Raw genomic sequence first — 72,089 nt, forward strand, 5'->3', positions numbered from 1 at the left:
TTTGGTTGAGAAAGTCGAACCACTCTAAATCGTTGTGCAAATATTTTCAATTTTCTTGAAAAGCTTCCACCAAAATTTTAATTGCCAATTCACCCCCCTCTTGGCCATTTCCATCAATCGATTAACTCAATAATTGGTATCAGAGCCTCACTCATTTGAAGGTTTAATCGCCTCTTGAGTCGATATGGGAAGAGTTAAATCGATAAAGATGGCGTCTACTTCCTGTTCATTCTCCATGGAAGAATCCAGACCTATTGACGTGCCTCCACACTTCAATGGAACAAATTATCGTCATTGGAAGAGGTGTATGATTATATTCATCAAAGCATTTGATATGGAAGCTTGGATGATAATCAAGAAAGGATATTCCTCTCCTACTAAGAAGGAAAAGAAGTTGAGTGTTCAAGAACGGAAGAAAGCTCAACCAAACTCAAAGGCTATGCACATGTTGTGTTGTGCAATTGATCCTAATGTATATAAAGGAGTTTCTTCTTGTTCAAGTGCCAAGGAAATGTGGGATAAGCTTGAGGAGATCTATAGAGACAAGGAAGAAGAAGAACCAATAAAAGTGATGTCTCTATTAGCTTTCACAGAGCCAAATGTATCTTCTAACTCAAATATATCAAATTCAAAATCTTTTAATGAGTTACAAGATGCTTATGATAAATTATTTTTGGAGTTTGAGACCATGAACTCCAAATACAATAAATTGATTTCTAAATTTATTGCTAAAAATGATCTTCTTTTGAAAGCTAAAACAGACTTGGAAAATCAAAATGAAATGTTGAGAAAGGAGTTAGAGCTTTCAAAAATAAAATCTGAAAACTTTGAAAAAGAAATTTTCAAATTAAACAAACTTCTTCTAGAAATGAAAATGGATTTTGAAAATCAATTTGAAATCTTGAAGAATGATTTAGAACTCTCAAAAATGAAATTTGAAAGTATTGAAAAAGAAAATTTCAATTTGAAAGATAAGCTTGAATGTTTAACAAGAGAAAAAGAGATCATTCTAAATAATTCATCTAGTTCAATAATGACAATATGTTCACATTGTCATTATCATGGTCATAAGGAACATACTTGTCCTTTAAAGAAAGGAAAACGATTTAAAATTAGGCAAGTATGGGTTCCAAAAGGAACAAGAGGCATTGAAACTAATGTTCAAGGATCCAAAGCAATTTGGATACCAAAATCTACTTAAATGTCTCTTGTAGGTGTGTGAGAGCAATGGTTATAAAGATGATGATATTCAAGATGCTCTAGCCACACATAAAAAGGGAAATGGTAACCTCTAAACTTAATGTTTTTATTATTTGGTTGCTCATTTAGTTTATGCATGCATGAGGTTTTAAAATGTTGAATTATATTTTATCTCATGTATGTTGAAAAATATTGTATGATGAACATGGTAATTTTTGGTAATGTTTTATAAACTCTAGTTCATCATATTAATTTTTGGTCAAAATTGTTTTTAAAAAGTAATTGATATCTCTTTAACAATTGATATCGATTTTTCAAGAACTTTGGTTTTGCAAAATTTTGACCTGAAATTTTTCTTAATGTTTATGCATAGATTTTTGTTTAAATATTATAAAGTTTTAATGCATAACATTTTCAAAAACTTTATGCATGTGCTCTTAATCTCTATAATCAACATTGCATAATGTTTTATATGTGAATGGGTTAAAACATAATCTTTTAAAAACATAATCTTTTGATAAAAACATTGCATCTATTTTCGATTATGCTTGTTGGTCATAAAATAGGGATATATATACATGATGCATTTAGATTTTATTAATATGACTATTTTGTGCCTAGTTACTAGGGATGAGCATGATGATTTGTTATGGCATAGGAGACTAGGACATGCTAGTATGAGTGTTTTGCAATGGTTAGTTCAAGGAGAATTGGTTCGAGGGTTGCCTAAACTATAATTTGATAATGATAAAACATGTGATGCTTGTGCTAAAGGAAAACAAAAGCAAGTTTCTTTTAAATCCATTAATGACGTATCAACTAGTAGAATATTACAATTGATCGATATAGATCTCTTTGGGCCAACTAGGACTACTAGCTTGGGTGGAAAACAATATGCATTTGTCTTGGTAGATGACTATTCTAGATATACTTGGGTTCTATTTTAAGTACTAAAGATGAAGCATTAGAAAAATTCATCACGTTTTCAAAAGTAATCCAAAATGAAAAAGGTTACTCTATAACTAGAGTTAGGAGTGATCATGGAACTGAATTTGAAAATCTTGGATTTACTGAGTTTTTTAATTCTAATGGTATTAGCCATAATTTTTCAGCACCCCTCAACAAAATGGAGTTGTTGAGAGGAAAAATCGAACTTTAGAAGAAATGGCTAGAACCATGCTTTGTGAAAATAATTTGCCAAAATATTTTTGGACGGAAGCCACAAATACCGCTTGTTATGTTATTAATCGAGTAATGATTAGGCCTATTTTAAAGAAAACTCCATATGAAATTTTCAAAAATAAAAAGCCTAACATTAGTTATTTTCATCCTTTTGGATGTAAATGTTTTGTTTTGAACAACGGTAAAGAAAACCTTGGTAAATTTGATGCTAAAAATGATGAAGGAATTTTTTTCTGGGTTATTCCTTAAATTCTAAAGCTTATCGGGTATTTAATAAAAGAACTTTAGTTGTAGAAGAGTCTATACATGTTGTTTTCGATGATAATCTCCTTCCGAGGAAGGATTCTTGTTTGAATGACGATGTAGGTATTATAAATACAAATGACGTTAGACATGACGTTGGATAATCATCATCAAAGGAAGAAACGAAAGATGAGGAAACTTATGATCCTCTTGAGAATCCAACCATTGAAGAAACAAAAGTATCTTATCCAAGAGAGTACAACTATGTCAAGGATGGTGAGATTATAGGTGATCCATCCAAAGGGGTAACAACTCGATCTTCTCTTAGAAATATTTGTAATTATGTTGCATTTATTTCATGCATAGAGCCTAAGAATATTAAAGAAGCATTAAATGATGAACATTGGATTATGGCTATGCAAGAAGAGTTAAATCAATTTGAGAGAAGTAAAGTATGGACATTAGTTGAAAGGCTTAGTAATAAATCTACTGTAGGTACTAGATGGGTATTTAGGAATAAGCTTGATGAGAGTCGTAATATAGTGAGAAACAAGGCTAAACTTGTTGCTCAAGGGTATACTCAAGAAGAGGGCATAGACTATGATGAAACATACGCTCCCGTAGCTAGGATGGAAGCAATTAGAATGTTATTAGCGTTTGCATGTTTTCATGAATTTAAATTATATCAAATGGATGTTAAAAGTGCATTTTTAAATGGTTTTATAAAAGAAGTGTATGTGGAACAACTTCCAGTTATTGAAGATTCAAAATTTTTGGATCATGTTCTTAAATTGACAAAAACACTTTATGGTTTAAAACAAGCTCTAAGAGCTTGGTATGAAAGATTGTCAAATTTTTTAATTGAAAAAGGTTTTTCAAAAGGGAAGGTTGACACTACATTGTTTTTAAAGCATAAAGGTAAAGATTTATTAGTAGTTCAAATTTATGTTGATGATATAATATTTGGTTCTACTAATGATGTTCTTTGCTAAGAATTTTCTAAGCTAATGCAAAGTGAATTCAAAATGAGCATGATGGGGGAGCTCTCATTTTTCTTGGGACTCCAAATCAAGCAAAGAAAGATGGCATCTTCATCAATCAAGCTAAGTACGTCAAAGATATGCTCAAGAAGTTTAGACTGGAAAATGGCAAACCTCATGACACTCCAATGAGCTCTTCAACAAAGCTTGACTCAGATGAAGGAGGTAAATGTGTAGATGTTAAATTATATAGGTCAATGATTGGATCTTTACTTTATCTAACTGCAAGTAGATCGGACATTATGTTTAGTATCTGCTTATGTGCTAGATTTCAATCATGCCCTAAGGAATCACATTTACTAGCTATCAAGAGAATCTTTAGATACCTTAAGGACACTCCTAGTTTAGGACTTTGGTATCCTAGAGACTCTAGCTTTAGCTTGCATGCCTTTTCTGATGCAGATTATGGAGAATGCAAATTAGATAGGAAAAGCACCTCCAGTACTTGCCAATTCCTTGGAAATATGTTGATTTCTTGGTTTTCAAAGAAACAAAATTGTGTTGCATTATCTACCACTGAAGCCGAATACATTTCAGCCGGTAGTTGTTGTGCACAAGTTTTATGGATGAAACAACAACTTTTTGATTATGGAATTGAAGTAGGTACCATTCCTATCAAGTGTGACAATACTAGTGCTATTTGTCTCACTAAAAATCTCATCCAACACTCTAGAACTAAGCACATTGAAATAAAACATCACTTCATTAGAGACCATGTCACTAAGGAAGATGTAGTTCTAGAATTTGTTGATACTTTGCACCAATTAGCGGATATCTTTACAAAACCTTTAACAAGGAAATTTTGGACACTTAGGAGAGAATTAGGTTTAACTGACCTATCTTCACTTAGTGTTTAAAATATTTTTTAGCACTTTTAAGAATAAATAAAAAATGCTTATAATGGTAATTTTTGATTGCATTCATTGCTATTAGTTAGGGGGAGTTTATGATTATTAGTGAAAATTAATTGTTTGTTCAAATGATGTTTTAATGACAAATTTGATTGTTTGAACATAGTTAATTTTCGAAATATGAGTTGCCAATACCACTAGGATTAATTATTTTAGCACTATTGGATGTTTAAAATACAGATTTTTTAAACATTTGGCAGAGGGAATCGATACCCCTATAAGGAACCGATTCCTCCTTTGAATGGGAATCGATTCCCTCCTTGAGGGAATCGATACCCCCACGGGTTCTGGATATATCACGACCAGAAAACCCATTCTCTCAAAACCTCTCTTCTTTCTTAAACTTCGTTCATCATCTCTTTCTCTCTAAATCTCCATTTTTGCCAAAATCATCAAATACAAGTCGGAATTAGATATTTCTTCAACTTCTAATCCTTGCAAAAAACATCACATTCTCATAAAATCCAAATTTTCAATGTAATATTTCAAAATCCTCTATTTCATTGATTTTTGAACTTAGGACTAATTTTGATTAGTTCTAAGATGAACATTACATCGGGCATTGGTTATATGATGATTTTACAACCAATTTCGTCAAAAACACTCAATTTTTCTTTTAATTTCGAAATAAAAAAAAAATCGAGAATTGTTGTTTTAATTGATGTTTTTGATTCAATTATGTTGTTTTCATAAAAAAACTATGCGTATTATGATTTTCAAACATTATTTTCCAAATATTTTTTCAAAACATTGCCCTTTAGGATTCGGTTTAGAGAACCTTGAAATATTGAGGACTCATTTGAGTTTTGGGTTTGATTATATTGCATACATATGTTTAAATTTGCAGGTTACATATTCTATTTCGATTCTTAAACCATGTCAAATCCTAAATGACCTAAGACATTGTCTAGTCGCTCAAGTCAAAACCGACCTCTTATTCCTCCACCCAATCCAAATAACCCAAATATGACCATTCTAAACTCTTGTTTTGCGTACCTGGTCGTAGAAAAAATCTATATCAAAAGTACATACTTGTTTTGAGTCATACAAAATCCGGGAAGAACGTGTCTCTTCGATTCAAGCTATAGAAGATATGGACTTTCAATATCTTCCTACTCTTAAATCCTAGAAGTTTGATAAACTCTTTAAACTTAAACCTTTGGTTTATCATCAATTAGTCCGCATTTTTCTATTCTAATGTGGTATGTGTCCAAAACGAGCACAGATATGAAATTATAGGAATTCGATCCTATCTTTTAGGACAATTCATTTTTATAGACTCCGGCACAATCGCTACCCATTTTGGACTAGATAACTCAGGTTTAATGAAAAAGAGACTGTGGATCACCCTATAAGTCTAAGGATAGTGAGAGTACCCTAAGAACTTATCGTGATAGATTCCTTCATTATATGGTTCTTGGTTGTTTAGACCATCCGGAGGTAGGTACTCCTCCCTTAGGAACATAGATATATGGTGGATATATTGTATCCAACATAAACAGAAGATTAATCTGCCACAGATCATCTTTAGTGAGTTTCCATAAACACTATTCCTTCCAAGAATATAGAAACCTTGGTTTATGGTTGTCTCCTTAGTAATTTGTTTATCAAACTCGGTCTTAGGGTCTCTTCTGATATTCTTATTCCTCTTCAAAACCAAATCAATCTTACTTCCTTGAAGAAAGCAAGATGGAAAAAGGATAAGGAAACAGGCCAATGGATTTATCATCCTGAACTCAAAACTTTGAATTGTAAAACATTTTGATGTTCATGGATTGTTTTATTTTGGATGTTTGAATTTGATGGATAATTGGATATTTAAACTTACATGCTTATATATTTGGTTTGGTTTTAACTTTCATTTTGAGCTTAATGTTTATTTTTGCATCATTTACATATTAGTTGTATTATGACAATTTTTGTCATTTCACATTATTTATGAATATTGAATTATGGAACTAATGGCTAACGTTTCTCTTGATTGTGATCTTAGCAGCTTAAGCTATATATATTTATCATCAATTGGCTAAATGATTTCAAAACCTTGTTTTAAAAGTCTTTTTGATTTAACAAAAAGTGGGAGAAATATTAAAGAGTTTTAAAGGGGAGAAGTGTTAGAAAAAGGGGGAGTAATTTCAAAACTTGATTTCAAAATCTTAAAATTACTAAAATGTTTTGTTATATCAAAAAGGGGGAGATTGTTGAAAACATTTTGATATTTGATATAACAAATTAAGTTAAATGAATTTTAAGATTTTCCAAAAAGATTTTCTAAGTATATTCGATATAATTATTCGAATATCAAAACATTACTCTAAATCTTTCAAAAGTCATTTTTAATCCTTACTCAAGTGTAAAATTAAGTTTTGATCTTAAAACAATTTCAAAATAATTTTACAAAGTATTTCGAACCGTTTCAAAGCCAAAAAATTTCAGATTGCTCAAAGGGAACTGATTCCCCCCCAAGGGGGTACCGATTCCCCCTGAATGGTTTGGCTCCGAGAATTCCAGTATGCTCGGAGGGAACCGATTCCCCCCAGGGGGTACCGATTCCCCCCACTGTTCAACGATCGAAATATTTGAATTTTACACTTAGGGAACCGATTCCCCTTAAGGGGTACCGATTCCCCCCACGCTCCAAGTTGTTGTATTAATGATTTTCACACTTAAACGGCTCCATTGACTCCACTAATCATCCCCAACATTCAGAATCAATTGAGGGAGTATTTAAACAAGTTCTGAAGCCTTTGATCAACAGAAAATTATAGAGAAACAAGAGAGAAAGCATCAAACACCAAGTTTTTGCAAATCAAGCCAATTTTCCTTTCAATATTCATTTTGCTTTCAAGAACACCATTTGTGCTCATTTGTAATTATTTTTTAGTGTTCTTTTCTTGTTCTAGAATTGTGCAAACATCTTACCTTGTGAGGTTTTCCTTGTAAGTTTGCAAATTGTGTATTTCTCTTTGAAAAAGAGTGTGCTCAAGAATTTGGGGTATAATTCTTGAGGGAGTTGTAAGGTTACTCTTTGTCCTCAAAAGAAAGAACAAATTAGAGAATTTGTTGGAAAATCCTTAGTGTGGATAGCTAAGGTAGTGGACGTAGACTTTGGTTGAGAAAGTCGAACCACTCTAAATCGTTGTGCAAATATTTTCAATTTTCTGGAAAAGCTTCCACCAAAATTTTAATTGCCAATTTACCTCCCTCTTGACCATTTCATCAATCGATTAACTCAACATACCCTTTTTTAATTATAAATATTATTATATTTATAAAAATATAATTTCTCTTAAATTATTAAAAAAAACCCAAATCTCTACAAATCTTAAATCCCCAACACTAATTCCTCATCGCCCCCTTTCCAATCTCGACTATCGCCGCTATACTCCATGTTATCCTTATATTCATATGCCTAAGTAGTTGGCGTCGCTGGTCGTTGAAATCATGTGGGATCGAGATTTTCATCCTAGGGTAGGGTGTAAAATTTTGTATCGTGGTTTTCGATTGGCCATCGATTGGTTGTGATTTCATAAAAGTCTTGATCACTGGGGGAAGTGGGATTTGGTGGAGCTTCGTCGATGGCAAATGACTACGGCCAACGTGGGTTTAGGAATTGAAATAAATTGTTTCAAAATTTTGGGGCTATTTCGAAAATTTGTGTGTTTTTTTTAAATACAATTTTGGTCTTTTAATTTTAAATAAAAATTTTAAAATTAACAGAATGTGGCACGTGTTATTTAACAGAAAAAATTAATGAGATTTACGGCCCAACATCTAAAACGATAAAATTTATAGCTTTAGATACCAAAATTATTCAAAAAAAATTATACTCTTCTCCGTAAAAAACGCTATAGTCAGAACAATTATTTTATAATTAATCCAAAGAAAAACAAACAAAAGATTCTCTTCTTCCTTATTTCTCATGTATTATGAAATTTCCTTAATTTATTTCTGTTATATGCACAACAGCACTAAATTTAGTTCCAGGTTTTTAATAGATTTTAGAAGAAGGGTCTGTGTTGAAGATTGAATTGAGGTGAAGTAACAGCTAAGTGATTCCTAAATATTGATTGAATTCTTGCATTTTCTTTGAATTTGCGTTACTTATTTTAGTCCCATCGTTTCAATGTTCTTGTTGTTCAAGTAAGGAAAGTTTTGGATTCAATTGCAATGGCTGCTCCACCACAAGCTTCTCTCACCTAATCCTGTATTTATATCGACAATCCTGCCTGTCGCCATGCCTTTCCGAGCCTCTCATTCAGCTGCAGCCAGCGGCTTTCTCATCGGGCTCGTGTTTGCCTTGCCCACATCCTCGCCGCCCCATTTTTCAAATGGATCAGTTGAGCTTCAGAAGCAACTTCCCAGTGCAATGGAGGAATCAATGCCTGCTGGAGTCACCATGCGTTTTATTCTCAGTTCACAAGGTATCTTTTTTAGTCTGTTTTTATTCCCCCCCCCCCACTTTTTTTTTTTTTAATTTTCTCCATTTCTTTTGATGATTTTACGAGTATTTGGAAGTTGGGTTTTTCTCAAATGATGTTCTTCATGTTACAATGATGATGAAACTTCATTTTAAGAAATTCAGCTTCTGCAAATTTTGTTTAAGTTTTGCAGTCAAAAACAGGGGATGCGTCTTATGTCATTTTGTTAGTTCATAATTGTCTCTTCCTTCTTTTAATATACGAATCAAGACTACCCAAGCTGGGATTTTCAATTTTTCTGCATTTCAGTAATAAATAAGCCACCTTCTCTTTTCTCTTCATCTTCCTTGAGATATTTGTTTTCTGTTTTTTGGCTCATGGAAATACTTAATCAAGTTGCTAAATTTATTCGTCCTCATCAGTTTTTTTCTAAAATATTATTACTGTGAATTGATGTCTTACAAGAGTAGACCTGTCCATGATGGCGGTTTTTTTTTTTAATTAAAACAATGATCTTGATTGTGTATCTGCCCTGTTTTCCAGGACGTTGTAAAAAAATTACTGTGTTTTTTCTAATCTGCTTCCACTTTCTTTTCTGTACGTATTCACACCTTAGCATGTTCAAATCTAAATCTGTGGAACTGAAAAACTGACGTTTTTGAGTTACATCAAACGGTCTCAAAATCCTTTTAGTTGCTTTTAGAATTAGAAATCTCTTTGAATCCTCAAATGATGCACCATAAATAATTATTTTCCCTATGGATTTCAGATCCTTTGACAATCTTTTCGTAGCAATTAAGTTTGTGCTTATTCTAGTTTCACATACAGTTGGTTTGACCATTTTGGATTCAGTGCTGCTGTCGCATATAAATTCTGGAGCTGTTGGAGCAGTAATCAAACTTATATAGCTCGAGGAACCTTAACAATGGCCGATGAGAATGACTTTAATGGTGATACCAACTTTCATGGGGCCAGCTCATTGAAAACCCAGGAAGAATCAGAGAAAATACCTGGCGTGAGTGGAGAAAATCAATCTTCAGGAAACAGCAAAGGAGATGAGAAAACCAACTCTGTTCCATTTTACAAGCTGTCTTCAACTTTTCATTTGCTGATTCGAGGGATATCATGTTAATGATCATCGGCACGATCAATGCCATCGGTAACGGTTTATGTATGCCCCTTGTGACAATCCTGTTCGGAGATCTTGCCGACGCATTTGGACAAAACCAGAGTAACAACAAAGTGGTTGATGTGGTTTCCAAGGTAGAGTTTTAACTTACTAATAACCTATATTTGATTTGAAATTTCTGAAATGAAGGCTTGGTTTATTAGATTCTTACAAAATCTTAGGTTGCTTTGAGATTAGTCTACCTCGCGGTGGGAGCTGGGTTGGCAGCATTTCTACGTAAGTAATTCCCTCGTTTTAAGTACTTTATGCCTTATTTTAAGCAGTGTGTGAGAAATCTAGGATTTGTTTTTTTTTTTCCAGAGGTGAGTTGCTGGATGGTAACTGGTAAGAGACAAGCTGCAAGAATAAGGGGTTTGTAATTGAAAACCATATTAAGACAAGATATTGCTTTCTTTGATATCGAAACCAACACGGGAGAGGTCGTTGGACGAATGTCTGGTGATACAGTTCTCATACAAGATGCAATGGGCGAGAAGGTATATATCGATTGATTAGAAAGTCCCACGGAAATCATCATATCGATGCAATCATCAAAATATCTGCTTACTTTTTTCACAGGTTGGGAAGGTGTTACAGTTGGTGTCCACATTTTTTGGTGGTTTTATTGTAGCATTTATCCGAGGATGGCTTCTTACTCTTGTCATGTTGTCCACAATCCCTCTCCTTGTAATATCTGGTGGAACAACGGCTGTGTTAATATCTAAGACTGCGTCTCGCGGACAATCGACTTATGCTAAATCTGCCACTGTTGTGGAACGGACAATTGGTTCAGTTAGAACTGTATGTTCAACATAAAACATAGTTATTGTTTTCTGTAAGTGAAATTATATGACCGATTCTTTGATCTGGTTCCAGGTTGCATCATTCACCGGAGAGAAGAAAGCCATAAGCAATTACAACAAATTTCTTGTTGCTGCATATAAATCTGGCGTTAATGAGGGCACTGTTGCTGGACTAGGTCTCGGCGTTCTATCATGTTCTGCAGTTATGCTCTGGCTGTATGGTTTGGCGGGAGGATGATTTTGGAAAGAGGGTATACTGGTGGTGAAGTACTTAATGTGATTCTCGCTGTTATGACTGGTTCCAGGTAAGTGAGAATTTGAGTTTTCGACTTGATTGCAGTGCATGTTTCATAGTTCATAGTCTGAACTCCTCGTGGTTATGGATGTTAAGGTCCCTGAGGCAGGCATCACCATGCTTGAGTGCATTTGCTGCTGGTCAAGCTGCAGCATTTAAGATGTTTGAGACCATCAAAAGGAAGCCAGAGATTGACCCATATGACACAAGGCGAAAAGTATTGAAGGAATTCGTGGGGGTATGGAGCTGAGAGGTGTTTGTTTCAGTTACCCTGCCAGACCAGAAGAACAAATTTTCAGTGGATTCTCTCTTTCTATTTCAAGTGGCACAACAACTGCTTTGGTTGGACAGAGTGGAAGTGGGAAATCAACTGTAATTAGTCTTATAGAGAGGTTTTATGATCCACAAGCTGGTGAAGTCCTTATTGATGGCATCAATCTCAAAGATTTCCAACTGAGATGTATCAGGGGAAAGATTAGTCTTGTTAGCCAAGAACCTGTGCTGTTTACGTCAAGCATTAGAGATAATACTGCATACGGAAAGGAATATGCGACCTTAGAAGAGATACGAGCCGCGGATGAACTTGCAATTGCTGCTAAATTTCGACAAACTACCTCAGGTTCTAATCCCTTGTACGAAAAATATGATTATTTCTTGTGTTGCATCACAAATTATATAAAACATGTGTAACTTTGATCTTCATATGTAGGGGCTAGAAACCATGGTTGGAGAGCATGGAATTCAGCTTTCTGGTGGACAAAAGAAAAGAGTGGCAATTGCAAGAGCAATTCTAAAGGACCCCCCCGAATTTTACTTTTAGATGAAGCTACAAGTGTATTAGATGCAGAATCTGAAAGAGTAGTTCAAGAGGCGTTGGACCAGATAATGGGCAATAGGACTACAGTCATTGTCGCTCATCGTTTGAGTACCGTGAGAAATGCAGACATGATTGCTGTCATTCTTCGAGGAAAGATGGTTGAAAAAGGTGGGTTTAAAGCAAGTTTGTAAAACACTGAACTTAATTTTAATAGCGCTTTATGATCTCATGAATTTGCATAAGCACTGTCATATACCTTCCCATTGTTGATAACATTTTGTGCATCAAGCAAGGTCTCATATGCCTTCCCATTGTAATGAATTTGCAAAAGCGACAGGAAGTTAAAAAGACTTCAAAATTAGCGAAGAAGAACAAACATGATCCCGATTCGAGAATGAAGGGGAAAGGTCCTCGCTTGCCTTCTACATCGCGAGCGGATCTTTATCGCCTGAACCGAAAAATATCTTCCGACAGTGATGACGGAAGATTCCGATTTCGCAAACGATGTTTACGAGTATGAGGATGAAGTGCCACAAGAAGAGTCCCGGAAGAACCGCCGGTTCGATCCTGTCGACAATTACGAATACGAAATCCCTGAGGATTTTGAGGTTCCCTAATTGATTTTTATTTCAATTTTGTTTCGCGATAATTTTATTTTGGTTGAACTTCGGATAACCGCGTCATATAAAAGCTAGCTATTAGGAGTGGAACTGCCTAAGTCCGTATAAATCCTCCTAGGAAATTCCGTACTTTCTAAAATGAAATCCCATTGCTATACTTCACAATTAGGTACCTACAATCAACCATGTTCTGCAGTGTCGGCTCTTACTCCAGAGCTCACAGTACGTGTGGAACCTTTGCATTATAGGAAATCTTCTTTGCTTGCAGACTAACCTGTTGTTCCTTATTTTTATTTATATTATGTTTATCAGCATTTTCTTCTTCTAATGTAGGATGTGAATGCGTCATCAGATGATGATGGCGGAAGGCATTTGAGGATGTTGCAAGTGATCACTGGGATGTCAACTGACGCCTTCGAAGGTAAGAATTTGTTGAATTTGCATTGTCGGATAAGTATGGAGTTTACTGATCAACCAAGTTCAATGACCTACGTTAGTTTGTAATTGTTGTAGTACTCTGACAGTTTTTAAATCTCATTCATGTTTTTTATTTAATCATACTATCTTTAATTGTCAAATAAAAGTTGCCGCCAGTATTTTTTGAGAGATTGTAATGAGTGTCCACAGAACATATTTGATATCTGTCTGGCACAGGACATCCTGCATTTCACTAGAAATCTGTCTAGTAATCATATTTGCCAATCTGAACTTTTCTTGTATTATATTGAAACATGGTATTTTGATTGAATTGCCACATGTAAGCTGCCATCCTAGGTTGAAAAATGTGGTGACATTGTCCAGAAGAAAAAATTTGGGGAACTATTCATGCAGGCATCGGGTTAGTTACCTTATTACTATTTACTTTTCAGTTGATATGATTTTTTTTTGGGTGGTTGCAGACAAGACGAAGAGGAATAACATGGTTCTGTCAAGTGTGGAATAGAATTTGAATAACTGTTTTGAAGTCGACCAAAATCGTAATGTTCTATGTGAATGAAAGTGGATTTTCCATATTAGGAGCAACCATAGCTTTGTTAGTGATTTTTCAATATTTATATGTTAAGCTTGTCATTCTTTTGAACTCTTTTCGGTATAGAAAAAACAGATGGTCCTTCAAACTTTTTATGCTTATGCAATGGCTTTTGGATGGCTGTAATTCTCTGCGCATTCGGATCCTCTCATGGTCTTTGTTCTGTTTCATTGAATATTCTGTGATCGTCTGTCACCGAATAAAATATAATTGTTAAGATCCTGAAGATTTTTCTTGCGTGTTTGGCTTTCATCAGTGCTTGGCAGATATCCGAAGAAGATTACATGAAGCAACGCGATCATGTTGCCAAAATGCGCAGCCTTCTTTTCCGTCATGAAATGAAGCAGAAACGCATCAAAAAGATCCAAAACCTATCATCGTTTAAAAAATAAGGATAAGCCGAAAGTAGAATCTGCAGAAATGCTGATGGATCCAGAGGCAGCCAAAGAACAGGCTAGGAAGCAAGAGTTCAAACGGGCTGAGGTGATCTCATTTTCCTTTGATTTAATAAATTTCCCGTGTTCGAACAAGGTTCTGGCATCTGTACTTTACCAAAACATAAATAACAAATGTTGAATCTTGATTTTCTCCCTATTGCTTTATGATGCAGGAGCGATTGACTTTGAAGCACAAAAATAAGTCAAAGTGGGCAAGGCGGATTTTGGAGCGTGGTTTGAATGCTCAGGATGAAGGTACTCGAGTAGCTATGGCTGAACAGCTTCACCATCATGCTCTTTTGACGAGAAAAATTAACACTGTTAACGACAGCAGTAGTAGTAGTAGTGATAGCAGTAGTGAAGAGGATGAGGAGGGTTCAAACGAGGATAGGGCATCTGAATTGCTAGAAAAAGAAAAAGAGAAAACACTGAAAGAATTAGAAGACGATGAAGATTTGCCCAATTCTGGAGTTCTTTCTTTATCTTTCATGGTATTTGTTGTTGTATTTTTCATTTGGGCTGTCAAAGATAACTATGAGCTGTATTTGTTTATTTTATCCTGATGTCTTCTGCCTCATTTGTTATTTGTTAGGTTCGTGGAATGAAGAAAGAAAGGAAGAAGCAATTGAAGAAGCCAAGCTTGAGCAATTGGAGGGTACAAATGGTGCAGTAAATTCAAAACCCGCCACTGCAAGTGGTAGAAGGGTCTTCGGTAGGGCTAATAATGAAGTCCCAGTCTCCCAGACTCTAACAAGAAGACCAAATCGGATAAGATGAAAGTGGATAATTATTATGGCAACAGCGATAGTGAAGATGATTTGGAAGCCAGAGAGAATTTTAACATTGAGGCTGGCAGAAGAAACGATGTTGAGAAGGATGCTGGACCTCTTTATGATAGTACAGAAGGAGCCGATGTTTCTGTATTCAAGGTAATAGCGCTTCTGATTTTCTTGCAGCCTGCTCTTTTTCTATTATTTTGTCTGCAAGGGTAATAGAAAACTGTACTGTTTTCGGATCACAGAATTTTGATAATGTTGTTGGAGACCTCGATTCAAAAACAACGTATGAAGTTGCTATTTTTGCGTCTGACTCGTGGAGAAAGGTTATTATTATCCCTTGCTATCACTTCGATTATTCTTTAATCCAGAGTAAGCTGGATTTCCTGGCTAACTGGTCTTTATGCAATCACAGATGAAAAGTGGGAACCTACTGCGCATAGTCAAGACATTGAGGTTTGATCTCTCTGATACTCTTAAGTTTGCTCTACTTTGTGTGTTCTGGCAGCTACTTATTGTTCTGTTCCTTTTCTTGTAAACTCTGAAGGTGGGAGAAGAGGAAAGTGATTCAGATAGCGGACAACAAATGGTGGGTATTGTCCTCCGGCCCCAAGGAATAATATGAACTCCCTTCTCAAGCGGAGCTCATTCAACTTGCTTTTGCCGGGGTTGACGTAGCAGAAGAATTTGAAAAGGATAAACAAGAGATCTTGAATGAGGAAAACCCCGAACCGGATAAACCTGTTTTGCTCCCCGGTTGGGGTCAATGGACTGATGTACAGAAGAAAAAAAGGTTTGCCGTCATGGATGCTTAAAGAACATGACGATGCTAAGCGGAAGAGGGAGGAAACTCTTGAGAGAAGGAAGGATGCACGTCTTAATCATGTCATTATCTCCGAAAAGGTGGATAAAAAGGTAAGTGGTCTAGTTTTGTTCTTCCAACTTTCATCTAAAGTGCATATTCGGTTGTGTCAAATGAGCCAATTGCTATGTCTATTTGTGTTCATGAACATTCGTCACAAGACCTGCAAATTTCATTCATTCTGATAAGAGATGTTGAATTGCACTCTTCGTTTCGTTTGGGACATACTTCAATTGCGCGCTTTACGGTGGTAAAATGGTTAAGTTCTCTAAATCTATATTTTGTGGTGGTAAAATGGTTAAGTTCACATCCAAGGAACTTTTTATGCGCGTGCCGATTGGATCGGAATCAAACCCAGAGACTGAAGTCAGAAGTCTGAACCGGCCAGAAGTAAGTTCATTTTTTCTTTCAAAACCATAATCCTCAGTATATTTCTTTTGGGAGTCGGAGTAATTGTGCTGTTGTTTTACGTGGTGGACATCGTAGGGATTCACAAAAATGGCATCAACTTGGGAAGCTATTTCCGATGTTCCTCTTCTTTCACATCTAAATCATCCCACCTCTCCTATATATTCATTGCATGCATTAGTACACAAATATGAAAGAAATTAGAAATTGGCCGGAAGAAATAATTTATAGACACTTAGAGATCAAACAAAAATTATATTGTAGTTACACAAATATTATAAAATGATGGAGGAACATGTGATTTAAATTTGATCAAAGATAAATTTAAAATTAAAGAAATAAGGACTATTTTGTTTTAATAACTCAAAATTTTCAGAAAATGGTTTTACATTCAAGAATCAAAGTAGGTTGCACACAAACTGCTACCAAAAATTACTTTCCATATGGTGGAAACTGAGAACAGCAACCTTTTCTGTATTCAAAAGGAAAATAAAATATTCTCAAAAGACTTTTTATGTACAAGTGAATGGGAAAATTAGCAAGAAATAACAGAACAGAACAGAACAGATTTCATTGCAGAAAACAAACCCCCAAAAAAACATTTTTACATTTAGAGCTCCTCAAACCCTTCCTCGTCTCCATCTTCCTCCACCCTTTGAAGCTCTCTCCTCCAAGTTTCCATCTTTGCAAAAAATGCAAATTCGTCGTTAGTTACACACCGTCGACGCAATCAATGAATGAGACGATTATTATGTACAACACAAAAGCAACCAACAGAAGGAAATGTGAGATTCAATTATGAGCTGAATTAATTGTAGTGACACCTTCATCTGTATCTAAATTTATGCACTCTCATGCTTCACAATTTGAACCGGAAAAAAAAAGAAGCAATTGTACCTGATCATCCGAACACCGCAATTGCTCTGCAACAAATAGTATGTTCTCAGAATCTCCCGGTTTCACTACCTTACCTAAACGTTTAGCTACTTCATCGTAGCTAATCATTTCCACCTTGAAACCATTGCTCATGAACAGATTGTCCATCCATTTCTGTGTACTGGACTGCAACAACATGAAAAACAGACAACATGGGCATGTGTTTCGAAAAGAAAAGCAATACAAGTAAAGAACAGATACAATCTATGGAAAACATGACAGACCTTGTTACCAAATTCGGTCTCTGCCAACCATGCAGGCAACTCTCCCAAGAAGTGGCAACCCTTCATGGCCATTCCACTGGCTGTTAATAAAATCTCTTCAAAACTTGCCAAAGTCATCACAGGCAGTCCCTACGAAATCAAAACATGAAAAAAAATATAATTTTTTCTAGGTAAATTAATCCTTAGAAGTTTCAGCTGCCAAGCAATGTAGAGGCCGTTTCCACCTGTATCGCCCATATGCTCGGACGATTACCATTAAAGCCTTTCATAACCAAAGTTTCTTGAATGTTAGGTGATTCCAATGGAACATGAAGAAGTAAACATCTTCTCGGGATCTTCGCACCGATACCTAATTTCGTTCAAGAACATCCTCTCAGAACATGAACTACTTATCCAGCCCAAGCACTAACCATATATGCAATAAAAATATCAGATTGCCATAATTCCAGACATACACAGACAACATATAAAAGGAATTGCTCGTTTCCCTAAAATATACATCACAACATTAATAAACTATGCAGAATTAAGTTCAAGAGTCAGGCACCCACCATTCAGCTTTTCTGTGGCCTTTTGGAATACCCTTTTAGGGGATATATCGAATATAATGGTTGAGCTTGGCCAATTAAGCCTGTATGGCCGAGTATCCATTCCATCTGATAAAAGAACAACCTGCAAATTTTCACAGGGAAAACTTAAATTTCTACTGCAAAGAGTTCGATTCAACCTCGAGTTAAGTGAAAATCACCTGTTTAAGCCCATCCATGTGGTTCACAGTACGAAGCAGCTTGTCATCAATGAATTTGGTCGCAATGCAATACTGTTTCGATTTGTTTTCCAAATCCATCCGAGTGTGGGGCAAAACAAAACACCCGGCATATGGGTCAACAAAAAGAGGGTCTGCATGTAAAATACATATTATTCTTAACCTCAGTTGAACAGAAGGTAATATACGTAGAGTGAATTGGGGGAATCCTTTTTGCTTGCCTGGCCGTCGGGTCTCTTGAAAACGAAGAGAAGCTGAGTTGATGGCCGAGTTAAGCAATGGGTCGTTTTCATCGCTAAGTTGAGCTCGGATTGAGCATGCATTCCGCTGCTTCTTCTTCCTATGGGCGTTGGAGAGGAACAGTGCTGCGATCGAAGTCGATGGGGGTGGCGCCGTCGCGCACGCAAATCGGAGCAATTCCATGTTGTCTTTGGATGGATGTGATTCGTTTCGCTTTATGAATTTGGAGTTTGGACGGCAGAGTTTAGATGAATTTTTTATCATATTCGGTGGTGAGCGTATCGTAAGGAGCGTAAAACAGGGGCAGTTGTAGAACATCTCTTTACTCAATATCATATTATACTAGGGTAAATTACCCAAATGGTCATCTGACTATTATTGATATTTTATAGGGTAAACTACGTATTTAGTACATTTACTATCAGTTGTTATTTGTTTTTTAAACTCATACTTAAAGTTTAGTTTTTGTTTCAATTTAGTACTATATTAAAAGTTTAACGTTAATTTTTGAAACAAATTAAAAGTTTAGTACTAAAAAGAACCAAAAATGATTTCTTAGGTACTAAACGCTCTAAGTTTTTTAACGATGGTTACTAAAATAAAATAAAAACTAAATGTTAAGTATGATTTTGAAAAAAAATGAAGTTTAGGTACTAAAATAGACTAAAACTAATAATTTAGGTACTAAATAGGTAATTTACCCTATTTTAATTGGGTCACAAGACTATTAAATGCATAATTTAATCACTCAAATTATCAAAAGTTAGAAAATGATCCATTTCCCCCTGAAATTTCATTAACAGATGGATAGCTATAGTTAGGGATACAAGTCATTCAAGTTTAATTAAATTTAATTTTCTTTTTTATAAAATTCAAGATAACAACACCACCACTACGATAACAGTATTATATTAGCCTAACGATTTTAATCTATGGGAAAAGCATATTTAAATTAATAAATATAATAATTACGTAATAAAAGAAACATATTCAAAAGACATATATCGAATTATCAGTCGATCTACACCGATTTCATATACAAAATTCATAAAATGATATGCACATAAATTAAAATTATTAATTTGTAGGTTTGAGACGATCAAGCAAAGAAATAACAAGTACAAGAGTTATTTTCCATTTTGTATTTTTATTTCATTCTAATTAAAAAATAAGTATTTAAATCATATATTTTTATTATTTGAATGTTGAATTCTTTAATCAAAATAAAATATTTCATTCTTTAACCATTCCAAATTATCTGTTAAAAAATGATTATTCTTCATTGATGAATTATAGCTCCATTTGCTCAACAAAGTATAATGGGGACTTGAAATTTTGATTTCACTTACAATCCAAGTATATTTTTAACAGATTGTTAGGACGTATTGTATTCGATTTTGCAAAACGAAGAACTACAGATAGAAATTGAAATATTGGGAGTAAATGAGTTCTCAAATCGATAAGTTCAGAGATTAGACTGTTAGGTAAACCAACATACCCATTCGATTCGATCCGATTTCAACCATACTAGTTACATGAAAGATACAGGCAGCCATCAAAATGTATTTACTTTGTTTCTTAGTAAAGCACGTCCTTTTTTCCTGTGATATATATATATATATATATATATATATATATATATATGAGAGAGAGAGAGAGAAATAATATGCTAAAATGAGGAGTTCTGATTCCAGACAGCCTCAAATAAAAGCCAAGCCGATGTTTTTTTGTGGGGTTTTTCCTTCTGTTTTCTTTGATGGTGATGAACAAGCTAGTGAAATGAAAGAAGGAAAAAAGGATTAAAATCTGCCTCAAAGATCCGACTTTCAAAAGGAACAAGCAGGATATCGCTGTTGAAAGGCTCTCTCAGGAAAGAGAGCCCGGAAACAGTAGCACATACAAAAGGCTGCTTCTTTTTCAAGAACCAACCACGGAAACGTGAACAACAACTAAAATGTTAACCGTATAAAAGAATACATATCTTTAACTCTCCTCAAATGATATTACAAAGGAAGATAATAAATCTTCAAAAATATATATATAAAGAAAATCATTTGAAAAGAGGATTGAAGAGAAAGAGAAATGGAAAAAAGAAAGTTGTGACGGTGAGCGATCTGAGAGAGAGCTTGAAGGAGTTGGGAGCATTCCTGACCGTTGTAGATAAGGTTAATCTGATATCTCCTAGCCAAAATGGCTTTAACATAAGATTCTCGGTCTTAATTATTGGTTGTTCATTTGGAAGCTCAACTGATGGGTTTAGAGGTAGACCAGGTGCCTCGTTTCGCCTGCTCCACATGCCTTGCGCTTCCGGTTTGCTGAGGGTAAGGAATCTTTTCCTCTCAAGCTTAGTGGCGTTGGGTTCCCTTCCAAGATCTGAGATGTTGCTGGGGCTGATGGTTGTGCTGGCGTCGACACTCGAGGGTGGAGTTAATTTTACAAGTCGGTGAGCCTCATTCCTTAGAGTCAGCATTAGCATGTGGAAAAGACTGGATGTTGATTTAGGTCGTTGAAGAGTTGATTGCATTTGTTTGATCTTGCGACTTGTTAGTTGTGGGCAGACTCCTGTGAGTGAAACAGTACAAGGCTTGACTGTGCTAGAAGCGGCTGCACCGCAGTCTGTACACGCATTTTACTCCCACGTAAGCTTTTTTCAGTTCGATAGCTAGCTGTGGTTATTCTCAAGATGTCACTGATAGAACCATTGGTCGAATGAAATTATTTGAGTACATGGGAGGAGTGGTAAAGGAAGCTAAATGTCCAAAACTTAGATGGTTTTGGGTGTCTGGGTATGACGCATTGGCAATATTGAGAGGTAGTTAAATTCTCCGGGTAAGGTATTGAAGGCCACTTCGAAGCTGCAGTGGCAAGATCATGGGTTTTTGTTTCAGTTACTGCTTGTTCGGAGTTGGTGTTGATATATGAGTGTGGCCTTTGGGTCGAAGTTTGCTCGTTTATTGTTTTGGGTGCACTCTTTTTCGTCCATCAAGAAGTTTTTTTAACGACTTCCCTGACAATGTGTAATTCTTCTTCCAGTAATAAAATTTTACTTTTCAAAAAAAAAAAGTATTTACTACCAGGCAGCTAGAAAGTAGAAATAGATTAGGTTGGAGATAAATTAATTTGAGAAAAATGCATGTTTTTACCATCAGCAACCAAAATTTTCTTTGGAAGTTGGGTTTAAACAGTAAGATATCTAGAGAACATTAGACCGATCTCTTCATTCTTCCTCCTCCCCTTCGTTATCGGCAACATTGAAGTAGCGGAGTTCGTAAACGGAACGATCTTTGTTGGAGGCGATCACCCAAAGCCAATCACGAACATTGTGCTTCTTCAAGTACTTCTTAGTCAAGTACTTGACGTACCTAGAAACCAAACAGAAATCCGAAGGATCAGTCCACTGAAACTCAAACTCAAATGTCGAAAATCATAAGCTGGTTCTTTTCTTTCTAAGAAAAGTCCGAAGAAAGGTTTCAGACATCCAAGGAAGGATCAAAGCAGCAGTAGCTCTCAAAGCCCGGCGAAGGAAAAAGCTCTCAGGCGGCCACTGCAAATGTTTTGAGAAACAAGCCTTAAAGATTGTCATCATAGACCTTAACATTAAACCTATTCTATCCATAACAATAAGCAGCTAAAGTTATCTGAAGTCTTCACATGATAAACAAAGGCTTACCTTAAAAACTTAAATTCAAGTTAAGCAGCAAACAAAAACCCAATTTGTAATAAGGTTCAATTCAATTTCAATGCAAAAATGCAACCAAAGTGGGAAATTGAAAGGCAATAGTATTAAGATCTCAGACATCCAAGGAAGGTTTAAAGCAGCAGAAGCTCTCAAGCCCGGCGAAGTCGAAAGCTCTCAGGCAGCCACTGCGAATGTTCTGAGAAACAAGCCTTAAGGTTATCATCATTGACCTTAATCATGAAACTAAAAGAGTTCAACCATCTTTGCCTAAGATTCAAAGCCGTTTTCAAAATCTAAAATTCAGAGATGCGACACACATGCTCTATCCAAATTACAGCTAAAAGATGAGGGGAGAAATGGAGAAAACCGCTTGGAAATGTCGGAGTCCGACACGACGGCGATTCTGTTCTTTTCGTGGGTGAGAGTGACAGAATAACCGAGTGCACCAGCTTGCCACCGACCTTGATCCGTTCCTGGAGGAACTTCTCGAGTAAGGCAATGTCCATGATCTTATCATCAACCGGCTTAGAACAGTCGATGGTGAAGGTCGCTCCCTTCTTCTTCCCCTTGGGTCGGGCTGCTGCACCACGACTCATTTTCCACCAACTTACTTCGTTCCGAACGAGTCAAATCAGTTAAAATGGAAGAGAAATAATAAAGACGAAGGTAGGTTTAGAGAGAATACCGTAGCTGCCACTGCCTATTTTGAAGATAATCAATGGCGGCTAAACTTAATATACGGTTTTGTTATATTTTCGATCGGTTTTGTTATTATTGAACACTTTATCAAAAATGTTAAAACATATTAATATTTTTAGGTAGAAATAATAATATTTTCGATAAATTTTTATTTGTTTTATTAAAAAAAATAAAACCGATAACACCTTTCTTTAACTGTATATTAAGACTGCTGCATGTGAACAAATGCCGGTAACATTGTATATATGGATTTCTTAGTTTAGGCTATTGCATGATTACCTTTTGCGTAAACTACGCATTTTGTAATTAAACTATTAGTTTTGATATATTTTATCATCTAAATTTTTAATTTTTTTAAAATCATATCTAACGGTTAGTTTTTATTTTATTTTAGTACTTCGTCGTTAGGGGTGCTTATCGAGCGAATCAATCACGAGTTAGGAAGTGCTCATTAAAAAATTTTGTTGTTCAACTCGTGCTCGTTAAGCTCATTACTCGTCTTGTTTGCTTTTCTCATTGCTCGTTAAGCTCACCAAAATTTTTATCTTATTTTTTTAATTATAGGTGTTGAAAACATTTTGATGTTTCAATATAACAAATAAAGTACTATAGAATTTTAAGATTTTATTTGATTTTAAATTATATATTCAATTAAATTATTCGAATATCATAAATATTACTCCAAGTTTTCAAATGTCAATTTTAATCCTTACTTAAGTATAAAATTGTGTTTTAGTCTTAAAATATTTTTAAAACAATTTTTACAAAGTATTTCAAACCTTAATCGGGCCAAAAATAATTTTTACAAATGGAGGTACCGATACACTCTTGGGTGTATCGATACACCTCCAACATCGAATGTAATTAGTGTACCGATACACAGCCGATGTATCGATACACTCTTGGCTCCGAGAAGCATCGAATGTAATTAGTGTACCGATACACTTAGGGTGTACCGATACACTAGGTCAACCAACGGTCGAAATATTTTAATTTTACACTGAGTGTATCGGTACACCTACGCTCCCAATATATATTTTAAATGGTATTCACACCATAACAGCTCTATTGACTTCACCAATGATCCCTAACGTTCAGAAGTGATCCAATGTGTATTTAAACAAGTTCTGAAGCCATTGATCAACAAAAATTGAGAAAGAATCAAGAGAGAAAACATCAAACATTAAGTTTGTGAAATTCAAGCCAATTTTCCTTCCATATTCATTTTGCTTTCAAGAACACATTTTGTGCTCAATTGTATTCATCTTTGAATGTTCTTTTCTTTTCTAGAATTGTGCAAACATCTACCTTGTGAGGTTTTTCTGTAAAATTTGGGAATTTGTAATTTTCTCTTTGGGAGAGAGTGTTCTCAAGAATTTGGGGTATAATTCTTGAGGGAGTTGTAAGGTTACTCTTTGTCCTCAAAAGAAAGACAAATTAGTGAATTTGTGGAAAATCCTTAGTGTGGTTAGCTAAGGTAGTGGACTTAGATTTTGGTTGAGAAAGTCGAACCACTCTAAATCGCTGTGCAAATATTTTCAATTTTCTGCAAAAGCTTCCACCGAAATTTTTATTGCCAATTCACCCCCTCTTGGCCGATTCATCGATCGATTAACTCAACAATAGGTAAAATCTACTAATACTATATAAAGTTTAGGCTCAATACAAAATATAATTGCCTAAACTTTACCTCGAAAAACGATTTGACGTCTAAAGAATTTTTAGCTAAAAATTGGTGTCTAACGTTTTCTCATTTACACTTTCAGATGCCTAACGTTATATTTTTAATTTTTTAATTTTTAATAAAAAAATATTATTTTTAATGAAAAATGATTTTTTTAAAAAAAAACTTAATTTATTTACGAAAAGAACCCTAAACTTTTAATGAAATTATAAAAAAAACTCAAAAGAACTAAAATATCTCATTACAACCCCGTTACCATGGTGGAACGCTGGTGGAATGCCGACGGAGTGACAACGAGGTTGGGTTTTGAGCGGAATTTTACGGTGGTTCAAATGGTGGTGACGGCGTGGCATATGAACGTCAGGATCGACCGGAATCTACGAAAAATAACAAAGGTGGCTTAAAATCCGACGAACATTCGAACGCTTCTCCACGAAAAATGGTGACAGCTTACAGTGAAAGGCCAACGAGAGTTTGATTGGAAGTCGACGTCGATCCTAACGATGATGGCAGTGACAGTCACGGCCGGTTAATCGGCCGACGACCATGGAAGGGGGAACGAGGGAAAGGAGAACTGAGAAGGGGGGAACCAGGGCTCGACATGTGTCGTTTAGCGGTCAAATTTAATGGTCGTTATGGTCCAAGTACCTAAAAGTATTCTGATGAAAACGTTAGGCAATTAAGTCAAAAATTCTTTAGGCACTAAAACGTTTTTCTAGTCAAAGTTCAAGCACTTATTTTTATATTAAACCTAAAGCTTAATATAAACATAAATTGATAAATTTAACAAAAAAAAATGATCAAAAGAGTGTATGAAACAAATTCAAAGCCTAAACTCCAAAATCAAAAATACATTAAAATAATAATTACTGTTTAATTTTTTGGTTTAGTAAAATATTAATTAATAATTTATTATTTATTATTTTTATTAGAAAATTAATAGATTAGTCATTTATCATCTATTAGTAAATTAGTAATTTTTTTAATGAAATAATGTATTATGATAACTAGTAAAAAATTATAAAAAAATTAACGAGCTACTTGTGAAATTATAAAGTCGAGTTGGACTTTTCTCGACTCAGCTCGTTAAGGTCTCGAGTCGAGTTCAAGTTCGAGTCAAGTTAACCCGAGTCGAGCTTTTATAAAGTTTTAACCAAGTCCAGCTCGAGTTGCTCAACTCATTAATCACCCCTACTCGTCGTTAAAAACTTAATGCATTTAATACCTAAACTTTCAATTTATTTTTTAAAACTTAACTTTAAATTTTGAATGGGGTAATAAAATCTTATACCAAAATTAACTTTAAATTTTATTTTTCAAAACTTAACTTTAAATTTTCAAAACTTAACTTAACTTCAGGTATGGTTTTGAAAAAATTAAAAATTTTATACTAAAATAGACCAAAATTGATAGTTTAGATACTAAATGCGTAATTTACCCTTCTCTTTTTGTTTCTAATTTTGGGCTGGAATCCAATGAACAGATTATTCAAAACAAAGAAATCATGTGTTAGTTTTTGATCCAACTCTAATTAACTTTAGCACATCCCAAATTTTATGTTAGTATATTATTATTAGGATCTATGATTATTTTTTATTTTAAGAGTGGATTTAATTTATATGTTTTAAGAGTGGATTTAATTTATATGTTTTAAGAGTGGATTTAATTTATTTAAAATTTCAAAATTCATTCAAATAATAATAGTTAAAAATTATTATTAATCATGTCATTATATATTGTATAACTTAATTTGATATGTGCCAATCATTTTAAAAAATAAATGGATGAAACTTTATGTTAATATATAAAGGCCAATGATTAGTTATTGAATTATACAGAAGTTATAAGTTTAATTTATATATTTTAATTTAATTTTTTTATATTTTATATTTTTAAATTTTAATATTTCAGTTAAGGTTTAAATTATAATCGTTAAATAAAATTTTATTATTAATTATCCTATGTACATTGTATAAATTGTGGATTTAAAATCTATTGTGTAATTTAATTATTTTTAATGACTATAATTTAATCATATTACTAAATTAAAATAATTTTTTAATTACATATGGAGAATTATAATGGCATAATACCAAAAATAACCTTCAACATTTATCAAAATGGTCATTTTGCACTCTATTCTATTTTTGGTGCATTTTGGTCTCCAACTTTTTATTTTAAGACAAAAGGCTCTACATTTTATAGAATAATCACTTTATCTCTTTTTATTCCTAGGGTATTTTAGCCCTTAACGTTTCAATTTAGGTTTTAAAAGGTTTCTATTTTGGAGTGTTAATCGTCTGTAATGTTTTTCATCTATTGAGGGAATTTTTTGCCCCAAAATAAAATGTTGGGGGCCAAAATCTCAAAAAAAAAGGGCCAAAATGATCATTATAGTAAACATTGGGCCATTTTTTGCATTAGGTCAATTATAATTATAATATGGACAAAATTTAACCAATAGGGTTTTGTGTTCCTAAGAAGGAGGGGCAAACCGGGAAAGGGATTTGTGTGATTTCATTTCATCGTAAAAAAGTACGATTCAGCTAGTGATTTCATTACAGAAACTCCGTCGTTCCAGGAAAGTGATTTCGCTAGACTTCCTAGGGTTTCGATGCTCCCGCCGCCGTACGTGGATAACACAAAAGCTTAAACATCGCAAATGAGAGATGGAAGACGAGCTAATCGCCGTTATTCCTTGCTCTTCCATTGTTGTTGATTCCGTCCTCAGATTCACAACGGTAAAATCATCTTAGTTCTATTTACTATCGTAACTTGTTTTCGTTTCTTTTCTTTCCAAACCCAAAGAAAAGGAAAAAAAAGAGGAATTGAAATATATTTTCAGGCAGGTGCACTCTGGGGATTTTGTTCAGCCCCGTATGATGCTCGTAAAAGAGGTATCAATCTTAAATTTTCGATCAATTATTGAAGTCTCAGCGGACAGCGTTAGTATTGTTCTAATTTTGGTTGATTTGGTGTTCAGGTTTAACTGGTCTTGCTCGAGCTTCGTTTGTGGTAAAGAAAACTTAGAAATTTTGGTTGACTATTTCATAGTATTAGGGCTTTCTTTTGTATTTGATTTCAATTTGATCAACTTATTCCAAAGAGATTTAGGTGTTCTTTTCTCAATGTTGATTTCTTTTCTCTCTTAAATTCAATTGCAGGCAAAGTCTGTCGGAAAATTCGGATTCCAATGTGGTAATTCAACATCTCTTTCTCATCAATGCTTTGCCTGGTTTTCGGCTTAGGATAGTACTTTGGTGTTCTATTATCTAAATAGAGGATGTGATTTTGCTTTTAGGATGTCTTTCAAACCCATTTTTCTACTTGTTTATGAAGCATGTGATGGGTTTTGAATCACTTCACATTTATATTCAGGACTTGTTGCCGGTGTATTTGCCACCACTCGCTGTAGCCTTCAGAGATACCGGAAGCAGAACGACCAGGTTTGTTAATAAACTTTTGAAGGGGTTAAGCAAACATAGATCATTTCTATGAAAATCAGGGAGACTTGCAGAGAACATTTGTGCCATAGTATTGGTTAGTTAAAGGCAGTTCCCTAGCACATTTATCGTTTGGTTTGCCTCCTGTGAAGGGGTAAACAGCTCTGCTCATGCTCGTGATATGGGGACAACATGAACATTTTGTTTTGCAAAACAATGAACACTTAATTGCATGTCTTCAGTATTCACGTTCCTCGAAGTGTCTACTATGCATATATAAGATGACAAGATTCAGGTTCATAAGAGTGATTTTTCCAGTGTTCATTATGCATATAAAAGGGAACTGAAATTCTGTTGTCATGGTGCGTGAAATAGCTCAAGGATGTGTCTACAGTGATCATCAAGCTTGTTTTATCTATTTCAGTTAAACACTTTAATTGCGGGTGCCGTTGCCGGGGCTGCTGTTGCTGCGAGGACCAGAAGCTGGACAAATGTGGTTGGGGTGGCATGCCTCGTTTCGGCCTTCAGTGTTGCTGCTGAAGTTTCCAGAACAAATTGAAAGTCGAGTGGCCTAATCTATGTCGATTAGAGGTAACCAGGGAATGGCCAAAGGATTTTGGAATTTGTAAGAGTAAACCTCTTATGTAATACAGATTTGAATATGGAAATAATGCACAAGGTAATCACTATTGCTGCAAACACAAGCTGTTGCATGAATGAAAATAGGGTGAAATGTTATTTTGATTAGATTGGCAAAGTTCACTAAGATGATGATCCATTGTTTTTGCTATTGCTTCCCTCCTTGTGATCTCCGAAGATACGTTCCTGGAAATTCGAAACCATCAGAGGGAGACCCTTTCAGAGAGAGACCTTCGGTTCCAAGCCAAGTAGCTCTTGGCTCTTGAGATATCAGGTGTCCTCTTGTGTGGGTCATCTTCAGTGTTGGGTCTAAACTCTATCTTTGCATTTGGATCTATAGTTTCTTGAACAACCTGTAACAGGTAACGATCTTGAATTTCAATTTTAAAGTATAAACCGAAAGATATTTCACGGTTAAACACATTTCAACTCAAAACTTTAAGATGCCGCAATTAATACATACCTCTGCAAACTCGAGCATGGTGAATTCACCCGGATTTCCAAGATTAAAAGGTCCAACATGCTCTCCTTCCATCAACCGCATGAGTCCCTCTACCTGTTCCAGGACATTGTTTTGACAAACACCATCAGTCCCATGGATTAATTGTGAAGGTCTACCCCAAATAATGAAAGAGACCCTAAAGCCCCACCCCAGAAATGGAGGTACAATCATAAATTAAATAATGCAATCACTGCATGCAAAGTACACTCCGCCGACGTATGCTTCAGACTAAACTATGAGGCAATTAAAATTTGATGGTCCCCTTTGGGACATTCATTTGGTACAAGTCACATGGTGTATGTTTCACAGATTAATTTCTACTCTCTTCGAACGAAGTTCGAGAACCAGAGAAAGAACATTGATCCTTTCAGTGAAAACTTAAAAGCTCTATGTTCCGCAAGACATTTAACATTCCCTATGGTGAAATCACCACAAGATGACATACCAGATCAGAAACATATTGGAAACTCCTTGTCTACTTCCCATCACCATACACAGTCAAAGGCTCCTTCCTTAAAGCCTGCATTCATTCGGTCAATTATCGACATTAGCACCCATGCTGATACACTACTGTATAAGTTACTGAAAATAAATGAGATAAAGGGCACCTGAGCAACAAAATAGCTAACAACACGACCGTCGTCAATGCACATACGAGGCCCGTAAGTATTGAAAATTCTGGCAATCCTAACCTGAAAGAGCAAATAGACATTACAATTTACATCGTCGTTTTAAAAGTTTGGAGTTTTGAAATGAAAATAAGTTGGTTCATGTAACCTCAACTCCAGCTCCTCTGTGATAATCCATTGTCAGTGTTTCAGCAGTTTGTGTTTCTTAAAACGATTTTTTTCTTAAAAGTGAGATTTTGAAAACCACATCACTTTTAATTATCTATTTCTTGATTAACTTTTTAATAAAAAGGAATGTGATTTGAAAAACCTCTCTCGTTTCGAAAAATTTGGGATTTCCTTTACGATAGAAAAATATGATTCGATGAGTCATCACCAATCTTTGATTAGGGTGTGATTGGGCACCCAAAAACGTTTTTTCATTTTAAATAAAAATTGATTTTAATTAAAATAACAAATTGAAGTATGCGTTACCAAAAATGAGTTCGGGAGTCGGTTACGTGTGGGGAAGGATTAACAACCCCACAGCGCCCTAAATCAGTACCTAGTCGATTAATTAATGTCTTTGCGATGAAATCTACAAATTCAACTTTAATTTGATTTTTGATCTCATAAAACAATAAAATATGAATTTTACACTGAAATATAATATTCAAAAACACCAAAATAGATTAAATTAAAATTACCAAGTCTTGTTAGAAAGATAAAGAATATTCGATTATTTAAAAATATCGAGAGCAGATCTTAGATAAGTTCTAACAATTTTTTTTCGAAAAATTTAAATAATCGAATATTTTTTTTTCTTTCATTCCCAAATTTTAAGGTGACGAACCATTTTTTAAAGTTTCACTATTAGGATACAATTTTATTTAAAACCGTCAAAAGCGAATCTCTAATAAGTTAAGACAATCCACTCAAAATAATTTTAAATTGAAAGAGTATTATCCTTAATCCAATTATGTAATGATGTCGAGTTATGCATATGAGGATATCATACAAATCACACAAAAATGATGCCATGCAATTTACTAATGAATTATTCGCATACCCATACATATGTAAACATATCACCATGCGAAATAAATATAAACAATTTATTAAAGAAAACAAACCTAACAATGGACTAAATTAAAATAAAGTAAAATTAGATACATAAATAAAAAATTAAAAGAGGGATTTAAATGAAAAAACGTATAAATATAAGGGACTTTAACATAAATAACCTAAAAAATAATTAAAACCTAAATCTGGAAAATAACGAAATCGGGACAAACAAAAAAAAGCCAAATTCGAAAACTAACCCCTTAGGTGACTAATTTGCAAAAATACGCTTAAGTTTGGGAGACTAGAACCTAATTTACCCTTCGACTTTAGTGACTAAAAGAACAATTGACCTAAAAGCTTTAATATATATACTAAACATAAGTTTAAACTAACCCTAATCCCTAATTACATCCAACAACAACTCCTCATCCTTTCCTAGAAACTCTCTCACTCTCCATCCCATGCGGCGGCACTCCCCACAACAGACAAAACAGCTAATCCGACCACTGGACCTTAATGGGCGATTTTCCCGATATATCACCGGTGACCGATAATATTACCGATCTAACACCGGTCAGATTATATTTCCCGATCTAACACCCTTAGCAGTAAAGCGCGCCCCCTGCACCGTGCTATACGATGATTTGGTGTCACGTGGGATATAGCGCGGTGCAGGGGGCGCGCTATACCCCTAACTACCGACCCATCCTCCCTATAAATACCCCCATTCTCAATCAATTTTATCACACCAAATTCTCTCAAATTCTCTAAATTTCTCTCAAATACTCTCTTTTTAAGGTATATTTTTATAATATTTTTACTATTATATTTTTACTTTATTTAATATTTTACTAATATAATTCTTTTGCAGATATATAATGGAAGACAGTCTACTTCGCTCGGATGGAAATCATATATCTCTACACTTTGCTGATACGGTAACATTTTAACGTTTTAATTTAATTTAAATTATTAGTAATATTTAGTTATTTATTTAATGCATGATTATTATATTAATAATTAAATATCTCGACACTTTGCTGATACGGTAACATTTTAACGTTTTAATTTAATTTAAATTATTATTAATAATTAGTTGATTCATTTAATGCATGATTATTAGATTAAGAATTAATTTTTGTAATTATTTATTTTTAGGAGAAGGACCGTGTATTAGATCCTTTTATTAGGAATCTTAAGTTAGTGATACCCAGTCGTGTCTTGCAGTATTTAGTAGAGGCTGGATTCAGTTACATAGGTAGATATCAGGGTCACTGTAAGATAGAGCCAGACCTAATTTCTGCCTTAGTAGAGCGGTGGAGGCCGGAGACCCACACATTCCATCTTCCGTGCGGAGAGTGCACAATCACGCTTGAGGATGTTTCTATGCACCTGGGGCTTTCGGTGGATGGAGATGTGATATCGGGGATAGCTTCCGGTTCTTGGACTGGTTTGTGTCGGGATAGTCTAGGACGTGTCCCGGAAAATTTTATCAGAGGTAGGATACCGTTAAATTGGTTAGATGCCAATTTTCGGGAGTTGAGCGTAGACGCCTCTGAGGATGAGGTTAAGATGTATGCACGGGCATGCATACTGCAGCTGATAGGAGGGTTGCTGATGCCGGACAAATCGCGCAACCTAGTTCACTGCATGTGGTTGCGACATCTTAGCGACTTTCGTCTCGCCGGATCATTCAGTTGGGGCTCGGTAGTTTTGGCTTTACTGTACAGGGAGATGTGTGGAGCCACTGACTACAGGCGTAATGCTATCGACAGATATCTCCTGCTGCTGCAGTCTTGGGCATGGTATCGATTGCCCTTTTTATGTCCCGTTGTGAAGAACCCATTCGTATTTCCACTACTTCTGAGGTAATTATAAAACTGATTTTGTATTTTAATAATTTTATATAGCGTATAACAAATTTTTTCCTTGAATAGGTGGTCTACTGATAGGAAAAATCATCAGGAGCTACATGATGATTTAGAAAATATTAGGGTGCTAATCAATCAGAAGGCTGGCACACAGGTATGAATTTTAATGTTTAAAAATCGATTTTAGATTATAGTTATATAATTAGATTATTATTTTGATAAAAATTATATATTATTTGTTTTAGTTTGAATGGGTGCCATATTCTACTGATGATGTGAGGGCGGTGATCCCACCTGAGTTGAGGGGTCCATTAGATGTTTGGATGGCGATGGTCCCTCTGGTCTGTTATGTGACCGTCGAGTGGCACTCCACTGATCGCGTGCTCCGGCAGTTTGGTTGTTTTCAACCAATTCCGGAAGCACCTCGCAATATGGATGAGTTGCATAGCTTAGATAGACGCTGCAAAACAGATACAGATTGGCTGGTGAGGCATCATGAGTGGGTCGTGTTGTGGGAGGATCGACATCGGCACCTTCCACGTAGAGAGCCCATTTTTACTGACTTCTTGATGTATGCTGAGGATTATTATGAGTGGTTCAATAGTAACAGGAAACCGTTTCTACTTCCCGAGGATGTACGAGGGCAAACCTTTCCACGACGTCGACATAGACGTTCACCGACACAGCACCATCGTCCCCCCGACTCGTGGACGGAGAGCAGGTGCTTCTGGTTCATCATCAGCTACACCAGCATGACCTTCCCAACAGCCACCGCAGCCATATATGATGCCGCCATCGCCTTTCCATTACCAGATGCCGCCGCCGCCGCCTTCACCCGGTTTTATGACCCCGCCACCGCCACCGTCACAGATGACCCCTGGAGGCTATTATGGGTCTATGTTTGCAGACCCGACTTGGGGTTCATATGCTGGATATTTAGCAGGTTCAGCCTCATCACCCATGGCCGCAGCACAGACACCGCCTCCTGTACAGTTTTCACACTCAGCAATGTCTGGGTTTTATGACTTTTCCCAGTTTTCGCAGGCCGGTGGGATAGTCAGTCATACACCTCCAGGGTCCTTATTCTACGGAGGTGCTTCATCGTCATCTGCTCCTCATGTACCTACGCAAGACGATGACGACGACGGTGATGATGATGACAGCAAGGAGTCAGAACCAGTGATACGAAGAAATCCTCCTCGAGATTGACAGCCACCGCCCTGCGGAACACATTCGCGTTGCAAGCATCGATAGATTTTTTTATTATATTTGTATTTACTTTATTTTGTTAAATTGTAATTTTTTTATTATTTCTCATTTAATACTTACTTTATTTTGTTTTTTAATGTATTTCAGTTCGTTTTTTTATTACCATTTAATATCAGTTATTGTAATTTGGTTATCATTTACCATTTAATACTTAATGTTATTAGTTTGTTAAAATTTAATGATTGTGTTTGTTTTTTTAATCTTCATCGGTGATTATCAAATGACATTAACTTGAAGTAAATGCAAATTAAAGTAGAAGAATTATTATTTGATAATAAAATACATCATTTCCTCATCAATTGTTACTTGATGACAACAGAAGTGGACATGTTTTTCTAGTGTGTCCTGGGTTTCTACAATGCCCACATCTTCTGTCTTGTCTAGATCTTTCTCTAATATCCATATCGCAATGAATTCGATTGGATTTTGGACGACCACGCTCCATCAATAAACTCGGATTTGGTACAATCGGAAGCCAATCTTGAACCTCATCAGGGTCTTTATCATTACCTATGGGAGGAAACTCAAATTCGTATACCTTAAAAACTTCAGATAGTGGGTATACGAGATCCACAAAATGGTTATAGTCTTGACGTGTATGCGAGCAAGCTGCTATCACATGAGAGAATGGATACTTCAGAGCTTGAAAAAACCCGCAGTCGCACGTTCTGTCCCTTAGATTTACTCTTAACGACACAACTTCAATCCCTTGAAGAGGTCGCGGTAACTCTGTGACACGAAACATTTCATGCCTTCTAGAGAAGCTTGTTACAGACATTCCATTTGATGCATCAATTTTTTTCTGTAGATCTGCAACTAATCTAGGGTGATAGACATGACCGCCTTGCATCCAGGTTTGAGCTTGTCCCCCGAGTTTCGTAAAAAGTGCCCTCAAACGAAAATATATAGTGTTTACCAAAGCCGCTACAGGTAAGTGACGTGCACCCTTTAAGGTTGAATTGATTGCCTCTGCCAAGTTGGTCGTCATGTGTCCATATCGATATCCACCATCATATGCGTTCGTCCACATTTCTTTATCGATGAGGCTGATGTAATCATATCCTTCCTCGTTCTTCGCCCGCAACTCTTGAAATATTGATTCAAACGTTCGAGGAAGTAGTTCATAACCTGATCAAAAAATATATAACTTACTAACTTGTTTTCTTTGCAAAATTAAAAACATCGAAAGATAACAAACTTGCTAAGTTTCACTTACCCATGCACACAATTAATTGACGCTTATCATTCTTCTTGTACATTCCATGGTAGTTCGCGGCAATGTGTCGAAGACAATACCTATGTTGGACAAAGGGTGGTTGCCACATTGGACCCAAAGACTCCATTGCTGCTTTGATCCCAGCTCCGCAATATGAAATGACACAGATGTTTTCCCTCGTGATAATATGTGCACGTAAATTTCGGAGGAAAAAATCCCAAGAAGCTGTATCTTCTCCTTCGATAAGAGCAAAAGCAACTGGAAGAATGTTGCGATTGCCATCTTGGACAACTGCCAATAATAAAACTTGCTTGTATTTTCCATACAAGAAAGTCCCATCGATCTGGACCACAGGCTTGCAGAATTTGACAGCATTAACGCACTGTGGGTGACTCTAAAAAACCCGGTAGAATTGGCATCGATCGCGAAGAACTCGATCATTATGGTATGCATAGGAGCTTTCGAAGTCCACAATTGTCCCAGGATTCAATGTTCGCACCAACCTAAACCAACCTGTAAGTTCATTGTAAGATGCATCCCATTCGCCATGAAGTTTGACAATGACATTTTGTTTTGCCAACCAAGCTTTTTATAGGAGACAGTGTACCTATACTGCGATTGTATAGCTGAAATCAACACTTCAACAGCTATATGAGAGCTTGCTTTGACCATGGGCATGATGGCTTGACATATCACTTCAGGGTCCAAGTTGGGATGATCTTGGTTGACCCCTCCAGAGCAACATGTGTGAGGACCGTTGTATACTGTTAGTTCCCATCTGTTGTTTTTCCTCTTCCTCTTCGATACGCGAATCATCCAATTGCATCCGTTTTCGCGCTGGGCAAAGTAGCATACATATTTTTCGGTCGTGGAGCGGTCTACTCTGGACTGAACAGAATTACGAATATTGTAATTTTTGATAGCCATCATCGCTTCTTCTTTGCTTGAAAACTCCATGCCTAAAGATAACTCACCATTATTTATTGATGAGTAATACCCATAGTCACCGAGATGAGGCATATCCTCAAATTCTGGCCCGTACATTGCACCATAATCAACTTCATACATATGTGCAGGAGGTCAGTTTGTGCCACATTTCCTGGAACTTCATCATCATTGGATTTGAATTGCGGTGTTTCTGGGTCAATGAACAGTCCAGTCTCAGCACCATCCGCACCAGGCTCACGAAGCGGTTCTTCTGGTGGAGATGATGGTTCCTCTATGCTCTCCACATTTAGGTCAAAGAACCTACTACTTGCACGCCTTCCCCTTGAACTGGAAGGCATATCGACATTGAGATCGAAAAAGCTCGCAGTCGAATGCCTCCCCCTAGAGCTTGAAGACATCGCGTCAAATGGAAACTGCACAGATGGTTGCGTCGATGGCATCTCTATATTAAGGTCAAAGAGATTTGCAGATGAATGCCTTCCCCTTGAACTGGACGCGATGTTGCCATACAGATTGTTCGTCGACCTACCTTGGTACATATCGTAAGGAGTTGCAGATGAATGTCTCCCTATTATGTCATTAAAATCATTACACATTACTATCGTCTGGCTGTCAACTTGATCAACTTGTTCAGTCAGCCCATAGTAGGAGCTTAATGATTGACCCCGAACAACACGCACTTGAACAAAATATGCATACATCTCAATAGCGGCGTCTGAATAATTACTTTGAGCTTCAACCATCATTTCAACATCATCATTGTTCGAAAGTTTGAACGCTGTATAAGTTAATGGCAACAATGATGTTGGAAATCTATACTGCAACGAAGACACTCTTGTACTACTTCCAACATGAATCTTCCTCGAAATCTTCGTTATAAGCTTCTCAAGAGTTATGTTTCTCTTGAATGATATTTTAACACGCTCATTTGATACGAAAACAACGCCGATTTCATCTTCTCGAATTTCACCATCATAATAAAACAATAGCTGAAAGTCGCGCCATTATTTGAGTTTAAAAGTGCGGCACTATTATATCTGGAAAAAAAATGAAACAAACCTGATTTAATAAATTATATATGAACGAACATATAACACAATAAAATTTTTACACATCAACGTAAATAAATTAAATAATATAATTTAATATTATTACCTACACCGTAAAACTATTTCGACGTATGCTCCCGCTTTCCAATTTTACAAACACAAAAATTAATTAAAAATAATTAGTATAATATTTTTTTAAATAATCATAATAAACAATAAATAAATAAAAATTATAACAAAATTACCTTATAACGAAAAATCACACGAATTTCTAAATAAAATATGAGAAGATTGCCAGAATTATTGACTCGTTGACGGAATTGTTGTATTAATTTATAAGTTGAGAGGAGAGATGTGAGAAATTAACCGGCGGAGAATGGTATTTATAGCGAGGAAAGTTATACAAAACGTGGTACCTTCCCCGCGATATATAAAATTATGTCAGGAGTAAATGTATGTCGCGGTACCTTCCCCGCGCTATATAAAATTATTAGGAGTAAATGTATAGTACGGTACCTGATCCACGCTATACCCCTACGTGGCGTATAGCGCGCTGCAGGGGTCGCGCTATACCCACGTGACGCCAAATCATCGTATAGCGCGATACAGGGGGCGCTTTACTGCTAAGGGTGTTAGATCAGGAAATATAGTCTGACCGATGTTAGATCGGTAATATTACCGGTCATCGGTGATATATCGGAAAATCGCTACATGTAGTTTCTCTTTTTTTTTAGATTAATTAAGTTGATAAACTTGATTTGGGTTACCTGACTAACAAGCCGCCGAAGATGGCCTTGATTGGAGGGCTTCTGTCCCAACTTTAGACGACAATGCAGCGGCAGTGGTGCCGGTGGTGGCAGCTACAGTCATTTTCATGGAGTCCTTGTCAAGGGCAGCTGTTGTAGTTCTAGTCACACGCTCACACCAAGGATATATTGTAAGGGTCGACGCCGGTAGAGGCTCACAACTGTGAGGTGAGATCACTGTCGGCGGTGCTACTTTCATTGCCCGGAGTTCCTCCACTTCCCGTTGAAGCCTTCGATTTTGTTCAGTCAGCGATCCGAACCATCTCTTCAAGTACTCACGTTCCATCTCACTTTGCCTCAACTTGCTCCTCGATCAATTCATATTGCTCATCGAAGAAAATCGGGTATGACCCCTATTACATTACTTTTTCGAGAGAGGGAAGAAAAATAAAATAAAAGGTTCCTCTCCTTTTTTAGAATGGTTGCTCTCTGTCCAGAAAACAAAAGGGGGGAACCCTCTGTTTTTTCATTTTTTTTCTTGAATATCCCCCGAAGAAGAACACCTTTTTCCTCTTTGCTCAGTTTATTTCGAATGAATGCCAAAATATGGTAAAATAAACCAAATACCTTTTGTTTAATTACTGCTTAGTACTTTTGAATGGAAGAAAAACATGCTTGATTCTTGATTTCTAAAAAAAATTGATGGACAAGGCTTTGCTCCGACGATGAAACCCTCTCTGAAGGTAAATGATCTTTCTTTCTACTCTTTGCATTCTGGTTTTACCACTGTACTTTGAATGGGTGAATCGAAATGCTTTGTATTTCTTTTTTTCTTATTCAAAAACAGAAAAGTAAAAAATGTTTTTCATTCGAAAATGAGAGAATAATCCCTTGAAGTGCTTGGTGTCTTCTTTCTGTGTATTGCTTTGAAAAAGGATCCCGTTTACATCTGTTTTCCTTTTTTTTCTTAATGAAAAATGCCTTACCCCATGGTTTTCAGAATCGGGACGGTCATGCTACCGTTCACTGATTCAATCGATCAAATCGATTCGATCGGTCGAAAAAACCGAACGACATTATAATTATTTAAAAAATTAAATAAAAATATCAAAAATATTTAATAAAAAATATATTTTTATATCACAAGTAATATTCAAAGCAAGTCATAACATATATAAGTTAAAAACCATAAAATCAAATAAAACAAAATGATTCAAATTAACTACAACATAATATTTAAGGTAAAACATATTAAATAATAAATATAATTAGATAACTATAATTAAAAAATAAATTTGGGGCTAAAAAAATCATAACAAAATGATATTGATTGGTTTATTTTTTTTTAAAATAATTCCACATAGTTAATAAACATAGAAGAACATCCCAAAAGTTTAAAGAGTAAAAATATAAGAACAAAACAATCCCACATGACTAAGAAACATAGAAGAATATCCCAACTAACTTCTATAAATAATAGAGGTAATTTGACATTCAAAATCATGAAGCCTTTTGGTGAGCATTGAGTGAACTGTTCTTTCACTTCAATTAAGCTCGAATTTCAGGCTTCAATCGAGCTTATAATTTTTTTTTGAGTTCAAGCCTTTTCGAGTTCAAGTTTCAATATTATATTTCGAATTCGAGTTGAACTTGATAAATTTTAGCTCGTAAGTTTGAGTCGAGTTGAGATTATTTTTAAAGTTTTCAAGTTCGAGTCGAGCTCAGCAATACTCGAGTTCAACTTGGCTCGTTTAACAAACGACGTCGTTTTGTTTAATTTAAAAAAAAATTGGTGATTTTTTTTCGGTTTTCAGTCGGTCCGGTTCGAACAGTTCAACAGTTCCGACCGGTTCACTAGTAGCGATTCAACCGGTGTAGATTGAACCGAACTAGGCAGCAGTTCCCGATTGAACCGTTTAAACCGGCCGATCCGATCCGATTTTCAAAACACTGCTTCCCCCATATGTGCCTTTCGAATATGAAAAAATAACCCCCCTTACAAATTGTTTCATTAAGTTTTTATAACCCCCAATAAATTAAAATGGCCTCATCTCTCCCATAACTGCCTCTTTACGTGACTGAAAAAAAGAATCCGACTTTGTTATTTTCTGTTGTAGGCACCTTCTAAACAACTGAGCAGGTGAGACAGATGACAATCATAGGCTCATGCAGTTCTTTGATGCACACGCGAATCTGAGCGGTTCGGGTTTGCTCCAATTGGGCATGGGTTAAGGTAATTTGTAAATGATGCGGCCCTGTAAAAAATAAAATATTTAATTAGTATTTTGTTAAATCCTAATAAATATACGTATATATTCAATATTAATTTATTTATACTCTATATAATTATAATACGTATAACATATACATATCTTAACAATTAATTTATTAAACAATATTAATTAATAAATCTAACTAATATGATTATAATTACTAAAATATAAAATCCCAAATAAAACCTAAATGTCACCTCGGACAAATCGAGCATCTACAACTTCTCCTCTTTGCTCATTGTGGTGTAACGAGAATACAACAAAGATCAAAAGATGGTCAAATTTGTTCGACCATGATAAATTCAAAAGATTAATCCGCTCCATTATAACTTTAGAATAAGTGAGACTTGAAAAATCTTCGAATGACGGGTCCACTCCTATTCTTTCAGGGAGTATAGGACTTGAATTAATCTTTGGAAAATGAGTCTGCTCCCTATTCTTTCAGGGAGTATATGACTTGAACAATCTTCGGAAAACGGGTCTGCTTCACTACTATTCTGTGAAGGCTTATAGATGATTTGATTCAATACACTTTCGTGAAGGCTTAAAATGGCACGAAGGACTTATCATCTTGCTCAAAAGCTTGAAAGATGACCCGAAAGATTTAATCATCATGCTCGGAAGGCTTACTGATGGCTTACTTCATTACTCTTCCGTGAAGGCTTAAGATTGACTTGCCCCAATCTCATGTGTGCAAGTCCTTTTAATCGATTGATCTGCTTCTCTATACACGAGAATCTTTGCTTTTTCTCCTACATCTGATGATCCTCACTTCAAAGTAATGCTTATTATGTGGATTAGACCTCTTTGTTCTTCAGGGTATGTCTCTCTAAATATGATTCCTTGCATTTGAGGTTTGAAATATTCCTTTCAACTTGTCAGGCTTTTGACATCATGAATATTTTCTTTTCACTTGAAGATCTGTCAAAACCATGTGTTTAAATGCAAATGCAATTAAATGTAATGCATTTTTTTATGCAAATGATGTTCTTATGAATGCATAAATGTTGAATCAATCTTCATTTAACTCCAAAGTGGGAAACTTGGTCTTCTTCCACTTTGATCACTTCTTCCTAAGGTTTACTCAGATATCAATATAGCAACTCATAATTTTAAGCTTGCAACTTCTGAAGATCTACCCAATCATCTTGTGGTCTTTGCTTTCTGTCTTCATTTCAGAGAAAGTGTTTTCTCCCTCAAATTCTTGCTATGGTCAGAAATATGACTTTGTTGCCCTATTTTTGGAGAGTATGTATATGACTATGCCAAACTCCGCAAAGATCAATGAGATATCAGCGTCTATTCTTATTTGACTCTTGAAACACGTCACTAAGAGAATCTATCCTAATTTTTCATGTAGCCACATCTAATCAAATATCAAATAAGGCTTGTTTATACCATATCATGTCGAGAGGTTTAACAACATCCCATCATTCAACCTTAGTTGGTTCCACTAGTTTCTTGCTGTTAAAATTCTATCGCCCCTTACGTGGAAAGAAATCTTTACCATTTCTCATTTTTAACCTTGGAGTTGTATAAGACAACATTCATCTTGGGTAAAGGAAACAACACATGATCTCAACATTAATTCAGCACCATATTTACTGATTTGTAAAACATTTGACAACACATTCATATTTTCCTGTGGCTTATGCCCATATTTTTCAACCAGAGAAGCTCTTTGCATAGTATTCAGAGTTTTTGTATGGTATTACAAGGATACCAAAACTCAGTGCAAATTAAAGTGGAATGTTTTGGCTTGCCAACATTAATGCATGTGAAATCACCAGAGTAATTCAACTGTATGATGGACAAAATGATCATATATGATAAACTCCACTGACACTGTTTCACCATTTTCATTCTTCATACCTTTCTATCTCATTGGACTTTTGTTCAAATCAATGATCTTTCCACAAGATGATATGGGCTTCTCAAAATGCCTCACATTAATACTTCTAGCTGAAACATGCATTCAAAATGCCCCAACATTATTTTTACTGGTACGGGCCTTCAAAATGCCCTAACATTTGAAGTTGTAAGGCCCACTCTCAACATCTTCTTGGTTTGAATCTCGTCATCTCAACATGGCCTGGGTTTCTGGCCATGCCCCAATATAGGTACTCGTGGCTCTCTTCGTGCTCAAATCACTTAATCTTGAATGTTCTCAATCTAGTGTCACTAAACAGTAGTGTTGTGGAGTTGCTTGAGAGCTTATCTTCATGTTACCATAAACACTTAAAAATTAATCAATCATTCTAACAAAATATCTTGCATTTTGATACAAGTTAGGATATGCGTCCCTCTTCAAATGAGGTAATCATCCCCTTCTACCGACAAAACCACGAAGAAGTGTTACAAGTTTTATTCTCCAATTCTTCTAATATCTCGGACCACTAGCTTTTAATATTGTGGAATGCTTCATTATTTTAACATCGTTTATTCTTCCTTCAATAGGGGTAAAATGAGCATCACCAGCTTCAAGGACCTTTTACCTTTCAAAATGTCATTTTTGAAAATGTTTTTCCCCTTTCTCTTATTTTAAAAAATCAAAGAATGTAAGAATTTTATAAAACATTGCCCCTTAATTCAGGCTCACAATCGAATCAAATCATAAATATGAGTTCACAGAATATCAAAAGAATCAATAGCTTTTTAATCTTTTCAGAATTATTGTAACATCTATAACCTGTAAAAATTAAAGGATACGAGTCAGATGTCACATCAAACTGACTAACAATTACTATTCACAGTTATTTTTTTAAACATTTTTAGTTTCAACTTTTTATCAATTATTTTTATCTAGTTGAATTTCCATACCATTTAAAAACATATTATTTTATTTATTATAAAATTTTAAGCATATTAAAATACTGATAAGCTAATCTAGTCAAATTAAACAGTCCTAATTTACTATTACCAACCATTTAGTCAAAACTGATAAAACAGACTGATAACATAAATATACATGCCACTACTAGTCAAAAGAAATTTTAACGATGTCTTACTGACACTGGTACTATAGATGTTTTGCACATGATGCTTGGAAGGTGCATCATAAAACGTCCGTATCTCAATCAGACTCGGATATCTCATGCTGAACTTTATCAGAAATCTGAAAAGAATCATCTGATGATTTTCACAAAATCATAATAAATCATATTAGACAGAATAATCAGTCCATATTCTTTTGTAATTAGACACTCTTCAGAACTTTCATATTTCATTTTTATAGCCAAAAGTGTATTTTAAGAGAATATAAGGTACGTGAGTTAGACGAGTGTGCACAATATATATCTCAGATCATCCGAGTCGAAACAGATAAGCACACACAGTGTTATCACATCGGAAATAACAATATGCACACAAAGTGCATTCAGATTAGAATATATATATATACCAGTGTACACTCCGGTACACCACAGTATATCAGAATCAGAACAGATAATCACTCCATCTCATGGTATGCCAATAATAACTTTGACCAACATATAACATACAATGGGCTTTTTAGTTCATTTTATAATCATTTGATAAAAATCATATCAGAATCAGAAATATATTTAATTCACATTCGTAAAATGTAACATGGACAGTTCATACTCAAAATCAATTATAAAAACTTATTAAAAATATTATGGATATAATTCCATAATCAAAACATAATTCATATCTTTGAAATAAACAAGGTGAGATTGACTTATCGCAAGTTGTCCTCAATAATAATAATTAAATAAATAAACTGTACTCATATTTGCCTCACTACAGAACTTGTATATAATAATCCTAGTCACGAGCTTTTTCCTTTCCTTTTGAATTGTTTGGATTGCTAGATTTATCGTAGTCTGACAATACCAAATTATAACATAAAATTTTTTCGAACTACATATTAGTATCATACTAATATAAACTCATTTTAACATTTGAAAATCTATAAAATAAAATCGATAACTAAATCCATATCAACCAAACTCATAACTCCATTATAACTTCAAACTTATCGAAACACTTATTCAATTCCATAAATAATTATTCCCAACATGATTCTTCAACTTTTACCAATTATAAAATCAAACCACATATTTTAAATTCTTTCTAGAATTCAACTCAACTTTTCCTTTAATTCATAATGGTCCTTCACCATTATGATAATTGTACATTAATTACTAAAATTCTAACACTTGAATAAAATACTCAAATCAATTCTTCAATATTCAAAACATTATAAATTTCAACCCAAACTTTCCTAAACTTTCGATTTTCAACACTTAACTTTATAAATTTGTAATTCAACCTCAACTCAATATTTAATTCAAAATTCAGCATACTAATAAATTTTCTAGCATTCAATAATTTACTCAAATAATACTTCTACATTTAAGAACTTGCAAACAAGTTCACAAGGTTTTGGAACCTTTCGAATTCCACCATCTAACCAATAAAATGAATTATTTTAGAATTCTTCTCAACATTTCCAATTTATTCAAAATTGTCTATTTCCATTTAAATTCAATTCCAAACCTCCAAAAATATACTCAAACATTTAAACATTACTCTTCATCTTCTAATCCATTTCAGCTTAAATTCTAAAATTTCCATATTCAGACAACTTGCACTACCTTTAAAGAATCAATATTCTGTATTGATATATAGATTGGAATTTAATTCTATTTCTTTCGTTGAAAACTAGACTCGAATGTGAATCTATCCATATAAATAACTTATTCTAATTCATTATGTACAATTTATGGTGAATTTTCAAAGTTGACCGACATAATATGTTTTGTACAGAATCTGCTGCCCGTTTTAATGACATTTCCTCGGTTAAAAATTCATATATTTTTTATACACCTTAAAATTGATCCCCGTTTATTTTAAACAAAACTAGATTGATATAAGAACACAATATATAAAAATCACCTCCAAATAATTTTTATAGCATTTCTGGTGAATTTTCAAACTCACTGCCAGATTCGAAAATCTAAACTGTTTTCATTAATTTGCATCCTTAGGTTATTCATCAATTCTTACAACACTTATAATATCAAGAATCAATCTTTAAACATAAAAAGCACACTTCCCATTCATCAATATCTTACCAACATGAGCATGAAACATGAAGATTTTTATGTCAAATGAAAGAGAATTTCATGTAGGTTATTTTATCCTTAATAACCTAACTTAAAATTCTTGTAAAAATGGACTAAAAATCAAACTAAAAATTCTTACATTGAATACTTGAAACTTTCGGTCCCCTTGGAGAGTTGTTGCTGAAAATGCTCAACGTTTCTTGAAAATTCTGATGTTAATTAGCCATTACACATGGCTAAATATCATTATTATTAAATTTTTTATTCAATTTAATAGGAAATTCTATTTTTGCCATTAATGAAACTCCATTACTACAACTTGCCACTCTATGATATCATCCCTTACCTTATCATATCCATAAAAAATATCTTAATTCTGATTTTTCATGTTTGTCCTTGTAATGTTTGAAAATTGCAATTTAGTCACTTAATTCTAAAATTTTGGCTTAACATGGAAAATCAACTTTAATTCCATTAATCCATGTTAAATTTCACTTTTCTAAAATATATAAATAATATTTCCAACCATTTTATAGCATCCTTCAAATTTTCGTAAAATTTCAATTCAATCTGAATATTCAATTTCAATATCGAACCTTACTGTTTTATAGCTTTTAACAAAATTCTCGTACCAAAAATCTAATTCTCACTAAAATCTCTGTTTTAATCCAAACTGTTCATTTACAGGCTAAAATATATAACTTTTAAAAATTAAAATTTCAGTCCCTACACTTTTCAAAGTTTATACTTTAGTCACTAAACTTTCAAAACTTACATTTTAGTCATTAGACAAAATTCGGGGTATTACAATTCCTCCCCATTAAAGAAAATTTGTCCTCGAATTTTCTCATTGTCAAATTGATTCCTCAACTTTATGGTTCCGCCATAGAACTTTTACCAGTGGTATCATCTTATTTCTTAGTTCTTTAACTTCATGTGCTAGAATTATTACTGTTTCCTCATCGTATGATAAATCTGGCTGAATCTCAATTTCCTTCGTTGTAATTACATTGAAGGATCTTATTGATACCTTCGAAGCATCTATACATGAAATACATTATGAATCTTATTCATCTCTGGAGGTAACACCAACTAATAAGCTATTGGTCCAACTCTCTTTAAAATCTCGTATGACCCGATAAATCTTGTACTCAATTTCCCTTACCGTCCAAATCTCAAAATTTTTTCCAAGGTGACACCTTAATAAATATCTTATCACCTACTTGATATTCAATCTCTTTTCTTTTTAAATCAGTATAAGATTTATGTTTATCGACTACTATCTTGAGATTATCTTGGATCACCTTCACTTTGTCTTCTACCTCCTTAATCAAATCTGGGCCAATTACATCGCAATCTTTTAGTTCATACTAAATCATTGGCGATCGCCATTTTCTTCTATATAATGCTTTAAAAGGAGCCATTTTGATATTTGATTGATAACTATTGTTATAAGCGAATTCTGGTAAAGGCAAATACTTTTCCCATGATCCTTTGAAATCAATAACACACGCCCTTAGCATGTCTTCAAGTATCTGAATAGTTCTCTCAAACTGACCATTTGTCTGAGGATAATAAGTTGTGCTGAAACTTAATCGAGTTCTCAATGCCTCATGCAAAGACTTCCAAAATATCGAAGTGAATCTCTAGGATCTCTGTTTGAAACTATCGAAATGGGTACTCCATGAAGTCATATTATTTCTCTGATATACAACTCAGCATACTTGTTCATAAAATAATCTTTCTCGAACTAGGATAAAATGTTTGTCTTTGTCAATCTATCCACTATCACCCAGATCGAATCTTTCTTATTGGATGTCAAAGGTAAACCTGTTACAAAATCCATAATAACTCGTTCCCATTTCCACGGAGGAATAGAGATAGGTTATAACAACCCCGAAGGCACTTGGTGTTCTGCTTTTACCTGCTGACAGGTTAGACATTTAGAAACAAACTCAGTGATAGCTCTTTTCATATCTACCCACAAATATCGACTCTTCAAATCTTGATACATTTTATTCGTCCTAGATACATAGTCAAAAAGACTATAATGAGCTTCAGAAAGAAGATCTTTCTTTAGTTCTTCGTCATCTGGTATACAATTTCGATTCTGATAATACAAACATCCATTAGACTTAATTTCAAATCTTTCATTTCTCTCTTCTTCGCTTGTTTCATTCTATCTAAACACTTTTTATCATTATTCTGTAGATCTTTAATTAGATTCAATAGGGCAGGTCTCAATCTCAATTTTACAATTACCACACCATCTTTTTTTATTGATAGTTGTGCATCTAACGCTTTCATAGTAGCAAAGGTTTTTCGGCTAAGTGCATCAACTACCATATTAGCCTTCCCTGAATGATAATCAATAATCACATCATAATTTTTGATAAATTCAATCCATCTTCTTTGCCTTAGATTTAATTCTTTTTAAGTGAGCAAATATTTTAAACTCTTATGATCTGTATAAATATAACATCATTCACCATATAAATAGTGGCGACATATCTTCAGAGCAAACACTACAGACGCTAGCTCTAAATCATGTGTCAGACAATTCTATTATTGTTCTTTTAACTACCTTGAAGCATAGGCTATCATTTTACCTTATTGCATTAGAACACATCCCAAACCATTATGGGACGCATCACTGTAGATCACATAATCATTTCCTGACTCTGGCTGCACTAATATTGGGGCCTGTGTCAAAATCTTTTTAAGCATATCAAAGTTTTCTTGACACTTTTCGGTTCAAACAAATAGTACATCCTTCCAGAGTAACTTAGTAAGTGGAGATGCAATTATTGAAAAATTCTTCATAAATCTCCAATAATATCCAGCTAACCCCAAGAAACATTGGACTTCCAAAACATTTTGCGGAGGTTTCCACTCCACTATCGCTTGCACTTTCTTAGGATATATTCTAATTCCTTCTGTTGAAATCACGTGGCTAAAAAAATCAACCTCTGACAACCAAAATTCACATTTTGATAATTTAGCATATAACTTTTTATGTCGTAACGTTTGAAGTACGATAGGAGATGTGTGTCGTGTTCTTCCTTAGTCTTAGAGTACACCAAAATATCATCAATAAACACGACCACAAATTGATCCAAATACGACTAAAACACCCGATTCATTAATTCCATAAATGCTACTGGAGCATTGGTGAGTCCAAATGGCATCAAAACAAACTCATAATGACCATATCAGGTTTGAAAGCCGTCTTTGGAAAATATTCCTATTTTATCTTTAGCTAGTGATACCCTAATCGAAGATCGATCTTAGAAGATACTTAAGCATCCTTGAGCTGATCAAACAGATCATTGATCCTCAGAAACTGTCACTTTATTCAGTTTGCAAGAATCTATACATAATTGCATTGATCCATCTTTCTTATTACCAAAAAGTACTGATGCACTCCACGGAGATACATTTGTTCTAATAATACCTCGATCAAGTAGCTTATGAAGTTGCTCATTTAATTCTCTAAGTTCTGTTGGAGCCATCCTGTATGGAGCCATTGAAATAGGTGCAGTTCACGGAAATTATCAATTTTAAACTCTACTTCTCGATTAAGAGATAATCCGGGTAATTCATTAGGAAATACATATGGAAATTATCGAACTATCAGAATATAATCCAATTGAATTTCAGATGTTTGGGTATCAATCACTTGATAAGAAAGTTGTAAAATATTTTTTTCATCATCTTCGCTGTTATCACTGCTAATATCACATTGACAAAGATTTCACTTTTTCTCCAATTACTATTATCTCGGTACCTTTTACATCTTTTATAAATAATCGCTTCATGCGACAATCAATCCCAACCATAATGCCTAGATGACTAATCCATGCTTAATATAATCTCAAACTCGTCAAACTGTAACTCCAAAAGATTCGTCGGGAATACAACCCCTTGAAATCTTATCAGACAATTTCTATTAATCCATGTAACTCTAGCACTATGACCCAATTGATTTATAGCTATCATATCACTATTGATGGGTTCTAACAGAATATTCTTATTTTTAGCTAATTTGAACTAACATAGGAATGCGTAGAACCCGGATCCATCAAAAACAAATACAGGCTCGTCATAAAGATAGAAAATACCACTTTCAGATTTATTTTGGTACCGATAACTGAAACCTCGACCTCTTTTAGACTAAAATAAGGATGACGCTCCTGATATTTTAGTTTGTCATCTTCGTTCTATAATATAACTCTCATTTTGCGCCATTTTCAAATCTTTTGCTTTATTCACCACTCCCTGAAAAGTGGTCAAGTTCCCAGCCAACAGAAGTTCCCTGAGTCTGGGACGGAGACCTCGAATAAATTTCTGACATATATCTCTTTCAGTGGGAACCATCTCTGAGGCATATCGAGCAAGTTTATTAAACTCACATTTATACTCGTATACCAATTTACCACCCTAAATCAAATTAAAGAAATCATACTTCATCTGGGTAATAAACAACTCATTAATATATTTCTTCTAAAATAATTCTAGGAAAAACCACCAAGTTATATGATCTAGAGGAACAAGTGTTGTCACGTTCGTCCACCATATACGAACTTGACCTCGTAACACTGAAATTACTCCATTCAATATTTCATCATCAGAACAGTGAATATATTATCCAACCTTATTTTTCACATAATTTAACCACATATCTGCCACTAATGGGCTTTAGTTTGCTTTGCCTTTAAATTCTACAGCTCCTCAACTTTTTTATTCTTTCAGAATCAATATTCTCGAAACTAGAGGAGAAAGTGGAGGCGTAGGAATGGCAGGTGCTGCAACTAGCTGATATCGAGCCATGATAGCCCCCTAGAGCTTGTAAAACGTTTCCAAATCTAGAGCCAACACTTCCTAATGTGTCCGTGTTCCTTATTGTTGAGGTACCTACTCTATCTCGTTATTATTCCCTCTTATTTGGTGGATTATCTTATGCCTTCCAAACCGACATATATATACCATAATAAATTTACGTTAGTAAGGAGCAACAACATAAATAAAATCATCATACCATATCAAATCAGTAATTTCAACATCCTAGTGGCATGTACATATTTCTGACATAACATAGGCTCAGTTTAGGCCGAGAATCAGCTAAACATCTAAACATGTAGTTTTGATACCAATAAATGTAACGTCCATAAACCGTAAACATCAAAGAATATGAGCCATAGATGTCACATCAAATTGACTAACAATTACTATTCATAGTTATTTTTTTTAAACATTCCTAGTTTCAACTTTTTATCAACTATTTTTATCTACTTGAATTTCCATACCATTTAAAAACATACTATTTTATTTATTATATATTAAAATACTAATAAGCTAATCTAGTCAAATTAAACAGTCCTAATTTACTATTACTAACCATTTAGTCAAAACTGATAAAGTAGATTGATAACATAAATATACATGCAACTACAAGTCAAAAGAAAATTCAACGATATCTTACTGATACTGGTATTATAGATGATCTGCACATGATGATTTGAAGGCTCCTCATAAAACGTCCGTAACTCAATCAAACCCGGATATCTCATGCTGAACTTAATCAGAAACCTGAAAAGAATCATCTGATGATTTTCACAAAATCATAATAAATCAGACCAGATAGTATAATCAGTCCATATTTGTTTGTATTCAGAAACTTTTCAGAACTTTCTTATTTCATTTTTATAGCCCAAAGTATATTTTAAGAGAATATAAGATACGTGAGTGAGACGAGTGTGCGCAATACATATCTTAGATCATCCGAGTCGGAACATATAAGTACACACAGTGTTATCGCATCAGAAATAACAATATGCACACAAAGTGCATTCAGATCAGAATATATATATATATATACTAGTGTACACTTCGGTACACCACAATATATCAGAATCAGAACAGATAATCACTCCACCTCATGGCATGCCAATTGTACCTTTGATGCTCCATATAACATACAATGGGCTTTTTAGTTCATTTCGTGATCATTTGATAAAAATCATATTAGAATAAAAAATATATTCAATTCACATTCGTAAAATGTGACATGGGCAGTTCATACCAAAATCAATTATAAAAATTATTAAAAATATTATGGATATAATTCCATAATCAAAATATAATTCATATCTTTGAAATAAACAAGGTGAGCTTGACTTATCGCAAGTCGTCCTCAATAATAATAATTAAATAAATAAACTGCACGTACCTTTGCCTCACTACAGAACTTGTATATAATAATCCTAGTCATGAGATTTTTCTTTTCCTTTCGAATCGTTCGGATTGTTAGATTTATCGTAGTCTGACAATACAAAATTATAACATAAAAATTATTCGAACTACATATTAGTATCGTACTAATATAAACTTATTTTAACATAAAAATCTATAAAATAAAATCAATAACTAAATCGATATCAACCAAACTCATAACTCCATTATAAATTCAAACTTATCGAAACACTTATTCAATTCCGTAAATAATTATTCCCAACATGATTCTTCAACTTTTACCAATTATAAAATCAAACCACATATTTTAAATTTTTCTAGAATTCAACTCAACTTTTCATTTAATTCATAATGGTCCTTTACCATTATGATAATTGTACATTAATTACTAAAATTCCAGTACTTGAATAAAATACTCAAATCAATTCTTCAATATTCAAAACATTATAAATTTCAACCCAAACTTTCGATTTTCAACACTTAACTTTATAAATTTGTAATTCAAACTCAACTCAATATTTAATTCAAAATTCAACATACTAATAAATTTTACAGCATTCAATAATTTACTCAAATAATACTTCTACATTTAAGAATTTGCAAACAAGTTCACAAGGTTTTGGAACCTTTCGAATTCTACCATCTAACCAATAAAATAAATTCTTTTAGAATTCTTCTCAACAATTTCCAATTTATTTAAAATGGTCTCTTGCCATTTAAATTCAATTTCAAACATCCAAAAATATACTCAAACATTTAAACATTATGTTGAAAATATTTTGATGTTTCGATATAACAAATAATGCACTATTGAATTTTAAGATTTTATATTCGATTTAAAATTATATATTCTATTAATTTATTCGAATATTAAAAATATTACTCCAAGTTTTCAAATGTCAATTTTAATCCTTACTTAAGTGTAAAATTATGTTTTAATCTTAAATATTTTTGAAACAATTTTTACAAAGTATTTCGAACCTTAATCAGGTCAAAAAATGATTTTTACAAAGGGAGGTACCGATACACTCTTGGAGGTACCGATACATTCTTGAAGGTATCGATACACCCCCAACTTCGAATGTAATTTGGGTATCGATACACAACTGATGTACCGATACACTGGCTCTGAGAAACATCGAATGTAATTAGTGTACCGATACACTAGGTCAACCAACAGTCGAAATATTTGAATTTTACACTAAGTGTACCGATATACCTTGATAGTGTACCGATACACCTACGCTTCCAACATATTTTTAAATGGTATTCACACCATAACATCTCTATTAACTTTACCAATGATCCCCAACATTCAGAATCAATTCAAGGTGTATTTAAACAAGTTCTGAAGCCTTTGATCAACAAGAATTAAGAAGAGAAACTAGAGAATCAAATAGAAATCATCAAACCTCAAGTTTGAGCATTTCAAGCCTATTTTCATTTAATATTCATTTTGCTTTCAAGAACACTATTTTTGCTCAATTGTATTCATTCTTGAGTGTTCTTTCTTTGTTCTAGAATTGTGCAAACATCTTACCTTGAGAGGTTTTTTTGTAAGTTTGCAAAATTTGTAAGTTTCTCTTTGAGAAAGAGTGGTCTCAAGAATTTGGGGTATAATTCTTGAGGGAGTTGTAAGGTTACTCTTTGTCCTCAAAAGAAAGACAAATTAGTGAATTTGTGGAAAATCCTTAGTGTGGTTAGCTAAGGTAGTGGACTTAGACTTTCGTTGAGAAAATCGAACCACTCTAAATCGTTGTGCAAATATTTTCAATTTTCTACAAAAGCTTCCACCAAAATTTTTATTTTCAATTCACCCCTCTTGGCTGATTCATCGATCGATTAACTCAACAATTGGTATCAAAGCCACACTCATTTGAAGGTTTAAACACCTCTTGAGTTGATTCGAGAAGAGTTAAATCGATAAAGATGACGTGCCTCCTTACTTTATTGGAACAAATTATCATCGTTGGAAGATGTTAATGACGATATTTATCCAAGCACATGATCTTGAAGCATGTATAATAATCAAGAAAGGATATTCTTCTCCTATTAAGAAGGAAAAGAAGTAAATTGATCAAGAACGGAAGAAAACTCAACAAAACACAAAGGCTATGCACATGTTATGTTGTGCAATTAACCCAGACATCTATAAAGAAGTTTCTTCTTGTTCAAACGCCAATGAGCTGTGGGATAAGCTTAAGGAAATCTATAGAGACGAGAAAGAAGAACAAATAACGATGATGTCTCTATTAGCTCTAAAAGAGCCCAATGTATCTTTAAACTCAAATAAATTTGATTCATATTCTTTTAATGAGTTACAAGATGCCTATGATGAATTATTTTCGGAGTTTGAGACCATGAACTCCGCATATAAGAAATTGATTTCTAAATTTATAGCTTAAAATGATCTTCTTTTGAAAGCTAAAATAAATTTGGAAAATCAAAATGAAATATTGAAAAAGGAGTTAGAGCTTTCAAAAATGAAATCTGAAAACTTTGAAAAAGAAATTTTCGAATTAAACAAACCTCTTCTAGAAACTAAAACGAATTTTAAAAATCAAAATGAAATATTGAATAAGGATTTAGAGCTTTCAAAAATTAAATTTGAAAGTATTGAAAAAGATAATTTCGATTTGAAAGTTAAACTTGAACGCTTAACAAAAGAAAAAGAGACCATTTTAAATAATTCATCTAGTTCCATAATGACAAAGTGTTCACATTGTCGTTATCATGGTCACAAGGAACATACTTGTCCTTTAAAGAAAGGAAAACGATTTAAAATTAGACAAGTAGGGGTTCCAAAAGGAACAAGAGGCATTGAAACGAACGTTCAATGATCCAAAGCAATTTGGATACCAAAATCTACTTAAATGTCTCTTGAAGGTGTGTGGGAGCAATAGTGATGAAAGTGATGATATTCAAGATGCTCTAGCCACACATGAAAAAGGAATGGGTAACCTCTAAACTTAATGTTATTATTTTATTTGGTTGCTCATTTAGTTTATACATATATGAGTTTTTAATCTTAAATAATTTTGTTTTATCTCATGTATGTTGAAAAATGCTTTATGATGAATAATCTAATTTTTTCAGTAATTTTTCATTACTTTAGTTCATCATAATAATTTTTGGTCAAAATTGTTTTTTTAAATGTAAATTATATCTCTCTAACAATTGATATCAATTTTTCAACTACTTTTGTTTTACAAATTTTTGACCTTAAACTTCTTAATGTTTATGTATAGAATTCAAAATTTTAATGATATCAATTTTTAATGCATAACATCTTTAAAACTTTATGCATATTCACTTAATCTCGATAATCGACATTGCATAATGTTTTATATGTGAATGAGTTAAAGCATAATCTTTTAAATAATGAATTTGACAAAAATACAATGTGTTATTTTCAATGATTATAAAATTGTTGACATTGCATCTAATCGGATTATGTTTATTGGTCATAGAATAGAAAACATTTACATGGTGCATCTAGATTCAATAAATATGACTAACTTGTGCCTAGGCTCTAAGGATGAACATGATAGTTGGTTATGGCATAGGAGACTAAGACATACAAGCATAAGTGTTTTACAAAGACTAATTCAAGGAGATTTAGTAAGAGGGTTGCCAAAGCTAAATTTGATAAAGGTAAATCTGTGATGCATGTGCTAAAGGAAAACACAAAAGAGCTTCCTTTAAGTCCATTAATGATGTATCAACTAGTAGAGTATTACAATTGATCCATATAGATCTTTTTGGGCCAATTAGGACTATTAGCTTGGGTGGAAAATAATATGCATTTGTCTTGGTAGATGACTATTCTAGATATACTCGGGTTCTATTCTTAAGTAGTAAAGATGAAGCATTAGAACATTTGATCACTTTTTCAAAAGTAATCCAAAATGAAAAAAGTTACTCCATTTCTAGTGTTAGGAGTGATTATGGTACTAAATTTGAAAATCTTGGATTTACTAAGTTTTGTAATTCTAATGGTATTAGCCATAATTTTTCAGCACCTAGAACCCCCTAACAAAATGGAGTTGTCGAGAGTAAAAATCAAACTTTAGAAGAAATGGCTAGAACCATGCTTTGTGAAAACAATTCTCAAACTATTTTTGGGCAGAAGCCACAAATACTGCTTGTTATGTTATAAATCGAGTAATGATTAGGCATATTTTAAAGAAAACTCCATATGAACTTTTTAAAAATAAAAAGCCTAACCTTAGCTATTTTCATCCATTTGGATGTAAATGTTTTGTTTTAAACAACGGTAAAGATAATCTTGGCAAATTTGATGCTAAAAGTGATGAAGGAATTTTTTTGGGTTATTCCTTAAATTCTAAAGCTTATCGAGTATTAATAAAAAATTTAGTGGTAGAAGAGTATACATGTTTTTTTCGATGATAATCCCCTTCCAAGGAAGGATTTTGTGTTAATGAAACAACGGTAAGAAATCTTGGCAAATTTGATGCTAAAAGTGATGAAGGAATTTTTCTGGGTTATTCCTTAAATTCTAAAGCTTATCGAGTATTTAATAAAAGAAATTTAGTGGTAGAAGAGTCTATACATGTTTTTTTCGATGATAATCCCCTTCCAAGGAAGGATTCTTGTGTTAATGATGACGTAGGTATTATAAATACACATGACGTTGGAGAACCATCATCAAATGAAGAAATAAAAGATGAGAAAACTCACGATGATCTTGAGAATCCAACCATTGATGAAAGGTAAGTCTCTTACCCAAGAGAATACAACTATGTCAAGTATGGTGAAATTATATGTGATCCATCCAAAGGGGTAACCACTCAATCTTCTCTTAGAAACATATGTAATTATGTTGCATTTATCTCATGCATAGAGCCTAAGAATATCCAAGAAGCATTGAAAGATGAAAATTAGATTATGGCTATGCAAGAAGAGTTAAATTAATTTGAGATAAGTAAAGTATGGACATTAGTTGAAAGGCCTAGTAATAATTATACTGTAGGTACTAGATGGATATTTAGGAATAAGCTTGATGAAATGGTAATATAATGAGGAACATGCTAGACTTGTGGCTCAAGGCTATACTCAAGAAGAAGGCTTAGACTATGATGAAACATATGCTTCCGTAGATAGGATGGAAGTAATTAGAATGTTATTAGCATTTGCATGTTTCAATGAATTTAAATTATATCAAATGGATGTTAAAAATGAATTTTTAAATGGTTTTATAAAAGAAGAAATGTATGTGGAGCAACCTCCTGGTTTTGAAGATTCAAAATTTCCAGATCATGTTTTTAAATTGACAAAAGCTTTATATGGTTTAAAACAAGATCCTAGAGCTTGGTATGAAAGATTGTCAATTTTTTAATAGAAAATGGGTTTTCAAAAGGGAAGGTTGACACTACATTGTTTTTAAAACGAAAAGGTAAAGATTTATTAGTAGTTCAAATTTATGTTGATGATATAATATAGGGTTATACTAATGATGCTCTTTGCCAAGAATTTTCTAAGCTAATGTAAGGTGAATTCGAGATGAGCAAGATGTGGGAGCTTTCATATTTCTTGGGACTCTAAATCAAGCAAAGAAAAGATGTCATCTTCTTCAATCAAGCAAAATACATCAAGGATATGCTCAAAAAGTTTGGATTGAAAAATGGAAAACCCCAAGACACTCTAATGAGCTCATCTACAAAGCTTGACAAAGATGAAGGAGGTCAATGTGTTGATGTTAAATTATATAGGTCAATGATTGGTTCTTTACTTTATTTAACCGCAAGTAGACCAGACATTATGTTTAGTGTTTGCTTATGTGCTAGATTTTAATCATGCCCTAAGGAATCACATCTACTAGCCATTAAGAGAATCTTTAGATACCTTAAGGATACTCTTAGTTTAGGACTTTGGTATCCTAGAGACTCTAGCTTTAGCTTGCATGCCTTCTCTGATGCAGATTATGGAGGATGCAAAATAGATAGGAAAAGAACCTCCGGTACATGTCAATTCCTAGGAAATATGTTGATTTCATTGTTTTCAAAGAAACAAAACTATGTTGCATTATTTACAACTGAAGCATAATACATTTCAGCCGGTAGTTGTTGCACACAAGTTTTATGGATGAAACAACAACTTTTAGAATATGGAATTGAAGTAGGTACCATACCTATTAAGTGTGACAATACTAGTGCAATTTATCTCACTAAAAATCCCATCCAACACTCTAGAACTAAACACATTGAAATAAAACATCATTTCATTAGAGATTATGTCACTAAAGGAGATGTAGTTCTAGAATTTGTTGATACTTTGCATCAATTAGCGGATATTTTTAAAAAACCTTTAGATAAAGAAAGATTTTTGACAGTTATGAGAGAATTAGGTTTACTGACCTATATTCACTTAGTGTTTAAAATTATTTTAGCACTTTTAATTAGAAATGAAAAATGCTTATAAAAATAACACTTTTAATTGCATTATTTGCTAATAGTTAGGGGGAGTTTATGATCTTTAGTGAAAATTAATAATATGTTCAAATAAAATTTAAGGATAGATTTGATTGATTGAACATTGTTAATTTTCGACATATGAGTTGTCAATACAACTAGAGCTAATTAATTTAGCATTCTAAGTGTTTAAAACAAATTTTTGACATTTTTGTGCAAAGTGTATTGATACCCCTCGTTATGTATCGATACACTATGAATGTGTACAAATACATTCCTTAAATATGTATCGATACACTCACAAGTGTACCGATACACCCGTCGGGTTTTAGGCTTAAAATCCCTAAAATTTTCATTTAGCCGAAAACCCCCAACATATACTCTTGCTTGTCGTTTCCCCTCTCTTCTCTACAAAATCACTTCATTGCTCAAATTTCAACTTCTAATTCTGCTAGCATCATTAAATTCGTGCAAACAACATCACTTCTCACTCATATCCGAATTTTCAAGGTAATTTTTCTAAAACCTCTATTTTATTGATTTTGAACATAGGACTAGTTTTAATTAGTTCTAGGTTGAATTAGATATTGAGCATTGTTCATATTATGATTTAGAACTATAATATACAACTAATTTCATCAAAACCACAATATTTTTCAAAATTTTCTTAAACTTTCGAAATAAAAAAATTTATTTTAAATTAATGTTTTTGATTTAATTATGTTGTTTTCATGAAAACTATACGTATTATGATTTTTCAAACATCGTTTTCAAAATAGTTTTCACAATTGCCCGTTAGGATATTATTTTAGAGAACCTTGAATATTGAGGACTTAAATTGAGTTTTAGGATTGATATTGTTGCATACATATGTTTTAAAATTACAGGTAACCTTAGCCATAGGTCATCTTCTAGTTGGTCAAACCAACCATAAAACTAACCTCCTATTCCACCTCCCAATCCAAATCCAAATGAACCAGAAATAACTATCTTAAATTCCTATTTTAACCAACCTGGTCGTCGAGAAAATCTCTACCATAGGTCTGTTAACTTATTTCAGTCATATAGAATCCGGGAAGAGCGTATTCCCTCTATCCAACCCATGGTTGATATGAATTTTGAATATCTTCCTACCCTCTGATCTTGGAAATTTGATAAATTGTTTCAGCTTAAATCAGTCGTTTATCATCAACTGGTCCGCATTTTCTATTCCAATGCGGTTTGTGTCCAAAACGAGTCTCAAATTGCCACCTTAGGGATTCGATCTTATCTTTTTGGTATATTCATTTATATTAACTCCAACAAATCGCTAACACATTTGGTTTAGATAATGTCGGTTTAGATAACGAAAAAGAAATTGTGGCTACCAATTATAGAGCCAAGGCTAGTGCGAGTACACTATTAACTCACCATGAGTGTTTTCTTCATTTAATCATCTCTTGGTGGTTTAGACCATCCGGAGGTAGATACTCCACCCTTAGAGCTTTAGATTTATGGTGGATACATATTATCCAACATAATAAGAAAATAAATTTTCCACAAATCATTTTCGCTGAGTTAGTTGAAACCATAAACAACGTTCCGTCTAAATACATAGAAACATTAGTTTATAGTTGTCTTCTGAGTAATTTGTTTATCAAATCCAATCTTAGGGTCACACTTGATGTAGCCATCCCTCTTAAGAACCCAATAAATCTCACAATCTTGAAGAAATCGGGATGGTCCGGGGAAAAAGATCAATGGGTTCGATCAACCCAGAAAACACCTGGTGCTATTTCCTCAAGAGCTACACCAGAACTGACAGCTGATGATGATCCAGAGCTTGAAGAACTTATGCGAGACATCGATGATCATGTACCCGAGGACGAGCTAGTCCTGCAAGAGAGTCCAATGCCTCCATACTTTCGATCGTTTATGGAGACATTCGATTTAAGGTTTGCATCCATAGAGTCCCAATTAACCGCAATGGAGGCTCAACAATTGGAAATTCAACGAGAGATGCGAGATAACAACAAAACTATGAACGAATGATTAAATGCGCTTACACTCGATATGCGAGCACATTTTCCTCCTCCCGATCCACCTATGGATGACTAGACCCTTTCTTGCTTAGTTTTCTTGGATTAAATTTGAACTTATTGTTAAAACATTTTAAATGATTTAGATTTGTGTGTTTTTGGATGTTTGGATATATTTGAATGGTTTGAATATTTAATTTGAACTTCATGTTTATATTGATTTCATTAATTTTTGCATCATTTACATCTTAGTTAAATATGACCAATTACCATTACATATTGTTTATGAATATTGATTATGAACTAATGGTTAATCTTTCTCTTGATTGTGATCTTAGCAGCTTAAGTTATATCTATATAAAAATCAAATGGCTATTTACCTTAAGGGAGAGAATAAATATTGTTTAAAAACGTTTTATAGAGTCTTTTTGATTTAACAAAAATGGAGAGAATAAAGTAAGAGGGAGTAATTTTCAAAATTAATTTCAAAAATGATTTTCAAAGATAATCTTAAAATTACTTAAATATTTTATTATATCAAAAAGGGGGAGATTGTTGAAAACATTTTGATGTTTTGATATAACAAATAATTCACTATTGAATTTTAAGATATTATATTCGATTTAAAATTATATATTCGATTAATTTATTCGAATATCAAAAATATTACTCCAAGTTTTCAAATGTCAATTTTAATCCTTACTTAAGTGTAAAATTGTGTTTTAATCTTAAAATATTTTTGAAACAATTTATAAAAGTATTTCGAATCTTAATCGGGCCAAAAAATGATTTTTACAAAGGAAGGTACCGATACACTCTTGGATGTATCGATACACCCCCAACTTCGAATGTAATTTGTGTATCAATACACAACTAATGTACCGATACACTCTTGGCTCTGAGAAACATCGAATGTAATTAGTTTACCGATACACCTAGGGTGTATCGATACACTAGGCCAACCAACGGTCAAAATATTTGAATTTTACACTGAATGTACCGATAAACCTTGATAGTGTACCGATACACCTACGCTCCTAACATAATTTTTTTAAATGGCATTCACACCATAACGGCTCTATTGACTTCACCAATGATCCCCCAACGTTCAGAATCAATTCAAGGTGTATTTAAACATGTTCTGAAGCCATTGATCAACAAGAATTAAGAAGAGAAGTTAGGGAATCAAAAAGAAAGCATCAAACCTCAAGTTTGAGCATTTCAAGCCTATTTTCATTCAATATTTATTTTGCTTTCAAGAACACCATTTGTGCTCTATTTTTTACATAATATATTATGTATTGTATACACCTTGAAATTGATCTTCGTTTGTTTTAAACAAAACTATATTGATATACAAACACAATATATAAAAATCACCTCCAAATAATTTTTATAGAATTTCTGGTGAAGTTTCAAACTCATTGCCATATTCGAAAATCTAAATTGTTTTCATTAATTTGAATCCTTAGGTTCTTCATCAATTCTTACAACACTTCTAATATCAATAATCAATCTTTAATCATAAAAATCACACTTCCCCTTCATCAATATCTTACCAACTTGAGCATGAAACATGAAGATTTTTATGTAAAATGAAAGAGAATTTCATGTAGGTTATTTTATCCTTAATAACCTATCTTAAAATTCTAGTAAAAATGGACAAAAATCAAACTAAAAATCTTACTTTGAACACTTGAAACTTTCGGCCCCTTTGGAGAGTTGCTGCTGAAAATGCTCAACGTTTCTTGAAAATTCAGATGTTAATTAGCCATTACACATGGCTAAGTATCATTATTATTGAATTATTTATTCAATTTAATAGGAAAACTATTTTTGCCATTAATGAAACTCCATAACTACAATTTTGCCAGTCTATGACATCATCCTTTACCTCATCATATCCATAAAAAAATCTTAATTCTGATTTTTCATGTTTGTCCTTGCAATTTTTGAAAATTGTAATTTAGTCACATAATTCCAAAATTTTGGCTTAACCTGGAAAATCGACCTTAATTCCATTAATCCATGTTAATCTCACTTTTTTGAAATATATAAATAATATTTCCAACCATTTTATAGCATCCTTCAAATTTTCATAAAATTCCAATTCAATCCGAATATTCGATTCAATACCGAACCTTACTACTTTATAGCTTTTAACAAAATTCCCGTACCAAAAATCTGATTCCCACTAAAATCTTTGTTTTAATCCAAACTGTTCATTTACAGGCTAAAATATATAACTTTTAAAAATTATAATTTTAGTCCCTCTACTTTTCAAAGTTTATACTTTCACTAAACTTCAAAACTTATTTAGTCACTAGATAAAATTTGAGGTATTACAATTGACGTTATAGCTCTTTGACAAGTAACAAAATTGATGGAGGTTGGCTTCCTATTTTCTAAGGTTTCAGCCACCAAAATGTCATTTCTTTCTCTATCACTGTGAACATCGCCTCTTTCTTGGCTTGGTATTTTAATCGGGTGGACAAAATGCCGTAACTAGCATAATCAATTATTAGACTTTCTAGAACACTTCTATTTCGGTTCTATGAAATCTTCCATTTGTTCAAGCTTCGTAGACTCCTCTAACAAAGGTAGTGCAGAAATATCGATCCAAAAATGAAATTCCTGAGTGCTCGTGTGAAATTGACTATAACAGGTGTTTCTTAACTCCCTTAATCCATCTTTACCGAAACTCCTTATTTATAAATTTGTCATTGTTTGGCTAGCTGAATCAACTTATTGTATCTATATATATTATAATTGCCTTTATCAGGCTAGCTGAAGGGTTCATCTCATCACGAAATCTTCGACCTGACAATTGCAGTGGACCAAACACTGAATTGCCAAGTACCGAGCAATGTCATGGTTTGAATACAATCTATTCATAAAGTCAGAGCTTTGAGTTTCCTTTATAACCAATTGCTTCAGTGGAATAACTCAGCTTTATTGCATACATATATAATTACAATATGGGTATACGAATCCAATTTCTTAAGCTTGTAAAAAGAACCTGTTATAGTCTAGGTGTTGTTGAAAGTTAAGAAATCTCCTCTTTAGAGTTCAATTTCCAAGCAATTAACCTAAACTAGATTCACCTACTCGACTATTTCATCTGTAAAGATCATAATCATCATTGAACGTCATCAACAAAAGTGTGATCTAGTCAGTTTTGTAACATCATACACAAGAGATGTCCCATGTTGTTCGCTCCTATGCATACATGAATACCAAGCCTCTTGTTCATTCCTTTATGATAGGAGAAGGCTATATCGGTCCCTACAAGAGAAGGGTATGGTGTTCGATTGTATATTCTGGGGTAAGATCAAGGGTCTTTGTTTTACCATTTTCAATCATGTCACTTTATCAAAGATCTATAACTTCGATCATTTACAGAGTTTTTAATTCAGTTGATATTCAAAGAATTTCAAGTTGCAAATTTAATTTAATGATCACCATCTTTAAGTAGCATAAGTTTATTTAAATATCATTACAAAAAACCTGAGAAATGATGAAAAACAAATTCAAAACAATATTGCAAATAGAAAAATCTTCATGATGAAATGAAATGATTTCTTCCTAATTAGGATGCCCCATATTCATCTAATACAACGAACTTGACTCAAACGGATGCTACATATGTTTCTTGATGCCCCACTCGAGCTCGTCATCCATGTTCCACCAATTCCTCTATTAACGTCTCATTTGCCACAAGCATCCTATCTCCTTTAACAACAACCTACAATTCCCCGTAGAATGCCTCAATGCCCCAAGTGGAAGTCACATACACTATCTTGATCATAGCTGTGGGCAGAAGGGTTGGGTTGCACTTTCACTGGCCTCGGTGTGAGGTATTGACCTTTAATCAAATAGGGGTACAAATCCTAGATAGAAGTTTGAAACACTTTCAAATTATTTTTCGATCGTGGGACTTAATTTGGTCGGCTCAAACGACTAGCTTCTCCTTTTCTTTTATGGCTGTAGGGGCTCTGGGCGTGACATTCATTCACCTCATTAGCTTTCTCTTTTCCCAACATGGTCTCTGTCACATTTCTAGAGTCGTACCCAATCCTTATAGTTGACTTGGATTACCATACTCCCCAACATGTTCTTGATCATATGTTGCCATCGCATTGGCGGCACAATCAATATTCTGATTTTCACTCGAAGTCTTCATATTCTCTTGGATAATAGGGTTCTCTAACGATTTCTCCCCATATATCATTATAACCATCATGCTCATCAACTTGGACATCTATTCTCTGGATTCAACTTGGAACTTCCTTGCTTTATCAATCATTTCTTGTTGGGCCTTTACAATTGTTCTTGGATTCTCTCGAGTCTTGCTAACACGTGATAATATCTCATTCATTGTTTTCTATCTTTCTAGAAACACACCCCGAGTAACTTCAATTTGCTTTCAGAGCTTCTATCACAATATTTTTGTTAATGTTGACATTAATGAATATGAAATACATGACTATGAATGAATAAGAATGCGATGCAGAAATTAAGATGCATTGCAAAAAAGTAAAAAAAATGTGTATGCAAAATGCAGGGTATTAATCCTAGAACGACTCCTTAGAACAACTTTTATTTAGAAACAAAATTCAATTATAGGTTGAAACACATAGATAAATCTGCAATATTTTCCTATTTGTTTTACATGTGCTAGCAACTCCACAATCTTCTGGTTTTCTTCAATCTCGGGCTCCAGTTTTTCATTTACAGCAGCAGCTTCCTGAGATAGGTTGACCAAATATTGAGCTATTCCACGAGCATGTCCTAGTTAGCAAGTAATAAGGTCCTCTCTTTGCTTAACTCTTGCCTGGGCTTGCTCCCACGAAAACGCTACTGTATAACCCCTCATACGGAACTATAGGAAGTTGCTGCTCACCTCTAAAAATCCTGAACCATAGCCTCAAGTTGACTCACTTATTCTTCAGACTATCAACCTCCCCACGGCTCGAGCTACCTTCCCTGCTTCGGTATCGTCGTAATGCAGCCTCTAAACTCGAAATCTTCCCTTTAACTTCTTATTATGGACTTGACTCTCTTGTAATATCTGCTACATAACTCTTTCTCTCGATAAAATCTTAACTTGATGCCTACTTTGCTTGAGTTCTTCTTGACTCTCTCCGGCTCTCTTTAGGCTCGCCACTTCTTGTCTCTATTCGACAGATGACTTACTCAACTAGCTGTTTGAGCTTTTACCATTCGTGATAAGATAACTGAAGATCGTCAAGTCTAGTCGAAGTTTCTTCTCCACTTTTTTAATTCAATCCGCTCTACCCTTCTGAATATCAATCTCCAGCCCTTTTTGATACAATTCATCTTCTAACTTCTCTAAAGTAACTCTCCATTGTTTCTTTTCTGCCTCGAAATCACGTTTAGCTAGCTCTAAATGGCACCATTCTCAAATATTCTTCCATAGGCTAATGTTTTTAGGATTCACCATCGGGATGTGTCATTTACTCGACTGTTTCTCCTGCTCGTACTCCTCTATTGTTGGTGTCAAATCCACTTTACCAAATGTAAAGAAGCTATAAGCGGGATTCAACTGCGTCAGGGCTCTAAACAGATTCCGGTCAATTCGAACATCTAAAAGATAAGGAATATTGCCATACAACTGATAAAACATCTCCTATCGACTACTGCACATATTCCTCATACCTCTTTTAGCTCACTCTGATCATTTGACATCATTGATGTGAGTGTAACCAAACAACTCCGACATGTATCCAGGCATCAAACTATCTCCATTGGTCAGCTGGTACTGTTCCGACCACCAAGAACATATGCATGTCTTCAACCTCTTTCTGAACCTTCGTCCATATTACTAGCCTTTTATATGGACATCGATCCCAAATCAACACCATGAAATGGATAGTGCAATGCCAAAACAAAAAGAAATAAAGCAAAGACAACAAAAAATTAGTTAGTAAACATAAAGCAATTAATAAGGGATAATAATTATTAAAGAATCTACCTACACATGCTGGCTACCCAATCATGCTTTATCATATCCTACCCAAACATGATATCTACACCATGCTTTGTTGAACATTAAACCCTAACGCATGATATCTAATTCGCATGCTTGCTTGAAAAATAAACCTAACCACATAATCTCTAGTTCGCATAAATTTATTCGAAAAACAAAATTAAATGACTCAAAAAGCTTTTCCTTCTATACCCTTCTAACTTGACTTAAGGGTCGGGTTAGGCTCGACCTAGTTGGGCTCTATGTTCACTATAATTTGGGGTCGGTTCTAAGGTAATATGTTCTCAAATTGTCCTTGCTGGTGCCCCCTTGGGCGGTCGAACCCTCAATCCTGGCCCATCACAAGCTTTGGGATCGAGTTCAATTTCAAGGGAACACACCCATTATGTCCGTGCGGAGGTGAATACCATCACGAGACTATAAGGCCTGAGCTCCAGGAGTAATACACTATCCTATGCGGAGGTGAAAACCACACGAGGGAGTAGTCTCTCACTCATACTTAAATAGGACGGAGCGGGTTTTAGCTCAGGTTATGATAATGCAACTATGCAGTATGTGAGGAAAAGCGAAAAAAAAAAAACACACAATAAAAAAACACTCAAATCAATTCTCAATTCCTCTTAAACACACAATTAATCTGAAAATTAACAAACAAGTCAGTACAACTATTTATTGGTTAATCAAATTATAAACAAAAAATTTAAAACCAGACAAGGGATCAAAAACCAAATTAAAATGAATTTATAACTTTCATTTGTAAAGATAATTAATTAATCGACTATCGACCTGACTCTCTAAAAAAATCTCAGTGGAGATCATAACTACTTCGGACACCTGCTAGAATATATTCCGAATCATCCTCATACGTTACGCATTTGACAAAATAAACCCCTAATATGCTTTTAAAAAAATGTAAGTAGGTGGAAACTGCCTATGACTTCACTGGAGTCTGCGCAGCTATCAAACTTTGGAACTGTCCTTGAATGACAAAAGAAAAACACAAGGATTAAATTGAACGAATAAAAAACATGCCAGAACTAAATTGAATGATTAGAGTCAAGATTATCAAACAGGCATTACCGTTTAACCCGATTTGTGTTCATATTAACACATTGCATGTTTATTTCTTAGCACAATTAACTTGTTATATCTCAACTTTTCATTTAATTTAATTTCTACATTTCCCCCATAAATTTAGCATCTTAAAATCGCTTATAACTACGCAGGACTCCGACGAAATCGCTGACAACAACTGCCGGTAATTTTACCTTCCAATTTTTATTAAATCCATATGAAGAAGACTTTACCAAAATCTTAAGATACTTAACTAAAAGATTAGTATATGAGAATGGTTTGTCCCTTTTTTCCTATATGTATAGGGTAAGGGGAGGTAAGATAGTAGGCTGCCCCCAACACCAGGTTGAGCAGCTTTTAGTAGGAGACCTCCGAATTATGAAATGTCCTCCGTGGGACTCGATCCCACGACCTCAGAGTTAAGAACCTTGTGCTTACCAACTGAGCTGGATGATCATTTCCAAAAAAACTAGTATGAGAGAGCAACCAAATCCCTAAATAAATTTGTGAACCCCATTTCCCCATTTCATTTTAAAAAATTATTTATCTAAGGGTAAATATACATTTAGTAATAACTATCAGTTTTGATCTTAGTACCTAAACTTTCAATTTTTCAAAATTATACCTAACATTTAATTTTCAATTCATTTTAGTATTCGCTGTTAAAACTTAACACGTTTAATATTTAAACTATTAGTTTTTGTTCACTTTAGTACCTACTAACTTTCAATTTAAAAAAAATAAAAGTTAGTTATTAAAATAAATCAAAACCGATGATTTAGATACCAAATTCATTAAGTTTTTAATGGTGATATAATAAAATAAAATGAAAACTAAATATTTGATATAGCTTAAAAAATAAAATTTAAATACTTAAACGACAAAATAATTTAAGTTAAGTAATTAATGCATTGTTTACCATAAAATTTCTGCACAATAACCTGTCTGGTACTGAACATGTAGTAATGATGCTACGTGTTAGACTGTCAGTGTGTATCAAGTAAAATTCCCGCTGACCGCACTATTTGGCAATTCCTAAATATCACCCCTATTTTTAATATTCCCGTGTAACACCGTTTCTTCAATATTTCCCAAAGTGACACTCATTCGGCTGATGCGAAAGTAAGGTGCGTTTCCGGGAGTGTACTTTAACGGGATTTTTGCTGACTGGGATGCCACGCGTTAAGGTGCTTTGTAAGAAACATCCTTACATGGTTTTACTTGACTGAGATGCATGTGGGTAAGACGCTTTGCAAGGGGCGCGCGTTCGCGGGATTCAGTGACATCAGAACAGTGACACAGAAGTAGTGTTGTCGGGGATGCGGCTTCCATTAATAGTAATTAATTCTCACCCGTTTTTCTCCCACCTAAACACCCCTCCTCCTCCCCTATATAAACCCCCTAACCCCCTCTCATTCTTCACACCAAATCATTTTTCCTCTAATATAACTCAAATTAATCTTATTTGAGTTAAAAAATTAGTAGTTAGTAAGAAATTTATTTTTAAATTAGTATATTTTCTTTAAAAAGTTGTTATATTTTTTTATTAAAATAATATTATATAATTATTATTTATTTAAATTAATTAATTAATTAATTAATTATGCTAATTATATTTGTTTGCCTATAGTTATAATGGAAAACGAGATGTTACTCCGATTAGATGCAAATCATATCTCAAGACATTTTAGTGATATGGTAATATTTTTTTTAAATGTAGGTAAATGTTTAATAATTTTTTAATATAAAGTTTTCATAAATTTATATTAATTTTAAAATTTTGAATGTTTATTAATTAGGAAAATGATCGTATTTTGGAGACTTTATTCGAAACACGAAGATACGACACCAACACATATTTGGTTGTATATGTCTTCCGCCTGGTTCGGGTATATTGCGAAAGTTGTTGACGGTTGTAAAATGGAACCCACCCTAATTTTCGCATTAATTGAGATGTGGAGACCAGAGATACACACATTTCATCTTCCATGTGGAGAGTGTACAATTACACTGTAGGATGTATCAATGCATTTGAGGCTCTCCGTTAATGCAAATGTTATGTGTGGTGTGGCCGATAATGATTAGCATTCACTATGTAGGAGTATCTTGGAGTTTCTCCGTCAGATTTCAATGGAGGCCGGATATCTTTTATCATGGCTAAAAGCCAATTTTGAAGTTTTAAATGAAAATGCTTATGAGGATAAAGCGAAGGCATGTGCTCGGACATATATATACGAATCATTAGGGAATATTGATGCCCGACAAATCTCGCAACCAGATGCATTGTATGTGGTACATCATCTCATTGATTTTGATAAAGCAAAAAGATACAGTTGGAGCGCCGCAGTTTGACATTTCTTTTTAGAGAAATGTTCCGTGCAACTACTATAGTAAAACTGCTATCGGTGGATGTCTCCTGCTTCTCCAATCATGGGCGTGGTTCCACCTGCCTTTTTATGCACGATCGTTAATGAGCCATATGTATTTTAATTATTATTAAGGTAATTTCATAACTAAATTTTTATTTAAATAGTTTTTAATTAAACAATGGCATAATATTTATATTATATTAAACAGGTGGTCGATGAGAAGAAAGAATCATAGAGATATCCCAGTAAACTAGAGAAAGTCCGTTTAATTATTGATCAAAAAACTGGGTCTGAAGTAGTCTTTAAATATAAAGAATTTAATTAAAATGCTTGATACAATTAGAATATTATATTATTAGAATTATATTTATGTTTCAGTTTCAATGGATACTTTATTCGAGCGATTAAATAGAGGCTTGTATCCCACCCCACTTGAGTGGGCCATTAGATTTTTGGATGTTAGTTGTGCCTATGATATATTACGCTATTGTTAAGTGGTATCTGATTGATCGTGTGCTCCGTCAGTTTTGTTATACGCAATATATTCCTGAAGCACCTATCAATTTAGACAATATGCATAAGATAGACAGATTGGGGAAAAAGAGGACAACTGGGTGGTGAAGCATAGAGATTGGATTGCGATTTGGGAGAACCGGTATCAACGCTTGCCCCCTTGACAATTTTACGCTGAAACTAGTCAGATGGTTACGGATGACTATCTGCAATGGTTCAATGAAAACGGGAAACCATTTCTACTTTCGGAGGAAGCACGAGGGGTGAGAATTCATAGGCGTCGAGTTAGACGTCCACCATCACAATATCATCATCCCCCGACTCGTGGGCGGAGAGCAGCCACTATCTGTTCAACATCAGTCGCACCACCATAACCATCACAACATCCATCATCTCCACCGATTATGAGGCCACAGGGGTACATTCCCAGCCCACAATTTCAGATGCTATCTCCGCAAGGGTATATGCCCAACCCATCAGTTCATATGCTATCTCCGCAGGGGTATACGCCTAGCTCACCAGTTCATATGCCATCTCCGTAGGGTTACATTCCTAGCACACAGGGGTACATACCCAGCCCGCAAGGTTACATTCCTAGTCCGTAGGGTTTTATGACACCCCATGGAGGTGCATATACGGCTATGCTTAATGATCCAACATATAGTTCATATGCATCTTATTTGGCTAATGGTGCTCCTCCTCCACAAACACCTCCACATTCACCTCCATAAGGATCACATACATCGATGTCAATATTTTCATAGTTTTCTCAATTTCTTTGAGCAAGGGATAGTTAGTAATACTCCTCCAGGGTCGTTATTTTATAGAACCTTCATCGTCATCCATGCCAAATGAACAAAATGTCAATGATGGTGATGCTAGTGAAGATGAGGAGAATGAAGAGGATTTATACGAAGAAATCCTCAGCGAAATAGACAAACACCGCCCTATGGAACTTATTCGAGAAGACACATTGTGATCCATTGAAAGTAATATTAATAGTTGTATTTCAAAATTTTATGTAATTTTGTAATGATATTTAATGTTTAATGGTTGTTACAAGAATGTTTTTAAAATTTAAATTCAAATTCAACATGAAATGCTTAATATATAATGTTTTTAAATGTTTAATGTTTGTTAAATGTTTTTAAAATGCAAATCCAAATTCAACTTAATATTCCAATTAAAATTTAAAATTGTATTCGAAATTAAAAGTCACTTCATATTCCAATTAAAGTTCACAAAGAAAGTGACACTACAATTGAAACTTAAATTACATTACTTTGTAAAAATTATTTCAAAAATATTTCCACAATAAGACTTAATTTTGCAGTAGAATGAGGAGTAAATTTCACTTTTTAAGTTTAAATAATAATTAATATATTCGAAGAATATTTAATATATTCGAATGACTAATTCATTTTTGAATGACTAAATCGATATAATCTTAAAATTTGTACAAACTTTTCAAACAATTTTTGTATTTCAACAGCTTCTAATCTATACGAATGATAGTTGGTAACGTGAATAGTGCTCTACCGGGGGACATCACACATAATAGGACAATTATAACATATACTTTGACAAAAAGGAAAGGAGCGTCCCACAAGAGGTGCTTTCACCACATTGTTGCGTCCCCTCAAACATAATAGGTGTTGACGTGAGTAGTGCCCCGCCGGGGGACATCACACATAGTAGGGCAACTATAACATATTTTCTGACAAAAAGGAAAGGTTCATCCCATAAGAAGCGCTTTCACCACATTGTGTGTCCCCTCAAACATAATAGGTGTTGACGTGAATAGTGCCCCGTCGGGGAACATCACATATAGGACAATTATAACCTATTTTCTGACAAAAGAAAAGGTCCCACAAGAAGCGCTTTCACGTGAATAGTGCCTCGGTTATAAACATTATTAAATGCAATATATTCTAAAATTTCAAACACACATTTGCTCTCAACCTTTAAATCTCTCATACTCTAAAATTCTCAAACTCTCAAACATATATTCTCTGAAAATGAGTCGTCTTTCTGTTATTGTTTACTATGATGGAGAAATTCAGGAATCTGAAGATGTGGTTAATTTTTAGTCAGATCAATATATCCCCTTAACTTTGAAGAGAAACATCACTCTTAAGGAGTTAATCACAAAAATTTCGTTAAAAATCGTGTTGCAGGTAGGAGAAGACTATCTTCACTTCAGTATAGATTTCCTACTGAACTTTTTCCAGTCACATATACATCATTTCAACTTTCCAACGA

At 34.1% G+C, this 72,089-nt stretch overlaps 3 protein-coding genes, 2 non-coding genes and 4 pseudogenes across 5 annotated transcripts; 3 read left to right on the forward strand and 6 right to left on the reverse strand.

Moving 5' to 3' along the window:
- Positions 1 to 9,922: 9,922 nt before the first annotated feature.
- Positions 9,923 to 27,094, forward strand: LOC120192966 (annotated as a pseudogene).
- On the forward strand, positions 12,404 to 16,062 carry LOC120193074 (annotated as a pseudogene).
- On the reverse strand, positions 16,784 to 18,667 carry LOC120193081 (putative S-adenosyl-L-methionine-dependent methyltransferase MAV_4873). The gene is made up of 7 exons (XM_039195698.1): positions 18,361 to 18,667; positions 18,122 to 18,273; positions 17,925 to 18,045; positions 17,598 to 17,722; positions 17,374 to 17,502; positions 17,111 to 17,275; positions 16,784 to 16,895 (listed from the first exon to the last, which is right to left on the reverse strand). The coding sequence occupies exons 1-7, from the start codon at positions 18,641 to 18,643 to the stop codon at positions 16,824 to 16,826; spliced, it is 1,047 nt and encodes a 348-aa protein (XP_039051629.1). The 5' UTR covers positions 18,644 to 18,667; the 3' UTR covers positions 16,784 to 16,823.
- On the reverse strand, positions 21,575 to 22,654 carry LOC120193084 (annotated as a pseudogene).
- On the reverse strand, positions 21,846 to 21,970 carry LOC120193087. The gene has a single exon (XR_005522828.1). It is a non-coding gene; the product is annotated as a small nucleolar RNA SNORD14 (small nucleolar RNA).
- On the reverse strand, positions 22,167 to 22,289 carry LOC120193086. Its single transcript, XR_005522827.1, has one exon. It is a non-coding gene; the product is annotated as a small nucleolar RNA SNORD14 (small nucleolar RNA).
- Positions 26,982 to 28,602, forward strand: LOC120193083 (outer envelope pore protein 16-4, chloroplastic-like). The gene is made up of 6 exons (XM_039195700.1): positions 26,982 to 27,182; positions 27,287 to 27,338; positions 27,425 to 27,456; positions 27,606 to 27,639; positions 27,820 to 27,887; positions 28,309 to 28,602. Exons 1-6 carry the CDS (start codon positions 27,111 to 27,113, stop codon positions 28,441 to 28,443), a joined length of 393 nt encoding a protein of 130 aa, XP_039051631.1. The 5' UTR covers positions 26,982 to 27,110; the 3' UTR covers positions 28,444 to 28,602.
- Positions 28,603 to 28,646: 44 nt separating this feature from the next.
- Positions 28,647 to 33,237, reverse strand: LOC120192967 (annotated as a pseudogene).
- Positions 33,238 to 37,822: 4,585 nt separating this feature from the next.
- On the reverse strand, positions 37,823 to 38,143 carry LOC120192968 (homeobox-leucine zipper protein HOX3-like). Its single transcript, XM_039195626.1, has one exon. It carries the CDS (start codon positions 38,141 to 38,143, stop codon positions 37,823 to 37,825), a length of 321 nt encoding a protein of 106 aa, XP_039051557.1.
- Positions 38,144 to 72,089: the final 33,946 nt, after the last annotated feature.

The sequence above is a fragment of the Hibiscus syriacus genome, unplaced genomic scaffold (assembly GCF_006381635.1).
Source record: "Hibiscus syriacus cultivar Baekdansim isolate YM2019G1 unplaced genomic scaffold, ASM638163v2 tig00116984_pilon, whole genome shotgun sequence".
Taxonomy (NCBI): Eukaryota; Viridiplantae; Streptophyta; class Magnoliopsida; order Malvales; family Malvaceae; genus Hibiscus; species Hibiscus syriacus.

Bases quoted from the DNA above. Each gene is read 5' to 3' on its own strand.
- LOC120193081 (XM_039195698.1), bottom strand. From the start codon at position 18,643: ATGATAAAAAATTCATCTAAACTCTGCCGTCCAAACTCCAAATTCATA. The intron at 17,723-17,924 runs GTGGGTGCCTGA...GAACGAAATTAG, and splicing joins GGCCACAGAAAAGCTGAATG to GTATCGGTGCGAAGATCCCG. The intron at 17,276-17,373 runs GTCTGTCATGTT...ATGTTGTTGCAG, and splicing joins AGACCGAATTTGGTAACAAG to TCCAGTACACAGAAATGGAT.
- LOC120193083 (XM_039195700.1), top strand. From the start codon at position 27,111: ATGGAAGACGAGCTAATCGCCGTTATTCCTTGCTCTTCCATTGTTGTT. The intron at 27,183-27,286 runs GTAAAATCATCT...ATATATTTTCAG, and splicing joins CCGTCCTCAGATTCACAACG to GCAGGTGCACTCTGGGGATT. The intron at 27,339-27,424 runs GTATCAATCTTA...TTTGGTGTTCAG, and splicing joins GTATGATGCTCGTAAAAGAG to GTTTAACTGGTCTTGCTCGA.
- LOC120192968 (XM_039195626.1), bottom strand. From the start codon at position 38,143: ATGGAACGTGAGTACTTGAAGAGATGGTTCGGATCGCTGACTGAACAA.